The sequence below is a fragment of the Melozone crissalis genome, unplaced genomic scaffold (genome assembly GCF_028551555.1).
Source record: "Melozone crissalis strain CALT ecotype California unplaced genomic scaffold, PUWL_Pcris_2 ptg000016l_1, whole genome shotgun sequence".
Taxonomy (NCBI): Eukaryota; Metazoa; Chordata; class Aves; order Passeriformes; family Passerellidae; genus Melozone; species Melozone crissalis.
This window is the reverse complement of record NW_026535794.1, coordinates 13,312,391-13,384,479: the sequence shown is the minus strand read 5'-3', so window position 1 is coordinate 13,384,479 and position 72,089 is coordinate 13,312,391. Positions and strand designations below refer to the sequence as shown.

General features: G+C 36.4%; 1 non-coding gene across 1 annotated transcript; it reads left to right on the top strand.

Annotated features, from left to right (window-relative positions):
- The first annotated feature begins 58,740 nt into the window (after positions 1-58,740).
- On the top strand, positions 58,741-58,812 carry TRNAG-UCC (transfer RNA glycine (anticodon UCC)). The gene has a single exon. It is a non-coding gene; the product is annotated as a tRNA-Gly (tRNA).
- The last annotated feature ends 13,277 nt before the right edge of the window (positions 58,813-72,089 follow it).

Below are 72,089 nucleotides of genomic sequence, written 5' to 3'. Positions count from 1 at the left end.
TTGCTGACTTAGGCACAGTTTTGTGAAGATGTGGATCTGCTTCCATATCCCTCAAAATTGCACGTGGGAATGTGGAGACTTGTGTGGAACTCAAGCTCTGATTTACACCTTGCTGCAACTGTCTGTGCAACTGCATTTATGCATCCTAAGAATAAGTTCTTTAAACATATTAAGTATAAAAATGTCAAAAAAACTTCTGAGAAATAATTTTTAAACAGTTTTACTCAATATTTTTGTCAACTAAAAATACTTTAATATTGTTTTACATTCCTAATACACATGATAGTAATCAATCTTTTCATTGTGAATTTCTAAGAGAAAATTATGTGTGCATGAATGCTTCTAATCCTATTTTTTTCTCCTTTGTATACTAGAACATTTTGTATATCCAGATCTCTTCAAATGAAAATCTGAAGGGTTTCTGATTTGGGTCTCCAGGGTAAATTTACAGTAAATCTAGCATGAAAGGTATCATCTATCTTTGGCTTTGTTAATGCTACCACAGTTATTGTTATTGTTATTTTGTTTATTCAAATACCAAGTCTGTATTTGTGCAGCAAATTAGTAAGCATAAAGCAGATCAAAATGAGAAAATATTTACTGGGCAAGTACAGTTAATGAAAGTGGTGATATTAAGATGCCTTTTATTTCTATGCAGCATGAAGCCAGGCCACTTTATGAACCCAGGAGTTCTATGTGTGTGAAAGTACATAATGTAAAAAAAAAAAAATCCCAATTCCTGGTCATTAAAAACTTGGTCATCAATAACAATGATGCCAAGTTTCAGGACGAGCCCCTTACCCGGCTGAGGAGTTTTACCTCATTTCTCCTGTTATTTATGGGAAGGACAGAGATGAGGTGTTCTCTGTGTGTGCCCTGTGCAGGTCACCTGTGCAGGGCAGTGGGTGTCTGAGCACCCTGTGCAGAACAAAGGTGCTGCACCTCACCAGTAAAGCTCCATCCTGGCCAGGCTTTACAGGATATGATATCCACAGTGATGAAATTAGGGAAAAAGTGGTTCTGATTGCAGGTTGTACATAACTATAACTGATACCCTACTGATTTAAGGCCATAGCCCTGTTGATAACACACTACATCAAAAATTCAGACAGAGAACTTTCTTTTCTTGGTCACGGGCATTCATGTGTGACTTCACTTTCCAAATTTACTTCCTTTTATTCCTTTCATTCCTGCATTTAACTATTAACTCAGGACACGGAATCATTTAATTGAAATATTTCATATAAATCTCTCTTTAATAGAAGTCCGCTTATAATTATCTTTTAATACAAATCTGGTTTTGATTAGATTTTCTAGACACTACCATAGTGTAAATAAATAATACAAGAAAAAGTTAGGATTTAATTGATTACAGTTCATAAATCCATTTTTTTTGTGACTAAATTTTGCCAGGATCAACATAAGGTAGCAGTGCCAAATCCATCAAAAGTACGGACATTAATTAGAAGCAGATTTTTTTTTTAATTTCTGGAAAGAGAGAACTGTGTGGTTTGTTACACATTTTGTATCGAATGTACAGCACATCTATTTTCATTATGAAATCATCAGATAAGCACAAGGTTGAAAAAACACATTGAATGTATTTAAGTTAACTATTATTGAATAAAAAAAAAAATATCAGAGTGGCTGAATGGCTGATCAAGTCCTGGCCTGTTGGTAATATAAAAATCATTCTAGTACAGAATTTAATATTAGCCAGTGGCTTGGGGTATTGGTAATGTTACCTGCTGGGAATCCTGTTAAATGTTGGTCATCTGAATTTTCACACAGGCTAAACTGCAAACAGAATTATGCATTTATTTTACCCAAAAGTGATCTAAACAGAAATTCTCTTTTAAGGAAGTTAATCTCCTTGGGAAATGGGAAATGACAACGAGGGAAACTGTGTGATGAAGTTTTTTGTGCTTCTCTGCCCTTTAAGAGCTTTTATGGTATTGGCTCCTTGGGAAGGAAAACTGTCGAAGGACAAGCAGGGTTTACCAGAAAGAACAAAAATAGTTATAAAAGTTATTTCATATGCTCACATTAGCACAGACAATGATTATATTTTCCTTAAAACAGGAACAACTTTGTCTGATCTGTCAGACAATGAATCTCATACACAGCAGAAGTAATGGAGAAGTTCACATTTTTACCCAGCCAAGAGCAGATCTTACTAATTTTTTAGGCAACACCTGACCAAGACCTTCATTTTGTTTGAAAAGCAGGAGATAAAGGGCAAGGATAGAGAAAATACCTCTTTGTGGGCTTGCTGTGCCCACAGGAGCTTTCCCAAGATATAAACCTTCAATATCTCAACTTGTGTCACTTCCCAATCAGCCGTGGAAAGAGGCAACTTGAAAGGTTCATCCTATCTGAGGAGATTCCCCTGCTGTAAACTCAGAACTTCATGGAGCTCCAAAATGCTGTTTTGACAGATGTCTTTTAAAATAAGGCACTATCTCACAAAGACTGTTACAAATTAAAGAAACCTCAATTCACAGGAGCTTCAAGAAAGACAACAAGAGTGAGCTGTGCGTATTTTGTTAACCTTTCAGCATATTGGTTACAAGACTTGCTGTAGCCACTCTGTCCAATTGCAAAACAAAGCAGAACCACAGCAGCACTGTCTGCCAAGTGTTGAGAAGTACAGAAATGGAAGAGCCAAACCCACAAAGATCCCTCAGGCAATACAACATCCAGGACAGACAGGTACGCAGACATCTGGAAATTTTAGGAAACACGCCTTTAAATTTTATGAGTTTATGGCCTGATTAAAAATAAAATAAAATAAAAAAGGCAGAATAGTGGAACATTTTCAGGGTAATCAATCTATTTATAGTTTGAACAAATTAAAATATGTTTCAGCCCAACCTGAAAAGTTGCTAAGTAGCTTCACCCTTCAAAACGAGTGAATAAATGAATGAACGAATGAATGAATAAATGAATGAACGAACGAATGAAAGAAAATTAATGTTATTTAGATATGTTGGAAAATTGGCAGTACTAATAAAAATATTACTATTAATAATAATATTAATATATTATAATTAAAACATTATAATATCTTAATGCTATTATATTATAATGATAAAAACAAGATTTCCTTTCATTGAATATATTTATATTCTATTGCAATTGAGTATGGTTTGCAGTTGTTGGAAAAAAATCAATCTAGAAGTAATTTTACCTCTAATCTATTGAAAGTTTGATATCTTCACAGAAGATCCCCATTTGTGAATGTAAGAGGGCAAAATAATGTAAATGTTTATTCCATGCAAAAAAGTTCATCCTGTAGAGATATTCGGTTTTAACTCTCCACTAGACTGTATGCATTGGATTAGACACTTTAAAAGGGTCAAATTGTTTACCAAATTACTTACCCTGAAACACAAGTAATATCAGTAAGGGCAAACATGAACTAAACTAACTATTCTTACTGTGTTGGGCAATGAGGAATGTCAAAAAATCTCAGTGATTACTCAGAACTAGTAAATGTAAGAATGAACTTGAAAACAAACCCCAAGCAAGGGGGTTTTAAGTTAGCTAGTATATTTTCATCAATGATAATTTTTAGTAGAACTTTTGTATGGATAAATAAAGGTGGGTTTATGGTCAGTCCTGAGGTGGGGAGGTCTCATATCCTCTCATGGAGTAACCCAGAATTAGTCAATATAAACAAATCTGCATCAGAGAAGCTACTTCAGTACGCTGTAATAAATATGATTTTTCTGAGTCCATAAAATTTTTCAGAACTGTAGATAAAATCCTCTGAAATTAATCAAAAAATGATTTAAGAAAAGCTGAGTGTGGCCCAACATTTGTCAAAAACTATTCAACTTTTTATGTTAGTGTTCATAAAAAGGGGTAAAACAATGATTTATCTTGTTCTCAGGAAATGTAACATGCAAGATAGTTAAATCTGCTCCTTTTATGACTATATTTATCAATCTGAAATATCTGTTCTTGTGCTGTTGCTAAAATAGAGCCTGTGCAAGAAGTTGCTTTCTTCAGTTGCATGGTCTTTTTCTAGATGCAGACAAAGGTACTCAGCATGGCTAAATGGAAACACAACAGGCCATGATCTCTCCATGAATGAGTTACCTGGATTAACTTCTTTATATCTTACTTGGCAATTGTCAACAAAGAGAGCAGTAAACATTAATTAACTTTCCATGCTTACTTACTCCTGCTGGAAGATTTTACATTTCTTTTAGAGTCCACAAGCCTTGGCACAGATTTCTGGGTTTATTTATATGAGATTATGAAAATTCGTAACATGCATGTCAGAAAAAGTGAAAGTTACTGTATTTTATCTTGTTTTACAGGCTTGCTGTTTCTTCAGATTCACTGTGGGCAATGCTAAAGATGATTTAAGAAACATCTTAATTACAGCCTAAACTCATTTCTTCCTTGAGGTATACTGCAAAAAATTCAGTGCTTAAATGTAAATGCAAAAATTGTGAATTACCTGAAAAGATCTTTCTCTCTAAGCAAAAAAATGCAGTCAGAGAAAATACACTTGATTTACTATGTAAATCCATCAGTTTGGGTATTGAAGGAACACCCTAGTGATTCAGCTAATACCACAGGAAACTTTTTTTTTCCCTGTACTGTTCTTGAGAATACCAGAAATATTACTTGGGGTTGTTTGATTTTAGTTTACTCTGCAATTTGGGTCTGGTACTGCTCTCACTGAACTCTCTGCTAGTTTTGTAGTGATTCCCATCCTCATGTAGGACCCAGTACCTGTGGACAGGAGCCTGGCTGTGGAATCTGGAAATGACATGTTCAGTCAGTTTTTATCAGGCTTTTGTCGGTAACTGGACTCATGACCCCTTACTGCTGGCATGTAGGTGATGTAGAGATGAGGAATGACCAGGAGGCCTTTGGAAAGATTCATTAAAGATTGGGGCTTCAGGACAACTGCAGTGAATCCAGGAAGCCCAGTTTAAGAGGAAGAGATTAATATTATTTCACATGTACTTGGCTAGGTTAGATAAGTGGATATATTTCTTTTTTTTGTCTTCCTTAATGGAGGCATTTCATACAAATTCCATGGAAACTTCCATTTGGTACAGTAGGAAAACTTGCAGAAAAAATCCTATTATTGAGAACTTCTTGAACTCTCTTGTAAACAGTAAAGTGAGAAATGAAGACTCTCCAAGCATATTTCTTTCACTTTGGAAGCCTAGTGGATGATTTACTTTTGAAGAAACTAAGCAAAATTTTGCAACCAAATATTTTGTCATAAGAGAGATTTTATGTCCTCTATTATACATGAAATACAGAATAATCTCTGAATGATCATTACTTTTGTTCCTTGCAGTGTTTATGATCTTGTAAAATTTTAACTGTTTCTTGGAATTGCCAGTAAAGGGAAAAATTTCAGTAATTAAAAATGCATAATAGATGTTGAAAACTGAACCTCCCAAAACCTTAACAAGTTTTCCAAAATACTTGGAAAGGGATTTTGAAAGGGAAAAAGTAAAATAAGCTGAATTTTAAAGACTAGACATAATTAATCAAAAAGGTTGCAACCATTTGCTCTGACTCTACTATTCACGACAAACATCCCAGAATTTACATAAGATCTTCAGGACAGAGCAAAGGAACAGCTGGATAGCACCTGGAACACTAAATTGGTCCTTATCCATTGCTTAAGGATTTAATTTTTTTTTTTTTTTGCCATATTATCTGGAAGTCTACAACTAGCCTTAGTGGATGTTCAAACATTCTGTAATGTAACAGATAATTTCTTGTATTAATATGGCTATGGGGAACTTGAATTATAGATGAATATCCAACCAGCATCTGGTCCAAGTGATACAGAGAACTCTATTTTATTACCCACAGAGTGCTAATACCTACTGAGTTACATTTTCTGCTGTGCAAAATTATACTTAGTTTTAGATTACCTCATAACTTTAATATGTATTCTTAGTTTTGTTCACTTGAAACTGGGGCAAAAAATGTTTGTACTCTGTCTCATTTTCATCACCTAACATTTTCTTTAACTTTCTTTGTTTATTCAATCTTACAGGCCATATGGCTTAGTTACAAAAAAACTCACATTGTTACCTTTTCTTCATGATTTTGCCAACCCTGATTATTCAAAATTAATTTTTTTTTCTCCTAAGTAATGTTATGTGTTCTTGCATATATGTGTAGTGAAAGGCACACATAGTTTCTTTAGGACTAAAAGACATATCAGTATGTTCAGGATAATGAGGCTGATTCAGTAAGACTAGACCTTCAAGCTACATTTTCCTTTCACATTCTCCTTAAAACTACAATGACACATGCATGAATGAACAGCAATGAAGTGGTTAATTCACTAGAAAAAGAAAGAACAGCTGTGGGCACCTTATGAAAAACCATGTTTGACCTGTCCATCATGAAGACATTTGTTCTTTAGTGCTGCAGGTGGCAGAGTTACTAAGAAAATCAACTTAATTCAGCACAATCTTTGGAATGACTTGTTTTCGGGATAGTTTTCTGAACAGAGCACCTCTATGTCAAGTCATGATCGCTGCTGCAATACTTAAAGATCGTGACTGGGAACCAAAAGATCACTGCAAAGAGCATTGTGAAGGACACATAATGCTCAGCATCTTTTAGCATATGCAAATACAATCCACAATGTAAGATTGAGACACAAGTGAAAGCAGCATTTCACCACTACAGACAGAAGTACCAATAAATGCACTGTTGTTACTGGTTCTAAGCTGTTATCCATACTTTCTAATAACTAATTCTACTAAAAAGCTTTTTGCTGACATGCACTTTCTGTAAGTTTAAAAATTGCTTACAGATTTAATTTTCTGTATCTTGTATTTCACAGAAACTCAGGTCATTCTTACTATATTTAAACAGTTAACCTGCAGGTCCTCAAACAGAATTCTTATGAAAATCAGTGATAGTTTACCAGAAAAGAAGATGGTCAGTTAAATACTGTGGGAAATAAAGCTCCCAGTTATCTATAGATTTGGAAAATGCATGCTTGAGGAGCTTATATGTTTCAGGCAGGAAAAGAGCAAATTGTATTTGACCATGAGGCAGGTAGCAGAGAATAATATGCTCCTTAGAAATGGCTCCAAAAGGCAGCAGTGACAACTGGTAGATCTTTTATTATTCTTTTGCTACATATGAATTGCTACATAGGCTGATGAGCATTCTCTTTTTTCAGTCTGCACAACTGAAAAAGATCCACTCACAGAGGCAGCAGGAATATGCAGAATGTAAAATGCATATCCATTAATACCAAGCCAGGACATAGGTTGTGTAGGCTGCTGAATCTCTGTTCTTTTAGACCAATGACTACTGTCACACTTCTGATATCTTCAGAACTCCCAAAAAGGGTCCAGGTGCCACTCAGTGAGTTACCAGTGTAGCGTGGCCTTTGTGGATCTGGTCATGAACAGAGGAAGTTATTGAGTCAGCTGAAAATAATGGCAAACTGTGAAATATTTTATGGTAGTTGTACTTTCTTGCCTCTTACAGATGAGAATTTTGTGAGTTGTATTTTGGATGAATACAATGAACAGATAAAAAACTTCAATTCATTTGAATACTTTTCCTTAACCAGTTTTGGATGGAACAAACACACACACAAAAAACCCCTATTTTAAAAGGAAATTAATTTAGTGCTCTTTACTCCATTAAACAACCATGCCAAGAGAAACATTTTCAGTAGTCCAGGGCTATCCAGCTGGTAGACTTATCCTGAAATAACTAGAGAGACATAAAAAGTCTGTTTTGAGCCAGCTGAATACAGTTCAGTTATTGCTTTGTGTATTATTTTAACACCCAAGGGAAAATCCAGAAGAAAATCTGTTATTCCAATGTGAAAGGTGCCTGGCCTAAAAAGTGTATCATATAAATTGACCTGAGATAAATAACCATTAAACAAATGTCATGATGTAACTTTAAGAGGTCTAATTATTTCCTAGGTACAACACACTTGATATTATCCCTGTCCCCTAAAAATTGTAAGTTTTAAATTTCATTTAAAGAAATGAATTTGCATTTTTTGACTTTCTAAGAAAATATTTTAATTTTGCTGCTTCTTCTGGGGTTTGTCTCTTGGTATTAAATTATGTTTGTGCATCTTTTGGAAGTGAAACTCTGAAAGGAAAACAGAATAAAACAGCATAAAGTGGGACTCTGTGTATTGTAGCTGCTGACATGTATTCAAAGAAAAAAATATGCTTAAAGCTTGGAAATTATTGCAATTTCATTGTGGTCATGTGCATAGCACTGATAATGATGGGGTTAAAAAAGAAAAAAAATAGATGTAGATAATAGGGGAAATGTTCTGCTTTCACACAGGTGATAATGAAATTCTTTAGAACTCTGCAGGTGTAATTTAGTCAATTAGAACACAAATTGAATAATTTCCTAATTGTTAAAGCAAATAACTAATACAATGTCTGTCCCCTGAGCCATCAGTTGAAGAAAGAAACATATAATTATCAGCTCATCAACCTAAGGGCAATTTACCCAAGCCTAGAACAAACAGGTTGTGATTCTCTGTATTTTAATAGTGACCAAGTTAAAAATAACTTCTTTTGTGTGACTAATGGGCAGTCTTTTGTAAATAACTCTCCTGGACAACCTTAGGATTACCTTTCTTTATTCAAAAGGAGACACAAACAAATTGCTTAGAATCTAAGTAAGTGAAGATGTTAAAATAGTGTTAGAAGAGCTTTTCTTTTCAACTACAGAAGATAATCACAGGTAAGCAAAGATCTTTGGAAAACCTGATCTGCTATCTATCAGGTTTAAAGAGAAAAAAGGAGACTTATCAGATATCTTTTTGTTCTCTCAAGATACCTGTTTAATATTTTTTACTTTAATATTTTCTTCATATGCAGGGAGGAAAGAGTCTTTAATACATATACATACATACATATATATATATATACATACACATATACATATATATATTTATATATATTTATTGATTGATTATATATATGTATATAATATATATATACATATAAGTATGTAATATAAGTATATATATATATATATATATATGCACTTGGTCTCCGGGACCTCTGGTATAACCACATATCCATCTATTTAGTCTATTGGTTATGTTTCATAGAGGTCACAGCTCTGTGTACATATAATAATGTATATCTTTCCTGAATATACCTCTGCTATGTTGGTTGTAACTGTGTTGAGATTCTCTTCTCACAGTATTGTTTAAGATAACAGCTGCATAAATATAACACAATATAAAGTAAGATCTGTCATATAATCAAAAAAATAGTTTTTTTTTTTTAATCTTATGTTAAATGCTTATGGTGCAGAGGCCTTTGCCATCCAGAGAAGTAAGCCTCTGTTAGCTGTCATGTATCACATCAAGGACAGAGATCTAATAGATATACCACAAGCTGTGTGGTATCTCTATTAGAAACTTTTAAACTATCTGTTCAACTCTTGTACGACCCTGTTAAAAGCAAGAATACCCATGGTTTCAAGACTTTGTAAATTGCAAACATGATGGTCCAGCATTCTGCCGTGAGTACCAAGGTCATCAAGCTACACTGAAAAAACTCGTTTTCTTCACTCCCTGTGCCAGGGCCATTTCCTTCAGCTGGGTGATGCACAGAAGGATGCTTGCACAGTAGTGCAAAAAAACCATTATGGGTGGAGAACCCCAGAGAGAGGTTCATTATATTTTCTTCATTGATTTGTTATACTGTGTAAGGGGTTAATAATGAGTATGCTTTAGACTTAGAGTCCAAATAATTTCTCAGTTATTTTCATGCAGTCTGACATATATCAGTAACAGTAAATATCAGAGAAATCTTAAAATATAAGAAATAGAAGATAAAAGAGTGAAAGGTCTCTACTTTTTCTCAATTTAGTGAAAAAATGGTACAGGCTGCAACATCCTATAATACAGCTCTTCAATGTACTTCAAATCAAGTCTGAACTAAGCTGAAGTCTGACCATAATTAATCCTTATTTCTTTCTGGAACATTGCACTTATTAGTTTCCAAGCATCTTGCCATTTAACAAAGAGACAAATTGAGGGTGGATTTTCATAGACTCACAGAATCATTGAGCTTGGAAAAGACCTCCAAGATCATCAAGTCCAACATTTGACCGAACACCACCTTGCCAAGTAGACCATAACACCAAATGACACGGCCAGTCATTTCTTGAACACTTACTTCCTGGGCAGCCCATTCCAATGCTTAACCATCCTTTTAGTGAAAAAATTCTTCCTGATGTCCAACCTGAACCTTCTTTGGTGCAGCTTTAGGTCATTTCCTCTTATCCTGCTGCAGTTGCCCGGGAGAAGAGACTGATCCTCACCCTGCTTGCAGCCATCAGATTTCAGGCACCTGTATGTCAGCAAGGCGTCTAAGATATTTATTATCTTAGACTATCTGTTGTATCTATTGTATCTAACAAAGTGTGCAAGCTGCTGTTGCTATCAGTGGAGCTCCAGTCAACACAAGTCACTGGGCTGGTAGAATTATTCAGATCACCCTGAAAAAGAAACCTATGCCGACCTGGACATAAATTCTCCTATCCATTGTACAAAACCCACCCTGACAATTTACTGATACGAATAAAAACTACCTCCTGAATCTTAGGCATGATTGGATCCTGAAGCCCAAGGCCCTTACACAAAAATGGGACCAGCTTCATGTTGCACATGTTGAATGATGATGGTGAGTGTTTAAATCACCTAGTTCTATGCTAAGATTTTGAAATGGCACACTAATGAAATGAATGAAAGCACAGGTTAGCTGAATGGCACACAGCTTCATTTACACTTCAGTTCTCCTAAAGATATTTTAACTACCTACTCACATTAAGTAACTAATTGCAATTCCCAATCTACCTCATTGTCAATTCAATTGAAATGCAAGCTGGTAGTGCATGCTTTACTATTCACTAGAAAACAAGGAAGCATTAATCTTGCTTTATTTGTACCTGTGAGATCTCATGCCAACATTTTCAAGTACAAAAACTTGTGGCATATAAATTAAGCCTAGCAGAAATAAAATGCCCCCATTTGATGGAAATTTGACGTTTCCTATACGTGCTGGTCCCTAGGCAGTTTGCATAATTTCTTTGTCTCAGTGCATTAAATAACTGTATTTTCAACCTGAGTTTTCAGATGAATGTATGCTTAAAATACAGAATGTTGAGGATGTTGATTTCAAATGGCTAAATGTTGAAAAATTATGTTGTCAGATTTAATACCATTCTGCTACCAGGTGTTTTTAAGCTGAACCTGTAAAAATTGCTTAAGCAGAGAAAGAAAAGAAGGGGTGGGGAGGAATTTAGTGTCATTAGTGTTCTTTATGATTTTTGAAATCAAAAATTGTATATTTTTATTTCCTGACCACTATGAAGACCACTATGAAGGAGTTTTAAAAAATAATATGTTCAATTCTTCTTTTAAGCTACACATGAATGCACAGAGCAGGTATTTAAACTGACTTATTAAACTCTCCTGAGCACAAAATGGAAGAACACTAACTCATCTTTATTGCAACTCTATTAATATTCTTCATGGCAGTAATTAATTTGGTCACATTGATTTTCCCATAGTTATTCCGCTCTTTCGTCACCTTTGACAGTAAAGATGTGTTCTTTATCTTAAAAATAATGTTGATATTTTTGCATGTTTGGTTTTTCACACAAGTTTATGACAGTAACTACTAAATCATAGATATTTATTTCACACAGGACAGAGAAATAGGGACCTAAGAAAAACAAAATTCTGGATTTTTAAACCTTTTCTTTTTGCTTTTATAATCTTTGCTCTAGTGTCATAATAAATTAGCAATAGGCAGAATAAAGCTGTGCAGAAAAAAATTTCCCCCACTAATTTATACACTGGAAATGCAAAACAATACAATAACTAACAAGTCTTGCCTAGCACATAGGCTAATTATTTTATTTAGGTTCAGTTTCTTTGGTATATGACTAACATGGGTAATACAGACTACTCTGGTCTTGTAGATTGAATAGTTAAGAAATCCAGAAGTGGAATAGCAATCCATCCACCGTTTCTCTCAAATTTTTTTATTTTTTTAATGCTTTTACTTTTATACATTATTGAAAATTTTGCTGGTGCACAAATATACAAGGAAACAGGAGTCTGTGAATCTTAGGAATCTTCCTCTAAAGTTTAAACTAAAAATTGTTTTTCCCAAATATAGCTTTTTAAAAGTACTTGATTGTTCTATCACGTTTTATTCCCTTGGTTTATTCTTCAAATTTCTTTCATTGTCTGTCCTATGAATCTCTACAGCCTAGATAAAAAACATCATAATTTCTCCATTTTGACAGTGATACTGTGACAATGTACACCTTCTAATCTGTGAGCATGTGAACATTCAGACTCTTAAAAAGAGAACCTTAGAAAGCTCAATGGAACAATGCCAGTAAAGATTTGCAATGTTGCCAGTGTATGTTGCCAAGAAACTGAATTTTGCTATGAAGCTTTGAACATGTTCTACTGGTCATGGAACTTCCTCCAGCAGAACTTGTGCTTATCTGACAGGTGGCTGAACTATTGATTGGCCTCCAGCTGGACGCTGCCACTGATCACAACCCTTTCAGCTCAGCAGTCCAACCAGTTTTCAACCCACCCCACCATCCTCATATCTAGCCCACACTTCATCAGCGTGTCAATGAAAATGTTATGCCAGAGAGGGTTGAAAACTGAAATCCTTATCAAAGGTAAGGCAAACCACATCCACTGCTCTGCACTCATCTACCAGGCTAATAATTTTGTCACCAAAGGCTATGATATTGATCAGGCATGATTTCCAGTTTCTAAATCCATATTAATTGTTTCAAATAACCTTCATGTCCTTAATAAATTTGGAAACGGTTTTCAGAGCTATGTGTTCCATCCCTTTCCCTGGGAGAGAGGTGATGCTAATCAGCCCATAGTTCTCTGGTTCCTTCTCCTTGCCCCTGCTGCAGTTAAGAGTGACCTTTCTTTCTTCCAGTCCTCAGGAATCTCCCCAGACCATCATGATCATTCAAATGTGATTCACAGAACCACAAAATGGGTGACATTTGAAGGGACCACAGTGGGTTGTCTGGTCCAGCCTCACTGCTGAAGCAGGGTCATCCTAGAGAACATGGTACAGCACTAATTCCAGAAGGCCCTTGAATATCTCCAGTGAGGGACATTCCTCACTCTCCCTGAGCAACCTGTTCCAGAGCAATTAATCACACAGTAAAGAAGTTCCTCCTCATATTCACATGGAACTTCCTGGGCATTAGTAGAAACTAATGCCTGTAAATTGAGAGGGATTACTTAATAGCATTTTCCAAACTCCTGATGGACTTGTGTACATCCAGTCAAGTTTTGGTCTTTGTCATTATTCCAAGAATACACCAGTTTCTTCTTTGCTCCTTTCCACACAACCTGCTTGGCTGTTCATAGTCTTTTCAGTTCCATACCTTTTTCCTCACTGCTAAAAATTGTATTTAGTCTTAAATCCTTTCTGTTTAGGCAACACACTGTATTGTGTGCATCTTGTCATGAGCTCCAGAGATGAAATCTATCAATTAGAGCTAATTGTTTCACATCAAAGCTAGCTGTATTTCAGCAGGTATCACAAATGGCTAAGAGCCTCACATAAGCCTTGTTTAATAAAATCTGGTTATTTAATATCAACATATATTTTATTTCATGGTCATTTTCACATACAAAACTAAGTTGTTATTGCTATTATTAACTATGACAGGACACAATGAAAGTTAGAAAATCTGAGTTCTTAGATGCTAAGCGCACCAGCAACATAAATCATCAATACTATACCAAAACTCACAGCCAACTCACTGACTCTTCAGACAAGTAACATCCAAGGGACCATCAAATATTTACCCACAATAGAAGCTTGCAACCAAGACAAAAGCACTTACTCAGATATTCAGACTGCACAGGTAATACAGAGCTCTGGCTAGTATGTGGTTCTAAGTGAACACATTTCCTGGAATTTCTGGGAAAAGAATGTCAGTTCCAGGTAATTTTTAAAACTTCATATGGAAAGAAAGTTTTTCCTTCATAGTGAGCCAAATCATACCCTTTATTTCATGGGAGAGCTTCTACTGTTTATTATTTTAGAATATTCCTTTAAAGTTTTCTGGTGGCTGGGAGGAATCATCCTTGGGACTAAATTTTTTTTTTGTTATCAATCTCTTTTACTGCTGATGAGAAATGTCTTCCATGAGGGGAAGACCTTTGCTCCTCACTGCTCCATCACGTTTGCACAATTATTAAGTCTGATTTGAGAAATTATGCCTTCTTGCACCATGGTTTGTAATTTAGGATGCCTAATCCTGTCACTGCTAAAAAGCATCAAATTCTGCTGAGTGAATCACCAGGATTATTTTTGATTTGAATAAATCTTGACAGTTACTGGTTTGCATGTCTAATCTGATTCATTGGCTCTACTCTGGTTGCACATGCTCAATTAGAAAAAAAGAAAGAAATAAACCACTGAAGCTCACCATTTAATATGAGGAATATTCCTTCAGAGCAGTCATAAGCCTTAATGTGGTATTTTTCTAGAGCTGTGGCAGACCTTGAACTAGTGCCTTTTAAAAGCAAAATAGTAAAAAGTAGAACCCCCAATGCCAGAATTACTTTTATGTGTGTAGTCCCTTGACAAAAGCTGATCACACTGGCAACAGGAAGGTGCTCTTGACATGATCAATTTGATTATGATAGCCTCAACACTCACAGGATATATTTGTAAATGGTGAGGCTTCAGAATCAGGTCATAAAATCAGTCATTGTAAAATCCTGGTAATCACTGAAACCCTTTCTACATTCTTGGTCTTCTCTATCAACAAACATTATATATAGGTAGATATTACTAATTTTTTCCTCTTCTCTGACTTGAGTCCTCTGACTTTCTTGAGGAATATTTTGTAGGAAATCAAGTAGGATGATATTTTCTGTCAGCAAACAGAAGAAAATAATGTAATAATATTAGAGTAAGTAAATAAAATTATCAGTATGCAACAGAATGGATTTTTCCTCATATTGATTAATATAATACCCTGAGAAACAGATTTATTGATTAATGGGACTGTAAATGTGAAAGTGCACTGTTTTAATCAAATGAGGAAGCAAGGGACACAGAAAATTAAAATGCATAAAGAAGGTCATAGATGTATTTATAGTCATTCATCATTTTCTGCTGGCAGAATAAGGTGCAGACTCTATAGTGTTAATGCAAAGATTCTGTAGTGTTAATGTTATTTATTGGTTTCAAATGCTTATATTTATACTTGTCAAAGCTGTGATAAGATGCTCTCTTTAATGCTGATTAGCTACAGGTAATGGACCAAGCTACAATTGACATAGACTCCATGCATTTACAGAGGCTAATAATCTTTATAAGAAACCCATACTTTTATACCCTGGTTTGCTACAGGTGGACCTAATTGGTCCTCCAATCAAAACACCATCACCAATGGCTAATTAAGAAATCGCTCTTTGGTCAACACATCTCCATAACATATTCCGCATGTTCACAATACCAGCTGCAGCAAGCTAAGATAAGAATTTTTTCTCATTCTTTTCTCTGATTTCCTCACAGCCTTTCCCAGAACAATGCCTGGGAAAGTTGTCTGTTTCTCTCTGTGGCCAGAGGGCTGCTGCCACCACACTGCTCTGCCACAGTTTTCCATGCAAACACAGCATAACCAGCCAATGTGATAAGAAGACATAAGATCAATTAACAGGAGTAGAAGGACAGGCATGTAAATTCAGTCTGCTCAGGCTTAGAGTGGAGAATAACAAATCCCTCCTTGGAGTGGTTCATCACTCTCGCTCATATGAATAAATCAATAGTTGCGTTAGGTCAAATTAAGAGTTCACTCCAACAATTATTTCAGTCTCCGATACTGATCAGGAGAAGAGGGATTTAAAGCAGGAATAAATTCATTTAAATGGTGCCCACAGGCACATGAGGCTGACACTGATGCCTGACACATGGGGACTGAGCCTTCCCTGAAGTGGATAGGAAACTCCATCTGTGGATCTTGGTGATTTGGGATTGAAAGGCAAGAATGCCTCTGGGAAAAGTTGGACAGAAATTTGGGACATTGTGGGGAATTCTGGCAACTGTATGAACGTTTTAGGCTCCCTGGTCCTAGCCTACCTCCATAACTGGCCAGAACCTTCAGTTTCCCAGACACCTTCAGGGGACATTTAATGCTGCTGTGGTTGGTCCACTGCTGACTCTACCCTACCTGATGAGTAGGAGACTCTGATTCCTTCCTTTTTTACTTTTTGTTCCTTGATTATTCCCTTTTTCTTCATGCATTGTCCTCATTAACGACTTATTTTTCATGTGTAGTTGATTTTTTTAACCTTTGATGGTTTCTCCCTTTTGGAGGTGGATGGAAGTGGGCATCTATTATTTCAATGTCATTGGTAGAAAAAGATGTGACATTTTCATATGGGCAATGACATATATGGAAATGTTTTCTCTTCCTGACTAGAGCTTGTTTTACTACTGCACAGGTCACAGAACCTTGATTTTTTTCAGCAGAATTGTGTTCAGGGTGTGATTGTAGTGGTAATTGAATGCCAGAAGTTTAAGCAGTTTTGAAACTGTGCAAGATTACAGAAGTATAAAGAGAAATTTTTGTTGTCACTCCAGCAACATTTCCAAATCATCAAAATTTTAAAAATTCATATGTCATAAGTTTTACTATTTTTTCTTACAAAACCCTAAAACAATAGCGAAATATGAATATTAATACTAATTTATTTTTTAATTTAATGAAACTGTTTCCTCCCAAGCAGAATTGTCTAAAGTATTAAAAAAGAACTACTTAAACATCACTATGTAACATGATGGTTCTGCTTTGAAAGTGTTTGATTCCTCTACAGTACCAAGATTAGAGAAGGGTTATTAATATCCTAGCCAGATTAGAAAAGTCAACCTTTAAAGGCACTCAATATAACTCCTTATTTAAGGTCCAAACAATATTTTTAAAATCAGTGCTAAAATATCAAGAGGAAATCTGATACATATTTCTGAACCCCTGTAAGTGGTGATTTTGACTCATGAGGCAAAAATAGTACTTATAAAAAGCAAAGGAAGAATGTGAAGCTTAGAACATCAATCCTAAAATACCATATAGAAAAAAAATATTTTCAAAAGAATTAAAATAAAAACAGATTAATCAAGAAAACTCTAAATTTGGATCAACTCTTTGGAAATAAGCATTATCAGAGCTTTCTTTCTGTTTTAATTTATCAGCAAATGGATTTTAGTCTTGAAGATATAAATTAGAAAAATTTCTATAATCTGGGGTGATTGAAAGCTGGATGATGCCTCTACATGATATGACTACGTCCAGCTTGTCCACATAACCTCTCCATGTAAACGTGGTTGGGTGAAAAGTACCATTAAATTACTTCAGTTTGACCTCACTGATGTATTTATTCCCTCTGATATTAAATAGCTTGTCACATCTATAGAACCTCACAGCTGGACCAACAGATAATAAAGAGCATGTTTCTGAGAGAAGGGAGATGAGATAAAGAAATCTAAAACAAACTTCAGATCAGTGGCTATGTCACCCAAATTTATATTTCTCCAATCAGAGATTCTCAGATTTGCTTAAAATGGAATTAACTCTATGCTGATCTAACTTCCCCCTCTTAATAAAAGTGATAGCCATAATCTACAATTATAGAGCTCCAAGAGTGGAATTAAATTGTAAAAACAGGTCTCAGTCAGCTTTAGGACCGTGTTAGCCATTGATGGCTTGTGACAGAGGTGCAACTGATTATATCTGCCTTTTTCTCATGTTATTTATTTTCACCTACATTTCTCTGTCAACAAAAGCCACACCAATTTTTATGGAGTATGAAGTAGCTGTCTGTAAGGAGAGCCAGAACTTACTGCAGTTAGCTATAGGTAGAGGTATTCCTATAGGTAATTTATAGGATGCAGTATAAGGGAAAAGGTTGGGAAACATACATGATCCAGGCTTCCCAGGGGGCCTATGGAGATGCAAAACCCTGATTCTCGTAAATTTATCCCTATAAAATCATTCTGTATTGTTTATATTTTAATTCAAATGTCCTGAATAGTTTTTATTCAATGCACACATTGTCCTCATCTGTAACACTGGCAGTGATGCTTCCCACTTCAATAAATGCTATAAATGGAAGCTGCTTCCTGAAAAGAAACTGCACCAGGGGATTTTATGCCCTAAATTTTGAACAAAAAAGAAGTGAAACAAATGCTTTTTACCCTGAAAATGTTGCTTCTTACAATAATTTCTCAGCACATGATTACAAATATAATTAATTTTTCAAGGGATCACAGGATAAATCAAAGAACTGATTAAACCATATTGTTTGTTACATGAAAATCCTATTGAGAGAAAATCAGATGTTGAAGACAAAAAGTAATTTTGGGTCACATTGTTTATTTTCAGTTACTTTCTCTTACTAGTTCAAAAGGAGATTTGAGTTGCTTATTCAGCCCTCTTAATAAGCTATCACTCTGATTTTCAATGAGAGCAAACAAACCTTCTTAAAGAAAACTTTCTGAAAGTCAGAAACAAACACAGAACACCCAGAGGCAAGAGGTCTGTAGAATCCTTAAAAGGTAGCTGGAGGCAAGAACTAAATCTCTGGAATGTGATAACCAAAATCTTTAGCCTGACAAATAAATGTTTAGGGGATAGACATGTACTCCACAAAAACAACCAAACCTAAGGCTGAACCCTCCCCCAAAACACCCAAATTGAATTTATTCTACATTGTTGTTAGTGTTAATTCCTTGTAATATGATTGTTCCAGAGACTCCAATTTCTATGAAAACATTGGAGAAAGGATTTTTTTGTGCCAATGAGCTCGATCATCACTGTCTTTTCAATGCAATCTAAATCAGACTTGTAAACGCACCTGAAGTGATGGTGCATTTACAAGTCTGATTCAGTTTGTGATTTTTATGAACTGCATAATATGAAAAAGGCAAATTGCTTGAAGACCATGAATTTGTTACTTCTTCTACAAAAAAATAATAAATTTATTTGTGATCAAAATACTTTAATGGTCATTCTTATAACAGGAATTTAGAGAGCTTGGATGGGTCAAAATCTCATTGAGAAAGTCATAGGAAATAGGAAAATTGGCTTAAACGTCTGGTTTAGCACCTTTTTGTGATGTCTGATGAAATGAACAGTCAGTGCTTCAGCCTTCCTACTAGAAATACTCAGGAAAAGGCTGACAGACATCTGGAGGCAAAGCTGGCAACACAATTGCAGCAACCACCTCTGCCCTATATCTTGGTTTCCCCTTTGCCTTTGTGAATTTCCCCAGGAATCTTCAGATCTGGACAATCTTCCTGTTGCCTTTGTCAGGGCTCAGAGCTGGCTCTGCTCTGTCCCAGGCAGGGATCTGCCTCAGCCTTGCCTGCTCTCCCAGTGGAAAGATTTCACTTTGGATTTGGATTTATCTATCAGGCCATTCTAACACTAGCTGGAGTTTTGTCTGGTCACTTACTGAGCTTTATTGAACTGCTGCAGTAAATTTTGTGAGTAATAATGGCAGCGTTGAATTTTCTATCCTTGTTTTGCCTAAAGTCAGTTTGCAACCTTCTGTCCTTATAAGTTGAAACTTATCAATGTTTTAATGCAGAAAACGAATCTATTAAAAAATATACGTTTGAAGATCAGAAGCTAAAGGTTATTTGGATAACAGATGAGCATATGCAATGTTGAAAGTACCTAAATGTAATGTTTTTCCTCAAAGTTAAGCTGTTATGAAACTAAATACACAAAGGAAACAATTCAAGTCAGTAGTAAGAAATCTTTTTTTATTTGGATATTTGATAGAATATATTATTGCCTGAAGATAGTACTTCAATTTTCATAAACCAAACTAATCAGAACAGTTCAAGAATTATTTACTGAAAATCTTTGCATACCTATTTCAATTTTTCTCGTGTAAGAAATGCTCCTGTACTACAGTTAACATTCTTTGCAAAAAATGGGTCAGTTGTAGATAATTTATCAACTGATAAAATTTGAAGAGATGTTTAAAATTTTTCATTATTTATGATACTTTGCTAAGACTGCAGTCTGTTACATGTCCAGATAAGTATTTATAATACAGTATTATGATCATGAATGGCTAAAAAAAGATAAGACATTAAAATCCTTAGAGAAATATTCTAAGTAATTTGAACTGTAATATTCCTTATTATATTTTCAGTCATTAAGTGAAATAGTTACCATAATCATCAACTAAATCAAATAAAAGGGAGAGAAAATTAAAACCACGGGAGGAAAATTAATTCCACAGTCAACCAGTAAAACCCAGAATTGCACAGGACTGATGGCAGCTGGAGCAAGTGCTCATCCAAGGAGCCATATGGAGTTTCTCTGTTTCTGTGTTTTCTGGTAGCACCAGCAGAGCTACTGAGGAGCAGCTGGTTTGGTTCTGCTGGAGCTCAGCAGGGGCTGATGGTGTCTGTAATCCTGATGTGGGGACCAAGGGACAGAGAGCTGCCCTGGACAGAGAGCTGTGCATACAAAAATGAGAATTTGGTATTTAAATAGGCTCCTCCTGAAGATTTTTCCTGTTTCTTGCCCTGTCCTTTTTTCTCTCTAGCTTGCTAAGTGCATCATCAGGGTATAAAGTGGGTTACTTCTTTTCACCTCTTTGCTGCCTGCACAAAGAACAGCACCTTCCACAGCTGCATTTGTTTTCCACATACTCACCTTTCTCCACTTTGGGGGAAATTTGAACTACAGTACACTGCATATGTTTTTCCCACAATATGTTTCCACAGGGAGAATATTGATTTGTCAAACCTGAAGGCTTTTATACAGATGCATACTTATCTCAGTGAAAGTTTTGTTAGGAACACTTTAAAAAAGCAATTGTGCTTAGATAGAACTTGATATTCAGCTGGATTGATTGAAAGCGAATTTTTATTTATATCTTTGTCTTATGTAGATCTGATGATTCAGGAGTGAGAATTCCTAGTGACTTCATGACTCAGTTCAGTCGAGGGTGTTTTCATTCCAGTGTAGAATTAAATTAAAGCAACAGCTTAAAATCTTGTGTTTAGGTTGAATTTGGGGTGCTCCTATGCTACTTGTTTATTCCAAAACAAAGTTTTACAATCTTAAAAAGTAAGAAGAAAAGCATTGCTGATAAATATGTGAAGACTTCTAACGTATTTTTCTTACCAGGTGAATTTTTTCTCCTCAAACCTAATTGCAGAGCTGTAAAGACTAACTGCTGTGATATTATTAGAATAAAAAAAATACTGCTTTGCTTTGCCTTTCCCCAATATTAAATTATTTTCACAAGGTAAATTCTAACAGAGTGACATTTAGTGTCAACACTGTATAAACAATAGCTGCCCTGCAATTGCTAATCTATTTCCTTCATTACTGCTGATGTCCTGAAATTTGTGGAACACCAGAACTGACAGAAAAACAACTCATTTCCTCCAAACTTTCCTGCTGAATAATTACTTCCTATGTTTATCTGATATAAGCTTCCTGTGGGCAGTTTCCATAGGTTTTTCCTGTGCATGGGTTTTTTTAAGGACTCCAAGAAAAAACAATTTTGCCAAGTACCTCCTCAAACTAAGAAGCCGAACAGCTTAACAGGAAACAGAAAGAGCTTTAAATATCTTTTAAAATATTTTCTTTAAAGATTTTAAGACTATTTTTACTAATAGTATGGTCATAAAAATTTACATTGGATTCAGTTTTTACAGGTGGGTCAACTTTGCCTATTTATGACTGCTGTTGTAAACACAACAGATTTTAGTCTTCCTTGTCTACACAAACCCTTTATTTCAACTAATTAATTCAGAAAGAAACTACTGTCATATTTAGATATGAAAGAGACTTTATAGGAGCTTGAAGAACTCAACATGTTCTGCTCTTCAGTTGTGCAGGATTATAGGAGAGCTGCACTTTTCTTTTGGCACACTCTAGACACCAGTAAAAACCGAAAGTGTAACACGGCTTGGGAATGTAAATCCTCCCATTTTCCCTCTCCCCTGAGGATTCTGATTTACACACAAGACTCCCAATGCAGATTTGGTGTTTCTGCACACACTCCTAGCACCAGTCATTTTTTCTAGATGTCATCTCTCGAGTCATTTTTCAAGAAAACTGAAGGAGGTGACCTCATTAGGCAGTCCTGGGTTTATGTGTCGTGTTGTTAATGTTTCTAGCTGCCGAGTGTGAGGAGGCTTTTCAATAACATTGAGCAGAATTTTCTTGGGTATATATTGGCCTCCGAAGTTTGTTATTGTTGTTTCTTTCTTTTCTTTCTTTTCTTTCTTTTCTTTCTTTTCTTTCTTTTCTTTCTTTCTTTCTTTCTTTCTTTCTTTCTTTCTTTCTTTCTTTCTTTCTTTCTTTCTTTCTTTCTTTCTTTCTTTCTTTCTTTTATTTTCTTTCTTTTCTTTCTTTTCTTTCTTTCTTTTCTTTTCTTTTCTTTTCTTTTCTTTTCTTTTCTTTTCTTTTCTTTTCTTTTCTTTTCTTTTCTTTTCTTTTCTTTTCTTTCTTTCTTTTCAGGAGCTATGGTTTCTTGAAAATGTGAAAAGTATATGACTCACTACTGATACCAGGATCTCTATATGTGAGAAAACTTGGAATTCTCCCAGGAATTCTCTGATAAATTATTACATCTTCCAGTTGGATGAATCTTCATGAATGGTAGAAGGTTAATTCAGCTGCTTATCAGATGGAAGACTTGAATGTTTCCAAATTCCCAGATACTAGTGTCTTCTTAGGTGGGAAAATTCTGATGTTGGTTTATGGAGATAAATGAGAGACTCAACAATTAATTCAGTTATTTATGTTAATCCTTCATCAAAACCAGTTTTCCAAGTACAAGAGGAGTATATGATTTATCTCATAATGGAACAAAAATGTAATTTTGTGGTATCTCTGCTAAGACAAACATTCTTCATGATAGAATTACATCCTTCTTGATGAAATGAATAATTTTCTATTGTCAGAAAGGCATCTATTATTTGGAGCCATAACATATATTTTAAATATATTTGACTATGTGTGTACTTGACTTAAGGTTTTATTTGAAAATAGTCTTTTACTGTAAATTAGTAGAACCTTCCAAATACTTTACTAGAATACCTATGTTGATAAATTTTCAGTGATACATTGTTTTAGTAGAAGAAAAACCATAATTCTTTCAGCAACATATCCTGTAACAGTTCCGTGTGGTTCCTAAATTGTGCTGAATGCATTCAGTAAGGTAAGCTTGTATCTAGCAGGGAAGATTTTCCTTGTGAAGGAAGCTCTATAAAAAAGGGGCAAAGCTGAACCAGTTATGAGAGGTGGCTGTGTTTCCAGCAGGCAGGATTCACCTGATGAATAGTGACGGAGGCTGGAAGTTCCTGTGCTGGGGAGAGAGGGTCACTGAAATGATGAGGAATGACAAGGTGAGCTCCTGAATCCTTCCAGCAGTGGGGGGAGCTTCAGCAGAGTTTTGATAAGATTCCACCATCTGTCCAGGACAGGCTGGACAGTGCTCTCAGGCACACGAATCTTGGGTTGTCCTGCACAGGGCCCTGAATTGGACCTGGTGATCCCAATGGGTCCCTTCAACTCATCCTGTTTTCGATTCTATGATTCAGTGGAATCCTAAATATGCAGTCTTCTTAAATTACACTTCCATTTAGGAGAGTGTGTTTAGGGGGTAATCTCCTCCAAATTATGTTTTAATTTAAGAAGTAAAATCTTAGTACAAATGATTTTAATTAAAACCCAGTTATTGCCAGTTCTTATCTTTCTATTAATTGGGTATAGTGAGATACCGTTGTCTCAAAATTGAAACTCTTGCCTAATTTGAGTATTGTAAAAATAAACAAATGTATTTTAATATTTTAAGCATTAGACTTGAACAATGAATTAATCTCATTAGTTTCTGTAGGATTTTTCTGCTGTTCCTCCTCCTGACATTTCTCCTCATGATTTCATTTTAGCAAACCTTTATCTTTAAACACAAATCCCCAGGAAAAGTACAAGAGTGGCTGGATTTGATATAAATCTAAAAGTACACATATCTGTCATTATGGCTGAAGCCTAAATAAACAATACAAATTGTACAGTGGAACGTAAGATTAATTTCTGAGTTTCAAGGTTCTACTTTGTTAATATTCTTCGTATGAAAAAGAAGAAAAAAAAATAAAACAGGATTAAAAAAAATAGGTCAGCTGAATCTGGGATTTCAAACATTAACATCCATCATTCATGGTTCCATGGTTATTTCATGGGGTCATTACCTTGTAGAACAGCAAAGCTTATGTTGTTTTGACTGTCTTCCTATCATAACATATTTGGAAGTCTTTCAAATTTGACTTTAGGCCTGATTTACATAAGTTTATTGTGTTTATTTCGGTTCAGTTACATCCTGTACTGTGGCATTCCTGCTTGCGGAATATGTTGCCTTTTATCAATACTCACACAAAAAAGCTTAATGTCATCCTTCACTATGGTCTTAAATGTGTCTTTCTTGGATTGGTAGTTTTCTTCTGCCTTTCTCTAGCTTTTAGTTTCTTTTCTCTAGTTAAAGAAAAGACTGGATTTTCTGTAAGTATGATTAAAACTCAGTGTTTTCTTCTTTGGAAGGTGTTTGGTAAAGGAAAATCTCTTCCTTTCGGAAGGCTTCTTCAAAATATGCTTGGAAACAGGTAGAGGAAAACTATTTTCTGTTTTCTGAATGGTCTGATTTAATTGTTTTAATTAAATATATTAAATGAAATTACCAACAGTTTAATTTAAAATCCTACAGAATCATGATTTGTGTCTCCCTCACTTTGACAATTTGGAGGAAAAAAAGTAAATTTACAGCATGGATCAGAACTCAACTTCTTATCAGGAAACATTTAACACATTTAATAATCCTGCTATTACCACCCCATTTATTGGGGCTAAAAGGATGACAAATTTGGCCTATATATGAATGTGATTCCTATCGTGACTTTTATTAAGTTACCTTCATTATCTGGGGTAAAAACATTGAGGGAAAAAGTCTTGAGAAATGGGCCATTCTCTTGTTTTTTTGATGATCTCAGAAGTTTAAAGATGTGAAGTATTGTTTATTTGTATGATTACTGCAGTCTGGTTGAGAACCAAAAGCTAAGACACGTCCTTTGGAACGACATCAAGTATGCAGTGTTTTCTACTCATCTAAAATGTTATTTGTTATGTGGGTATGTTTCAATGCACTTTGTCTCAAGGCCTGTGTGCTGCTTGGTACTGCACTGTGTGCAGTAGATGTAGCATTATGTGGATTGCAAAACAGCCCTGAGCCAATGTTTTAAACTGTGGTAGCACAATAACCATGAGTTGAGCACCAAAGAATGTGCCAGGTAACCACAAGCTATAATTCTGGCAATTACAGCAATGATATTTTGAGAGACTGGATGGCAGCAGTGGTATTTTTATGTTCCTTCTTAAGGTCTCCCTCCAAAGTTAACTACACAGTTTTGCTTAGCTGGGCTGGAATGAATCTTTAATACTGGAAAACCCAGTAGGATGTTTAATTTCTGTGTCTTCCCTCTGTTTAATATGTCAGTGCATGGAAAGGACATGCAACATCAAAAAGATTATATGCAAGAGATCTAGAATTTAACAGCACTTTTCATTTCATTATTTGTATATTTATTCTAAAGATTTTCATGATATCTTATTAACATGGACAGAGAAGGTAGATATTATTGATTTTGCTAATAAAGTGCAAAAGAGCTTGTGTTTTTCTCATAGCTGCACAAATACCAGGTAGGAAAGGAAAAGGAAAACAAATATTATCACTTGAATGACAAGAGAACTTCAAGTATTGCAAACATATTCAGAAAATCACATCAAACTGGCAATTGAGGGAGAAGTGCTGCTGTCACATGTTTAAGGTGGTAAAACACAGTTTAGCTTTTTCATGGTAGTTTAGCCATAAAGACAAATGTTGCCTCATCTAATTTTGGCTTCAAATTATCAGATAGAACAAAAAAGAAACTTCACAGTTATGTAAAAGCCTCATTAAAATGGATGTCACCTGTGCATGCATGTGGTTATTTTATCAGCCATTTTATTCATGCTGCACCTACTGCCACTCCTACCAATTGTATAACCACCATTCTCTCCCCTCCAGTTCCATTTGCTGATAAAACTCATGAAAAAGTGCTGCTGCTTTCCACCAGCTGCAATTACAAACTTGCTTTTGTCTCATTTTTCTCATTCGAGAATTGTAGCCACTAAATTTGAGCATTTCTCCTAAATTAAAATTCCAAGTGAATCTTCATGGATAAACTGTTACGCATGATACTTATTCTTAGCAGGTTTTTAAAATAAAATATGGCATTGGTCTATTAATTGTATATCTTAACCTGATGTTTCATTTTTCATTGAGTATACTATTATTAACCTCCCATATATGTTGGGATTTTCCCCTTGAAGCTTGCTTGAGTAGTGGAAATAATAATAAATTTTGTTATTTTTATTTTGACTACTATTTGATGTTTGATGGTCTAGTAGGGGCATGATGCATCATTTTTCCTGAGAAAAGTTTTTCTTTGTTTTTTTCCTCATTTAGTGTGTAGCATCTTTTTTCCTCTGGTAAAAATTATGTGATTCAGGGGCATGAATATATGTGCATATATAGGAAGATGACAGAGCATAAATGATAGCACTGGTGAGAGAAAGTAAAATGTAGGATTTATACTTTCCATGCAAGTGCAGAGATGCATTTTTCATTGAGGCGAATTAAAAGATAAACGTTTTTAACCTATGTCTTTTATACTGTATATTATTCTGTTTGTTAAATACAGACACATGATTTTCTTTTCATGTAGCCTTCATACCTTGTTTTGTGGAAATCTGGAAGTATCATGTGTTCAACCTGTAAAATGGGATTGAGGATTTGAAAACTGCTCATTTTCTTTCCTGTACTGACAACAGGTTTTGTATTTAATCATAGCACAGTTAGTTCCCTTTTTAAAGTGTTGCCTGAGTTGAAATAGAACCAACACTCCATTGTAGGTGCAATGCAATAATAATTTCCACATGTGCTATTTTCTTCAATGTTATTCCTCAAACTTAAAAATACTTAATTCACAGAGAAGTCTGTCAGTGTTGAATAATCAAAAAATTACCAGCGATTTAAATCTTGATGAGAGGTTTCATATCTTAATAGACTATACAGGCTAGATAGTGTGTCAGACCTCTGAACTCTGATACAAAATACCAGCTAGGCCAGGGTGCTTGCCTTGAATTCTGTCCTAGCCTGAACATCCTGACATAACTGAAAAATCCTGTATAAAATTATACAGGATTCAGAATTTCAGAGAGCAGTAATCTGCCAACAGAATTCCTGAAGCAGCCTTCTGTTTCTAAACAGCTTTTGGCTTTAAGAGACATATATTTAGAAATTGCCTTAAGTGCTGTTTAAACCAAACTTTCCCTCTAATACCTATAAGATTTGTCAGTAATAATAAACTAAATGAAACTCTTTGTCTGCAATGTCTGAAGAGAGTAACCCTTCCCATTAATTTTCTTCAGTGCTTTGAATTTTGGAGGATACCTTTAGGATCTCCCATTGTTAGAGAACATCTTGCCATATCTTCTCTTTAGGTCTACAGGAAAACAAACACTTTAATTTTGGCCAGAATAATGGGGAGTCTCTCCTTGTTTTAATTATAACAAAAAAGATAGGGCCAATCTCATAAATAAATGAAATGTTGATTTATTTATATTCTCAGTTATGTATTTTTAGTAGTAGCAAATTCAAAGTGAAGCATCAATATTTGCATGAAGGTTTGATTTTATTTAAAGAGTCCCTTGTACATTTATGTAATTCTTCCAAAATCCTCCTGATATGAATCAGCATGGTACTGAATTTGATAGAAAAATAAATTTATTTTCCATTGACATTACAATCTGTTATATATCTTTTGGACAATTTTATATTTCATAAAACTTGGCGAATTCTTATTAAGTGTGCAGAGTACATGATTTTTAACTGTAAAGTCTTCCTTGGAATGAAATAGACCAAAGTTAATCCATCTGTCTTTGCTTTGCTCACCCACTGGATCCTATCCCTCACACACAGAATATTATTTTTTAAATAAGCAAACTCACTGACAAGGAAGACCATAATGGTTCTGCAAGAGATAATGTGGTTTACTGTGTCAATAGTCCATGTTTCATATCTACTGAATTACACACTGAAAGAGATTGTTGCTTCAGGGGCCTGAAGACTGAACATGACAAGAATGTCTGCTTGCATTTACTGAAAATTCTTTTATTTTCTTAAGGGGAAAAAAAAAAGGGAAAATGTCAATAATTTGATTTTTATTACAAACTGAACTCAAAATTCCTCAAGATATACATATAACTTTATTTTCGGATACACGTTTGTCTTTGCTAATCTGATGTTTTATTTCTGATTTATTTTGAATTTTGCATAATAACACTGTAACATTCCAGAATGCACTCAAACCACACCACAGTATATCAGCAGTGTTTCATATCTACACGAGAAAACTCCAAGAAACACACAGTGAAGCCAGAATCCAGAGTGGTTAATTAATAAGGCAGCTTAAAATAATTGGTGATATTGTTTAATCTTTAATAGATCTGAAACTTGATCTGTTTAATTGCTTATAAAATTCTAATAGAGTTGCAAAGTAAGGTAATCCTTGCTAAACTATATTGATCTTAATTTGATCCAATCTTCCTCCCCATTTTTCCTCTCCATTCCTTCTTACTTATAATCAGTCTCCAAATGTCTCCTGTTTAATAAATGATCATCCTTAAAAGTTTCTCCTGAAGTCACAGGAGCTTGAGTGGCAGTGGTAGTTACTGGAGTGAACCAGAAATAAACTCAGATCTATGGAAAATGCTGTTGAAATTCCCAGGGGATGCAGGAATCTGCCTTGTTCCCAAGCCTGATTTTCCTTCTTCATCTGATCATTCAGGAGCATGCAGACTGGGATTTTCAGGGGTGGCTGGAAATTTTGGAGTAGTTTATTCTCCATGAAGATGCCTTACCCTCTCTGGGTGAGGGAAGGAGTCAGATGTTCTCCTTCAAATATAAATATTGAAATCTGTTCAGTGAAACTCAGTTTCCAGTAGGAGAATGAGAATGACATCTCTCTTCTTGTGTCAGATTAATGTTTACCTCACCTCTCTGAGTGTCAGAAGTAGATCTCAGTTAGTAGAAAACACTTGGAAAAAAACCCATGAGACAGCATAAGAGGGATTATGGAAGAATGTGAAGTGAAATATGACTGCAAATATTTAATACTTTGTTTAGAGAGTAAGGAAATTACAAGTTTTGAAAATTTCTAAGCAGAAATCCATTAAAAGATCTGTTTCTTCTACTGAAATAATATTTTCCCAGCCCAAAAACTCATTTATTTATGTCTTCAAATTTTAAAGAAAAAAATAAAAATACTTTTTAAAAAAAAAATTAAATCATTTCGAGAGGAAGTAAATCAGCTAAAATCAATTGTTTATCTACCAGTGTTTTGTAAAGAAACAATATTGATGCTCTGTTTCTCATGTGAAGTCCCTTAGAAAAATGAGAAGTTTCAGGTGGAAGTAGGAAGGAAGAGAGAATGTTTTTGGCTTGGCTTCACCACTTAAGCAGTGACCAGTGCTCACTGGGGTTTATAAGTGCTGTAGGACCTATAAATTAGAGGGGGCCACTGAAATCAGAGATGCCCTAGTCAGAACTGGGTTGTATCAGTCTCTCTGTTTGTTTTGTAATACAAATAAATTTCCTGCTATTGAAAAAAAGGCTATTTCCATAAGCTGTGAATATCTGGGATTGGTATTGCTTGTCACAGCAGAGGCCATTACAGTTCATGGCAGCAAATGTTACCAACTGTAAATGAAATTTTTTTTCATCTTTGGGCCATTGGCACATTTTGTTTGTGTTTGAGCCACTTGTAGAATAAGTTATGTGGAAATGGAACTTATTAACACCTGGACAAATGTGACAGGTAGATTTGTAAGGTACAGCAGCCAAATCAGATTCACTTATCTATATCAAGCAACTTTTTTTTTTTTTTTATTTATTTCTGGTGTATGAAACACAACTTTTCTAGTGAGTTGCTGGTAGGACATATCCTGGTGCTATATCTGAAAATCTATGTTGCATTTTAACCCTAATCTAATAAAATTAAAAATTCTCAATTTTTATAACACCAACCTGGGTAGTAATTTGCTAAATTTTTAGTTTAAACAGTATTTATGCCATTTACTCACAAAAACAGGATTTAACATTTTTAATGTCTCTACAAACCAAAATTTTTCGTCCTTTCTTTTTGTAATAACATCACAAAATGAAGATGTGGAGCAGAAAGAAGTAATAGAAGCAAAATTTTTCTAGACTTCTAAAGAACTGCAAACTATTTTCTATATGAATTACTGTAACTGTTATTCACTTTGATTTCAAATCTATTTCAATTTATGCCCTAGAAATAGTCCTGACCAATACATTGACTTAAGTAGCCAATATTGTAGACAGATGTTAGCTCAAATCTGCTTGGATTAGTTTTCTTGCAGAAATTTACAGATATGGACACACTATACAGACATCTAAGTTTTCAGAAACTAATGTGTTACAGATACACTTTAAGCTTTTCAGGCTGAGTGTTTGAAAATGTTTCTGCATTGTGTCACATCAATTTGCCACTTGAGAGCAGAAAGGGGGAAATGAAGTGTTACTGTCACAATCAGCTACTAGAACAGATGATTTCATTTCTATATTAAAAGGTTACATTCACAAATGCTGATGGCTTTGTTTTTTGAACTCAGAGGAAATAAAGGAAAGGTGTTATGAGTTCTGAGCATCTGGTTTCTGTTTCTAGCTTTCCTATGTTTCTGAAAGTCGTTATGTACCAGTTTATAGAGCTAAGGAAGAACAAATGATACGACAGAGTAGCCAAAATGAATCACTATGTTTCTCTTCTAGTTCCCACTGTTTTTGGAACTACTGTAGGGTCCAATTACAATTTTACTTAAATACTTCTGGCTTTTCTTGCTCTCTGTTCAGTAAGGACACTGTTCATATTGCGGTAGGGAGGTAGCAACTGATCTTGCACAAGACTGCAATGACTTTGCAAATCCTCTCCCCTTCCCCCTCACTTCTATCAAAAGCCTACCTTTCAAAGAAGCAAGGGGTTTAACAGCAGAAAAAGGTGGGAAGAAAGCACTTTCCAGTTTTTGTTTTGGCTCTATAAATGCTTCTTCTAATGAATGTATTTCTGGTTTTTGTATCAGAGTTGGCATGTTTACATTCAAGCAGCTACAAAGAAAAATAAAACTTGAAAGCACTTTGGATTTTATACTGAAATGCTGCAAAAATGTGTGTATTTTGTTCATTTTTTCTATGTTATTTGAATGCTGCTTGCCTCTTAAGCAATCTAATTTATTTCTGGGGAACCCACTTTGGCTGCAACAGGGAGGGCACAAGAAGGTGATGAAGTCTGATGAGTAGTACATACACTACATTAATGATTTAGTTTCTTATTAATCTGCATGAGGACACAACCTCTCATCTCTCCTCAGCCTGTTGGCTACTTCAGGTAGCTCAGCAGGCTGGTTTTATATACACCCCTCTCTTAGATATTAATTATCTTCTTTCACTCTGTGGTTATCCTAAATATCAAGGTTATCCTAAATATTAAGATTATTAAGAATAAAGAAAAAAAGTGCTTGCAAATTAAATTGCATGTTTTTTTTTTTAATAAAATCATCTGTTTTAAAATGTGTTTGGATGTGCTTAGTGTTCCACTTGACTAAATCTTGAATTGGGAACATTGCTCATACAAATAAAGTTAAGAAAGTGAATAAACCCTTCCTACAATCTGACCCCTGCTTTCAGAAATTTAATAGCAAAAGTTCAGATGGCTACTGATTAGGCAAATTCAATATATTCCTTCTTTTGGAAAGAACATGTTCCTTTGGAAGGAATATTTTTCTTTTCTTTTTGATTATATTAGCCTTGGGTAGTTTAGGTTAAAATTCTGTTTTCACTTTACCAATCTAATAACCAAGACAGGTCAGTCCAAAGTAATAAAAAAGGGCAATACCCTGAGTAAAGAATCTGCACAGGGTGTGAGGCCTTCTCTAGAAAGATGACCATGAGTGCTGCTCTTCCAACAACCTATCCCCAAGTTCATCTGCAATCTCCTACAGACTACAAGACTTCATTTGACTTATAGCTTACATGGTTTGTGGTTACTTTATTTACTCAGCCATTTTAATTTATATAATTCTCCCACAGGCTAAAAATCTTTTGCATCATATACAACCAGCCATCACATACAACTAAAACACTGTTTTGTGACATTTAGAGAGAGGATTTCAGTGAAAAGTTCAGCTAAACACAGGGTTTGAGTTAAGTTCTAACATCCTCCACAGTAGGCTATGCATTGTAGCAGGACTGAATGTGGAACTGCAGACCAGTTAACACTGATTGACCTCAGGAGTGACTCAGAAAGATGATAGGAGGTCTAGGAAGAAAAAGAATATATCATGACACATCAGGGTAAGAGAGGAATAAGCACAGTCAGTGCCTCAAGTGCATGCACTTGGCAGTAGCTGAACTTCCTCCCCTTTTTCTGTGTGAGTGTGACTGCATGTGCAGCTAGAGAGTTACAGTGGGACATCTTCCCATGTGTGCTGAAAACCTTACCGTGGTTTTGAGGCAGCTGCAGAAATACAGCCCCACATTTCTGGCCCAATCAGGCAGCTTTTCTCTCAGGCAGCCCTTCCTGGGGTGGTATTTAAAGTAGGAGAAAAGGGGCATTCTCCTGACATGACATCTCATCTGGATTTGTCTAACTCCCCATCTTGAATCTGTTCTTGCCTTAATAGCCCTCAGTTTTAATGTTTTATTCCAACATCCCTCTATTTTACCAGGTTCCCAATCTACTCACTTACAGACCCCATGAGACAACTGAGATGTTGGCAAGAGAGGTCCTGGATTAGAGGAATTTATTTTCCTGCATGCCTGTGAAGTGTCAGTCATGCTGTTAGCACTAGATAATCTGAAACTAGCAAATGTGAGGAAATTAAATTTAAAGCTGGCACTTGATCTTTAATTCACTGTTCTGCATGTTGTAATGATATAATTTTACAGCAGTGTGAATTAAGGTTGGAGTAGGATCAGACTTTAATCTGATTTATCTGGTTTTTGTCATTTTAATCTAGTTTAACAGCATGTTTAATTTGGAAGACTTTTCTAGTCACCTTTGGGAATTGCCTTGTAGTACATTGCAGTATTTGATACTAAAAAATATTTCATCAGGATCTCCGTTCTTTGGCCTGATAGTACTGATATTATCACATATGTTGGAATATAGTGTCTCTGCAAGAGCCATAGACTGATTGAACCCTGGGTCTTCAGCACTGTAGGCAAAGGCCTCGCTACATTGAAGAGAAACTTTTTGAAATAATTTTAATGTCATTGATGTCAAAAACAGGCAGTGAAACAGTCACTAGCACTAGAGTAATGTATTATATACTCACATTTTGCAGATATGACTCTGCTCATATTGTTTTCACACTACAGTTTATTCATGAAGTAAGGGCTCAATATATTTTTCTAACTTGATATTTTCCTGGACAGGTTTTCATCTGACCTTAACAGGGCATCTATTCACTACACGTATTCACTTACCACTACATTTTTTTCCCCAGATCTCACTGTCAGTACAACAGTTAAAATCCTTACCCTCTCACCATGCTGTATTTTACTGCAGTTCATTTTTAGATGGACAAGGGGAAATCTATACTAGATCATCCATACTGGATTTCTGTCTAATTAGGTGGTTGCTGCTGCAGTAGCAGAAGGAGAGTGATAAGCAATATTCTAAAGTTTTATCAAGACACATTTTATCATGTGTCTTGATCATAGATCTTGTCAGGGAAAGTATTTTATCACATGAACCCAGTGTTTTACTTGAGCTTGGGCAGGACTGCTGGCCAAAGGGACCCCAGAGCAGAGTTGTAAGAAAAGCTGTGCATCTTGCTAAAGCCCATCATGCTGCTGGTCTTACCTTCTTGGTAGCTAAAAAGCAACATGAAATACCAGCACAGCTGGAGGCTGTAGCCAGGGTCACTTATAACCTTGCTACTGGAAGTAGCATGTGACAAAGGATCTTTACACCTCAGAGGAAGGGAACTAACAACAGGAGTAATTCCTCTTTGGACTGTGCCCTAGAAGTAGAGAGACAACCTTAAAAATGAATGGGGACTCCATTGGCTTCACAGACTGAAATTATTTACTGAATTTTTCCAGGAATACCTTAAAGCTACAGGTTTGCCTTTTTAACTTGAGGGTTGGGTCCCAAACAAAGGAACAGAACAAAATTTTCTATGTGTAAGCTTGGACTTATTCACCAAGGCAAAAATGGCCATCTGGTTTCAAATGAGAGCTAGACATTAAGTTGTACTATCTACCTCTGAACACAACAAATTTCTATTTAAACATAGCTTCAGAGGCCAAATATGAGAATCTTGGTGTACATCTTCCATGATTCAAATGCATTTTGTGCCCTCTGGTGACCATTTGCAGCTCCATTTTGCAAGAGTGGCCGCAACATTTTGGGTATCAGGATTGTACCACTACTGTTTTAGTCACAACTTGGGCTAAACAAATAGTTTATTAAAAAATGATAAAAAATCCAAAACAGAAGGATGCTAACTGTCTACATACTCTTTTGTACACTAGACTCATATGTATGCGAAAGATTTTCATCTGAGCTGTTCTGGGTTTCTCAGTTCTATTTTGATCTTGTAATCAAAGCATGTAGAACTGATCACATGAGGTAAAATTGGGAAAGAATTATTAAGTCAGCTTTCTAATATATCCACTCAACACAAAAGGAATTTTGTCCAAGTACATAAATTTTGCATAATAATAGCATGTCTTATGTTACAAAAAGTAAGACAATTTCCATACCAGAAGATCATTAAATATCTCCCGCTTTTTATGTATAAAAAGTTGGAAAAGTTAATTGGGCTCGTATATGTGAGAATCTATGTCTCATGTTTGGAGGTCTCACTAGAACTAATGTGCAACCACATTCGGAAGTGAATCATTGCCTGTTTCAAACACTAGGCAGAAAGAGAACAGCAAATCAAATCCTTTGTGGCATATTGAAGGGCACATGCATAAAAGATTGACAAAATTAATAACTTCATATAACAATTTGAAAATTTTGAGGTACTATAAAGAGGCACAAAATAGCTAGTTGGATAGTTGGAGTTGTCATCATATTTTTGCAAAACTTGTCATTTAGTAATAGAAACTTACTTATTCATTTCATAGAAAAATAATGAAGAAGTGTATGGCATGTTGTCATACCACACTGAGGCACTGATCCAGTACCAAACTGGACTTTCCCCCTGAGATTGTCTTTTGCTGTCCAAATACTACCCTAAAGTAGGAGAAGGAACACTTGGTCCTTACCCACAACACCATGACGTTTCTACCACTGCAGTGTTGTATTTTTGCTGGCAGTAGCCCTGATGAAAAGTCTGATCTGTCTCCCCATGGGCAATTCAAGGCCCCACGAGGTCAGCTGGATGGCTGCTGCTGATTTTGTTAGGTTTTGGATCATGCCCTAAAGGAAAGTGGTCTGACATTAAGACTAAGAAGAAACCAACAAAGCAGGCAAGATCTGTTCCCCAGTCTGACATGGATTGCCTTCTGGGCAAATTTCTCAATTTGAAAAAGTGTCAGACTATTTAGTTGGGATCATAGCAGTTGCTTACTTTAGTACAATGTTTGGACAATTAATTAATGTTTGCAGAAAGTAAGTGAGTTAAAGATGTTAGAAAGTGCACAAAATTTTAGTATTTTTAGCAGGTCTATTTTTAATAAATCCCCCTTGATCATTATTCATTATCCCTCTGAGATTTCATCCAAGGCTTTTTAGTCAACACTTTCCCCTGCAATCCATATTAATTAGCAATATTGGTCTGTTGGGTCTACGGTATTTACCATTTTCCCCTCTGGTTTCAGAGCACTGTAATTAAAGCATTCCTAAGAGAACTGGTTAATGAATTGACCTGAAATGCCTTATTATAGATCCTTCTCAAAACTTACTTTTAAAATGTACTACAAAGTTTTGTAGAGTTTAACTGAAAATCCACTGGAGCCTGGAGCATGATTCCCACTCCCCAGAAGACAAAAGGCAAAGAAGCACAAGGCATAAAATTCAAATTTTCTTCTACCTGTAGTTGTAAATCAATCTCAGAATGTGCAGCATTACAAAGCATGGCTCATGTGAGAGTTGCTTTTGCTTATGCAAACGATTACTTTCTAATCCTACTAAAAGAGGGAAGAAAATATATTTCTGCTCTCATCTGAAGCTCCAGTAATTTCAATAAAGTTCTCATTACAGAATTAACATTTCATTCTTGTTATTTTTATCACCATTTGTGATCGTACCCTCACCCCTATTTGCTGATTGTATACAAGCAAAACAAACAGGAAATTTTAGAAGCAACTTTCTTTTTCTTGTCATCACCAAGACTCTATTTGCTACTTTTAAGAACTAGAAGTCTTGGTGTTATGGGGGAAAAAACCTATACAAATTCTGACAGAAATCAAATTCTAGACTTCCATACAATTCGTTACACAAGCAGCCTGGTTATGCAGATCTTTGTCCTTCTGACAATTGTCCAATTAAAATGAATAAACACCATTCTTTTCAATACTTTTTTAATATTCTGGATTCTTATACAATAAGGAGAGAAGGTGTTTATGGAATTGCAATGATGGAAAAGAGAAAGGACCATTCATGGATAGATTTGGAGAGGGGTGAAAAGGTTGGTAATATAATAAGTGGAAGTACATTCTCCCTATGCCTTGGGCAAAGAGATAAGATAAAATTTAACCAAACATGGGAACACACAAGTCTGCTGATTTATTTTATGGACTTATGTATTGAAGTTTGAATTAATTATCAATTGCAGTTGACATTAGTATTGGGAATGGTGCTGTTTAACAACTTTGTCACGGTTGGGATTGAGTGCACCCTCAGCAGGTTTGCTGATGACCCCAAGCCATGTGGTGTGGTTGACACTCTGAAGGGAAGGGAGGCTCTCCAGAGAGAACTGGGCAGGCTGGAGAGGTGGGTACATGAAAACTTCATAATGTTCAACAAGGGCAAGTGCAAGGTCCTGAACCTGGATTGGGGCAATCCCAAATGCAAAATACAGACTCAGTGAAGAATGGTTTCAGAGCAGGCCTGGTAGAAAGACTCGGGAATGTTGGTTGATAAGAAGCTCAAGATGACCCAGCAATGCATGCTTGCAGCCAGGAAAGCCAAACATGCCCTGGGCTTCTTCAAGAGTGCAACCAGCAGGTCAAGAGAGGTGATTCCCCCACTCTGCTCTGGCTGCTTGAGATACCACCTGCAGTACTGTGTCCAGCTCTGGGGCTCTCAGCATAAGAAGGATGTGTTGGAGCGAATCCAGAGGAGGCCATGAGTGTGATCAGAGGGGTGAAGCACCCTTTCAACAAGACAGCTGGGGCTGCTCAGCCTGGAGAAGAGAATGCTCTGGGGACACTTTACAGCACCTTTCAGCTAAAGGAGGCTTCATTAGAAGGCTGAAGAGGGACTTTTATAATGGGCATGGGGTAATGGATTTAAACTGAAAGAGGGTAGGCTTAGATTAAATACAAGGAAGAAATTCTTTACTGTGATAGTAGTGAGGCTGCCCATCAAAGTGGATGTCCCATCCCTGAATTGTTCAAGGCCAGGTTGGATGAGTCACTGAGCAACCTGGACTCAGTGTCCTTGTCCATGGCTGGGGAGTTGGAACCAGATGATCTTTCAGGTCCTTTCCAACCAGACTGTTCTTTCATTCAGCTATAACTTTAAATACTACTCCTTTGGACTCATCTCAGGAGAGGATCAATTTTCATTTAATTATGTAGCTATTAAGTTGGACCTCTGTGTGATAAAATTCATATGTAGCTAACTAATACATTGCTTTGGTGCTAATAACAGATTCTATGGAAAACTGGAGTTTTATGAAAAACTGGCAGATACTTGAAGATGACTTCTCTATGCAACAATCTGAAAATACCACATACATTTATGGTAGTCTACTGAAGTGGTATCATTTTTGTATAAATAGAAAAATTCTATAACAGTGCCCAAGAACTGGAGGGTGTCCAAGAGTGTGTCATTTTTCTTGAGCGTTATTATAAAGAAAGTCTGAAGCTTCCACTCACTCTGGCTTAATATTAAAATTTAAGAATAGATTTTGAAATTATCCTAAATCAATGAATTTAAAAAACAGGACACAGATTTCAGAAAGTTGAATGAGAAGGAGGTACCTTATGAACAATCTATCCAATATGACATTCAGAGTGAAAAGAATGGCATATTTTTCCCTCCCTTGAATCCACCCAACAACTTGTTCCACATTCACATAGCTCAATCCTCTAAGTTTGGTATTGAATGTTCTTCACTAATTCTAAGAGAGTTTAAACCTTTCTTGAATCACAGGAATAACTAGGCAGAGTAAACTGACTTTAACTTGGAATTTGGCAGTGCAATTCCAGTGAGGCAGAATTTTGTATTCCTTGATTTCAAGGAAGACCCATATGCTTATAGTTAGATACAAATGAGTTGTGGTGGTGAAAGTCACAGTTTTGTGTGAAGGCCTGAAGACAGCATTACATGATTAATCCTGATCTGCTACAAACATGTTTCATATCTGTGCCTAGAATCTTGTACTGAACTAAATTTTATGTCCCAGAAAGGCATGGAATAGTGGCTATGAACACAAGTGCTAAGACCATAAACCCCACATATTAGACAATTTCTTAATTAAGGTATACTTTCTCTATTAAACTGGCATTCATTTTCTATGACAGATTTTAAAACATATAGAAATTTTCCTTTGCGTTAAAAAAAAAAAAAAAAACACAAAACCCCAACTACCTGGAAATGGAACAGACATAATAGTAGAGGAATATTTGAGATATCAGAGTCCAAGAAAAGACTTCTTATTTGCCCATGCCTTCTCACTGCTTTTCTAATAGCCCAAAGGTTTTGTTCTCAAAGCTCCAAAGATTAGCAATTTGGTTTTAAGACATAGTAAAAGAAAGCCCCAAAGCTAGACGTCAGATTTCAGTTATCCGATTAAATTTATTGTCAATTTTGGCTTACCATAATCTTTTTCATGCTACTGAGCAAAGTCTCAATATGAATATCCACAGTTTTGCACCCAGTAGTGGTAAAATAATCAAGTGTGGTATCCATGAAGTAATCCTCAGAGTCAATGTTTTCCACATCTGTGCATTAAAAGTGTTTGGGTTTACAATGTGGTAATTCATTTTCTTCAAGCTGAATGGTGATAAGCTTTGCAATTTTTTTGACCTGCTGAACAAAAACAGGGCCATAGATTTCAAGTTCATGAGAGAAGCTACAAAAGGAACTGAAATAATTTATTATGAAAGTAGTTAAATGATGCTGTCACTATTTTTTTCTGTCCCCTCCCTTGGGAAACTTTTTTAAAAATAACAATTCAGCTGGAGAAACTCTGAAATTCAAAACGTAGGAAGAATTATTTCAATTGCATGTTGGAATATTCATTCTATGGCATTGTTAAATATTTCTCATTTTATTAATTGGAATGACCCCAAGAAATAGAACCAGTGACTCCTGAATTTTCCAGAGAATGAATCTTTTCATTTGAACTAATGGTAAGTTACCCCCAGAAAATTGAGTTTGTGTTCATAATGAAGTTATGAAATCTACTACTGAATTCATTAAATTGGAACAACTTTTATTTCATTATAGTAACAAACACAGCAAATTAATTTTCTCAACGAGGCATCAGTATGTGTTTTTAATAGAGAACACTATTATGTGTGAACAATTAAAATAATTTACATTTGGAGAAAATTGATTATGAATGATGTTATTATTCCATTAATACAGCAAAACCAATCAAAACTGAATGTTAAAGAGTTGAAATTGTGCATTTAAACTAATAAGCAAATTACATGCAGATGTAGACAGGAGTCTGGAACTTTGGTACGAAACGTTGGCTGTGACTTGCACATATGATTAGTAAATTTGCACTGTCCCTTAAGGTCTAATTAAACACTATACACTGTAACACAGAAAGCTCCATACACATAATTACCCATTGTGGGCTTGCTTATCTATTTAAAATATTACTTTTGTTGTATTAAATTATGTGTGAAATATTATGAGCATCACTTTATCTGTGTAATCTTATCAAATGATCACCCTGCCTATCAAGAAATGCCAACATTTTAATTCTTTATGAAGGAACAAAACTTGAGGATGTAAAATTACATTTTTCAAGAAACCATGGTCTTTTACATGTTATGATTTGTGTGTGTGTGTGTGTGTGTGTGTGTGTGTGTGTGTGTGTGTTTTCCAGAAACATCTTTTGGATAAATGAATAGGTGTATGTCTTTGGATTTTTTTTTTTTTAAATTTGAAATAGGAAGTTAAAATCAGGCAATCCTACAATATTTGATACTCTACAGTCAAGAAAGGGCAGGTCTCTGCCCAGAAATGGGGTTCTTGCTTCCTATCACTTTCAGACTCATAAAGTTGTTGTACTTCAGACTCAGCATGACTGGGGTTAAAAAATTTGCTCTTATCTGCAGAAAGAAAAAAACTCCATAAAATTATGCATTGATCTAGTAAGATTTCTAATATTGTCCTTGAGGACTCACCTTGCCTGAAGGTTTTCAGCATAGGCTTGCAACAAGACATAATGAAAAAAAAAATCAAAGCAATAAAAATTCTGCTTAATAAAAATTGTTTATGCTGGAATTTATGAAAATAACCTTCCCACCCTTGATGGATAACTCCACTGAAAGGCTGCAGCTCTACCACCTGATGCTACCAAGGGAATTTAGGTCTCATCACAGTATCACAGGAAAATGGGGCTGGAAATAAACCTTTGGAGGTCATCTTGTCCACTGCTTTGCCTGAAGGCAGGATCAATGATTCCTGACAGATGTTTGTCTGACCTAGTCTCCACAAAATGGGTACTAGAAGCTTTTTAATCTTTGTATATTCTTAAATCTTGCAATTGCCTGGAAGTCAATAAGGTAACTACTTATGCTCTCCTGCATCACTGGAAGATTTCTCTTGTGTTTCTTCAGTGTGAATCAGACTTTTTACCTTCTTCCAGTGATGACATGTGTGTCTAGAAATTATAATGAATCATCACTTCATTAGTCAAATAAAATTGATATTGTGGAGGTTAAGGATCCTATAAGCTCTGTCTATAGCAGAAATGATACTCAAATGAATGGATTGTTATGAGTGGACCCCAGTAAATAACAACGGAGTACCTGAAGCAAAGTAAGTATATGGAAATCCATGTGTCTTTTTTAATGCCAAACCAATATTTATGGTTTAATGGCTAAGAAAATATTAGTCATTTACTCTGCCAAGAATAACAGTCCATTTTACACATACTCAGCTGAATTATACAATAGAAAATGAAGAGATTTTTCTGCTATCTCTAGAAAAGCTGCTTTTGAAAAGCAGGTCTTATTTTCACAGATGTGGTTCCAGTTTGCAGCACATCTGTACTGGCAGCCAACAAGTGCATATGGAAGTTCAAAAAAAAACTCTTTTACATCCACAGATATGTGTGCAACTGCTAGTTAGGGCTTTCACTTGCTCCTCCTTCTCCTTTCTTTTTCCCCAATTTTTTATTCATTTATCCACTACAAGGTATGCTTTATTTATTCAGAACATTGCCATATCCTTCCTCCAAGCTGCCACGGGATGAAGAAACATGCACGTTGCATGACAGAGCTACCTGGACCCTTCCTGAAGGATGCAGGTGGTGTTTGTCATCTCCTGCTTGCATTCATCTGCAGGTGCACCAAGAAGTGTCACTTGTCACCTTTGTGACACGGAGCAGAGCATGGTTCTGTCTGGATGAGGTGAAGCACGCCTGTTATGAGGAACTGTGGAGTACCTGGAGTGGATTTACAATCCTGTCTCAGCAGCTGCCTGTCCATAAAATGGGTTAGCTTCAGATCCTGCATGACCTTCCCTTCCAACCCAGACATGGATCAGCCCAGTCAGAGATCATGTCCTACAAAGACAGAAAAGGGAGGCTCATTCTCCATGGGATGGATGAGGTGTTTTTTTTCAAACAGAATTTAGAGCAAGGTTGGTCTGTAATCACTTCATGCAGAAAATGTTGTTGGTAACACTATAATTTGTGTATCAAAGATGTCATTTTAGCATACTGAGTAGACTGTTAGTGGGGTTATATTCTGACTAGCTGTGAGATCATGGTAATCACAGAATTCAACAAATTACTTTCCTACTCCTCATTAACATCAGCTTTTGCCTGGATTAGTTTGAACCAGCTGCAATTCATCTAGGCTTTGGTCTCCTTCCTGCTCTGAGAGATAACTGGTAAACAGCACCATCTGCATGGAACAAGAGAGTTGAAACTTCACTTGCAGTTAAAGACTGTGTTTTGTTTTGCTTTTTATTTTTTTTCTTTGCAGACAGCAAAGCAGCGCCAGCTGAAATTAATCTTTATGATGAGTAAACAATTTATTCAGTCCTTGTGAGCACCCAGCTGGATTAGTGGGGCAGGAAAAGATTTACACTAAGTAAGCAATTGCTCTCTACACCACACAGTCAGAGAAAACACGATTGCCTGTGTGTGATGCTATTGGCACTTGCTTGCCTGGTGGTCACATCTGCACCACTTATGGTATTGAGCCAGAATGTCAGCTGGGCCAAATTGGGGTCCTCCCTCTCTGTCAAGCACAATTCAGCTCCCTATTCTGAATAATTTTTTCAGTAGGAAAATGTACAAATGTGTGTAAAGAAAACAAGCATAGAGAAAACATATGTATGATAAGGAAAGTTTTTTATCTTCCTAAATCTGAAAACAAAGCAAAACCAGCACTCCCTCTGTTCATCTCAGATTAACAATACATTTGTCACTGTGAGTTTCTCTCACAACTTAGTTTAATAACATAGTTTCATAATATATCTGTAATAGTGACTGAGGCCATGCATCAATGACCAAGACATCACTGATTGTGTCATAAAGCAACAAGAAATTGTTTTCTCCGTGGCCCAGACTACAGTTGAATAAATTCAATAACAACCTGGATCAGACAGATCAACTCAGAATGATGTTGATGCCAGAGAGCCTTACAATGTAATACAGAAATAAATCACTTTCAGAATCTGTGGAATGAATTTAAGATCTCATTATCCAGCTGCTCCAGTTGAAAAGTGAATTAAAGATAACTAAATGGTAATAATTCCCTTTTCTATTTTGTAATCAAATTTTATTAAATCTAATCTCTAAAATTGTTCAATATCTCCCAATTTGTGTGAATAATAAAAGTTCTTCTGTAAAATTGCAATTTGAATTTTTATGTGTCTTTCCTAATACATTGAATTTCAAGAGTTTGTGTGACTAAAATTCATGCACAAAACTGCTAAGTAGTAAATATCACGGTTATGTATGCCAATAAAATTGCTAAAAATTACTTGCATTTCCTACTCACTAGAAAATATTTATTTATCCTAACTCAACAATTTCTATCATCCCCATCCTTCCTGATTGACACATATAAGTAAATAGAGAAAAGGTCATCTGTTAGTTTCTAAATATTTGTCTAAACTAAACCAAATTACACATAGCAAATTCTTTAGTAGATTTCAAGCCTTTGTCAGAAAATTTTTAATCAGTCCTTAAGTGAAAACCATTGTTAAGAAATTGGGTTATTAGAGCAAGGAGACTTAACAGGAAATGGAATGTCTTTCTAAGATTTTTTTTAAATGAAAGAGCTTCATGAAAGAAAGTCAAAAATAGTTTTCACAGGAAAAATCGTCTGTTTAGGACAACGTAAACTAAAAGCTAGCTTTTACTCTTTAGACATCGTTAGCATCTTCAGGACACTGCTAAAACCACAAAATATTGTGTTTAAGCAAAATAAATAGGGGATTATGATACTTTGTGGGGTCACATTTCAAATCCTGCGTTCAGTTTTGGACCTCTGACCACAAGAAGGACATTGAGGTGCTGAATTGTGTCCAGAGAAGGGAATGGGGCTGGTGAAGGTTCTGCAGCACCAGTTCCATGAGGAGCAGCTGAGGGAACTGGCGGTTCAGCCTGGAGAAAAGGAGGCTCAGAGGGAAACAAATTGCTCTCTGCCTCCTCCTGAAAGAGGTTGTGTCCAGGTGTTGTCTGTATCTTCCTCCAGGTATGAAATGATAAAACAAGATGGAGTGGCCTCAAGTTGGAAAGGGGACATTTAGATTGGATTTTAGGAAAACATTCCTCACTGAAATCCTGGTAAACATTGGAACAGACTTCCCAGAGAAGTGTTTGAGTCACTACCCCTGAAAGCATTTAAAATATTTGCGATTTAGGGACACAATTTAGTGATGGACTTTGCAGTTCTGGGTTAACGGTTAGACTGATGATTTCAAAGGTGTTTTCCAAACTAAACAAGTATATGACTCTATATTTTGTAGACATCTAGATCTTTCTATTCAGCTGACAATTAAAAGCAAATTCTACGTCTCCATATGTAAATGCCATAACAGTGGGCCACTTCAAGTTATCATAGAATCATTAAGATTGGAAAAGATCTCTATCCTTGATGGGTATCAAGGGATGTTCTGGCTTGATAGCAGAATCCAGAAAAAAATTCCTTCTTTTCAGGTTTCTACCCCTTTCAAAGGAATTGTTTAAATGACAGTTGTATCATGTTGTCCAGCTCATGGTTCTAGGAGGAGCTTTGCAGTTGCTCTTTGCAGAGGTACTCTCTTCCTTGGATGAGAGCATGATGAACACATTCTTGTCTTTTTAAACATGCCTTTGCTCCTTTTTACCAAATGTTTTAAAACTGTATCCTCTCTATTTTGTGTCTTATTGCTTTCCTACTGTCTTTGAGCCATTTTGGTTCCTGTCTCACAAATTTTACATACTTCTTCTTTCTAATCTTGTAATCACATCAAATCTTTGTAATCACATCAATTTTCATACAAATCTATGTGTTTGGCAGTCTTTGTTTTTATCTTTGATCTGGAATCTTAGATTTTTAGTTTATGGTTGTGCTAGTTGGTTTGAGTCCCTATCTGATGCAGTTAGGGTTCCTAACTTCTGCTTCAGTGGAAAGGCTGTTCTCTGACATTTTTTTAAAAAAATCTTACCCTGATAGCTTGTTCAAAGATAGCTTCCAGATGTCTCCTTTAAAACCATTTCAGATGATTTAAGCTGCATTCCTTGTATCCTGCCTTTGCTATTTATAGTCTCAGTTGTGCATAGGAATGGCAACTAGCTATAAATTAAATGCAAAATTGTGCATTCAGTCTTGCTAAACCAAACAGATGGGTGAAGGGTTCTGTGGCAGCTGTTAGCCACTCTTCTGGTCTCAGCTTCCTCTCTGAGTTCATGTGAAGCACCTCAGAGCAGAATAAAAGATAAACTAGGAGGAGGTCCAGTAAGAGGCTGTAAACCTTCCTCCCTGCTAGAGCTCTCTGTTGTGGCGCGTGTCTTGTTCACACCGTGGAAGAGCAGTGATGCAGTCACTGAGCTCTGGCAATCCTGCTGGGAACACATCCACATCCAAATGCATGTGTGAGACCAATTACTTTCCTTAAGCCACTGCGAGGTGCTTGGAGCCAATTGGAAATGTTCTTGGCAGTACTGGGGAAAGATTGGATTTGGATAAAGACAAAGATGCTGGCAGGGGTTTGGGCTTGTGGAGACAATGACAGGGTTGTCTCTAATTGAAAAGGAATCAGGATTCCCAATCCCTAACAACCCTCACATCCCTTCCCTGCAGAGAAATGACGGCTCTGGAGAAAGGATGTCCCTCGTCATGCCCACCAAGTGACCAGGCAGATATTCACTGGAGTGCTGTAATAAGATCCCAAAACTGCTTGCAGTCCATAAAAATATCAATGTGATTCTTCAAGAAGAAAATTCCTATTTACTTCAGAGAAATCTGGGGAGCTGCTCACCAAATGCTGCAGAAATAGTTTGTCAAGATTTCAAAGTCTGGATCCAACATACAGGCTAAGTTAAGAGGAGGTTGTTCATAAAGACTTTAATAGTTTCCCTTGCTCAAGCAATGAGGAAAACTACCTGAATTTGGTGGTTACATATTTCTCTATTTTCTTTAGCGTAGGAAAGGCTTGACAGATAAAATAAGGGAATATCTGTATGTTTCCTTTCACTGATTCCTCCCTTACTAGAAAGACTCAGATACCAGTTATCAAAGGACAATTTGAATTCCAGCGCCAGGACTTTAACGACAAAGAGTAAATAGTATAAAGAAAACTCTGTAATAGTATAAAGAAAAGAGTACTCCGCCTGAATCTGACCTGTAATGCACAGCATCAGAACAAGAAGAGCAGCTAGACTCAGAGAGAATTTGTGAGGGTCGGACCCCTTCTTTCTTCATAAAAGATTCATGTAATAAATTTACAAGTGGAAGAAGATATAAGCACAATAGATAGCAGATGAGTTAGGGCAACTAGTTTTGAAATCCTCCCCCAAAATCAGATTATTTTCATTTTCCAGTGTTTGGAAGAACAGCATCCCTATTGTTTTGATGAGTTTTGAAATAATGCAGTTAGAGAACAGTTGTGTTTGTATGATGGGACAATTTAGAAAGTGTGGGAGTGGAAGGAGATGGGAAGCACCATAAAATTACTGCTGCATCCTGCAACCTGTGGTGTGAAATATGGCATAAAACGTGGGAGGGCCTGTTTGGTTTGTAAATCTGTTTTATAGACGCAAATGTTTTCTCAGCAGGGAAAGAGTCTTGTGTGGGCTGAGTTCTGTGATGCCTTCATTGATTCCATCATCATCATCCCAGAGACCTCTTTGTGATCAGTGAGAAGTTCCTCATGGACTTAGCACTGGAAAGTTTGGGTTTAGGGGGCAGACAGACTATAAATTTTTTTTCTTTTGATAAGAGAAACAAAAAGGCATTTCTTAAAACATTTATACACAAAATATTTTGCTTTGTGCCTTTTTTTTTTTAAAGTCTAATTTAACTGCTACCTTAAATTACTGAAACTTAGCACCAAATGCTATGCTGGCCTTTGTTTGTACAATTAGTTGATTAAAGCTTAAATTTCCATGAATTCAGAGAGAATCTCTGACTTCAGTCTGGTAAGGGGTAGTCTATATTACACCATAGCATGAGACTTATCTGTTATGCGATGTTAAAGATCAACTTATGATATTCAGTCTCTCAGCTCTTTTTGGAGAAGAAAAACTCAGACTAGAATTACTACTTTATGGTCAGATTATTTTGCAACATCTTCAGCAAACAAAGTAAGTATCTTGCTATTTAATGTCAGATACAGATATTGTCTATGAAATCAGAAAATATACTTTTTTTTTCTAGTTCTAATGGCCAATACAATCAACAAATAAAAATATAAAATTATTAAATGTTGATAGATTGTTGATTTCTAGATTTATTTTAAACATAATCAACCAGCACAATAAGCCTCATAAATAGCTTTATGCCTCATTCAGACTCTGGCATCTGTTTATAGCCATTAAATAAAACCATAATAAATATTTATAACTGAATAGACAGCATTTCATTGATTAATTAATGATTTCATTGATGTTTATTGATGACTCACTGCAACATTCTTGGTTCAGAGAGATAGGTAATTATACTTTTTAGGTAAAGGTAACCTGACCTTACAGTTATTAAGAATCAAATACAGGTGATCAAATATTCTGTAAATTCAGACTTTAATAAGGATGGCATTTTAGGGGATGTGGAATGTAGGAAGTGAACCTGTTTGGTACCGGTCCAGATCACTAATACTTCTGAAGTCTCCTCTATATTTTGTTTAATTTCTGTCCTGTTAATTTTATATTAAAAGCTTTTTTTTTTTTTGGTATTTCATTATGTAGACTTCCTTAGGACAATTATATCCTTTTCATTCTTCTTTTTTTATGTGGGAATTTTATTTTTCCTTTGACTTATTTCAAAGAGTTTTATTTAGTAATGACAGAATTACAAGTTAACCATTATTCCAGGGTCTAGGGAGCAATGACATAATGTTGACACTGTGGTTGTTCTCACAGAAATAGGCAGGAATGAGTCAATAATTAGCTAAGTAGGCTCTCACTAATGTGATAGATGAGGCACCACGTATCTGCAGATATCTTCTAAAACCTGATATATTATATTCTTTTTTTTCTCCCAACAGGGTGGAATTATATTATGAATAAACCTGCAATCAGGTGAAAGCAAACTCATTTGAAGCCATTTTAATACTTAGGAGTTAACAAGGTTTGACTGTATAATTTAGCAAAGTTTGCAAACTTCCACCTAATTAAAATTAAATGGGCTGATGCAGAAAGTCTGAGAAAAAAAACCCCCATGCTTCATGGCTTATGTTTTCAACTCAAACCTAGACAAAACTTATCAAGTCAGGTATAAATTCTCCTTTGTTTTCGAGCTGTGGCTAAAAAAACAGATTAGAAATAAGGAATTTATCTCATGTAATGCAGAAATAAGTAAAGAGTGAAACTCATCAAAACTGAAACCAACTGTTCTTCTATTTCTGTTCACTGAGATAGAGTGACAGACGACACTGATTGTAGAGGCTCCATCCATCAGATTTAATGACCTCTTATTAAAACTGCTTAAGCATTCAACAATAAGACATATAATCATATTACAGCACTTTTCTCAGGAAAAAAAAATTCACCTGTATGTAAGAGGAAATAAAAGACAGGAAATTAGAACTCAAGGAAAAATATAGATTTTAAAACACTGAAAGTGAAGGCAAAAGATGTATTGGTACCTGTGATTATACCTCTACAAGGTTATTCTATCTATTATAGCTGTAGGTGTTGTGTGAAACACTTTGTACTTTTTCCAAAGAACAAAAGTGCCATTCTATTTGGAGCACAGAACTGGCTACAGAAATTTGTGGCTGTGGGGACAGAGCAGCTGATTTAGCCTGTGACTGTGTCACAACCAAACCTGCTGCAGCACAGAGTCACCCTACCAACAAAAGATTTTTGACACGTTGATACTGAAAAATGCCTTGATTATATTGAATAACAGATGATATCACCATCTGTACTAGTTTCAGAAGTGTCATATGCATCAGCAGGAATATGAAATTCATACCCATATTATAAATCCCTCTGCTGTGCTTTGTTTTCTTTCCCTGTTCAGATTCATGCCTTCATTTCTTGCTCCTACTTCTAACAGAAGTTTCATTGACGTCTTAATAATTAGCCACTTTCTATGATCTTAATTGCATTTCATTTAGAATTTTTATTTATGGATGATACAATCTATTTTCCTTCTTGTTTTTTGTTCTTTATTTGTTTGATTTTTGTTTTGTTTGTTTCTGGTTTTTTAATTTTTTTTCCCTTTTTCTTAATGTGTGGTGTTTTTTGTTGCTTTTGGGTTTCTTTTTTTTTGGCTTCCAAAAGAAACTAATGAATAGAATAATAAATGCTCAAAATATGACGACACTAGGAAAAGTGTGTTCTGTGGCTTAAGCCTATTTTGTTAGCTGCAGTCCCAGTGGGAATGAACATTTCCCCTTCTTTTCTCTTCTCTAGTTTCTTTTGGATTATTGTATTTAATTCAATTTCATTAATTTCCATTTTCTTCTGTCATTCTTACTCTTTCTGATGTTTTCTTGTCCATTTATTCAGCTTTTAGGACCAAAAGCTTGAATATGTCAGAAAAGCATTCAGCACTTCACTCTAATGTTCTTTAAATACCTCTTTCTTCACAATTATCTGTTTTGTAGAAGTTTCACTTTTATCCGTGGATTGCATCCTAGACAATTCTTTCCCTTATATCCTTATTTTTCTTTTGTGGTATATCTCCAAAACATTAATTAAACAATACTTCTTTCATTAGGCCTCCTTTTTGTTCCAGAATAATGAAGGACTTCATCAATGAAAAGGTCAGATGATACAGAAGGTCTCTATTAGATTTTAAAAAATAATGGACTTTCTAGGGGAGAGCACAAGTTTTCCTGCTAAGGCATGATTTTCAGGCTGTGTTGAGCACCTGCAGCTCCCACTAACTTTGGAGGAATGTGTGCATCCCATCATCTCTGAAAAATTAGCCCAGTGGCCTTCCACTGCACTTCTCCAGCCTGCCAGGCACAACAGGAACCCAGTGGAAGTAAAGGGATTTATCTTGAAACAGGTGCACATGTGGATTCAGGAGGGAGGAAAAAGGGAATGTCTGTTAGCAAACCATGCTTGATATTTCATCTAAAGTTATATAACTTCTCATTTCATATGACCAACCTGCTGGCTATGGCTTCTTTGGAAAAATTACAGTAGATGATGCTAAATAGAGACAGAATGAAAAAAGTGAAAGGAGGGAGTTAAAACTACATAACACAGGTTTAATCCAAACAACCCATATAATTTAGTACAGAAAAATAGAGTAGTATAAAGACATTTTATTTTCAGTAGACAGTTTACAAGGGATTTGGTCAATGCTTCTGAGTCTTTGTAAGAAATTATCCTGAATATGAGATATACTAGTCCTTAAGGTGGAAAAATTTGCCAAAGAAAACTTATTTTATCAGGAAAAGTCAGAAGTTATTGCCTTGGCATTCAGGAATAGAACTGCAGACTCTGCACTGAGTGTCAAACAGCAAGAAAAAGAAAGAAAGGTCTACACAGCTCTCAGACAGTCCCCCTTGCCAAAATAGGCAGGCAAGGGTGAAGGTGGGGTGTCTTGAGAGAGAAGTGGCTAAAGCATCTGTTGTATTTTAATAGCTATCAAACTGACATGCAAAGAGTAAAGAATTCAGAATACCTTCATTAGAACTTTCTGATTAAAATCTATTTTCTTACTGGTACAATTGCATAGAAAAGAATTTTTTCTCTGGAGTGTTTGTGAGATTTACTGTCCTTAAAAGCCAAGAGCCTGATAAAAGGCAACAGTGAAAGATGTATTGCACATCTTCAGCTAATAGAGTCACAAGACCCACATATTTCCTTATAAAGGTATCAGAAGTGTGCTGGTTTCAGAAGCACTAAGCTGGGTATGATGGAGCAATTAAAGAAAGGGAAACTGGTATGATGACTTGCCAGACCTTGCTTGAACTTGTCTTGGCCTGTTTTGAGTGTCTTTCTTCCTTGTTAAGCCATAACATCTTTCCAAAGAGCAGATGTCTACTCTCTGATTTGCCTAACTTGTGCTTATCTACCAATAATATTACATGATGTAACACTATTTTCTATACCTATATTTTTAACAATTTTGACATTTGATTTCTGTTAAGTAGAAAATTTGAAATAGGAGAATGTTGACTATTTGATGAGTTTGGTGAATGCTAATATAATTGGTATAACTGGACTATTAATTCTAACTTTTTTTGCATTTTATTTGGATTTTAGAAGGGCTAACAATAAATTCTTTCCTTAATATGTATGTCATCCCATAAAAAGAGTTAGAAATCAGCACATAAAAATTTGGTAACTTCAGTTACCAATGATGGCAATTTAAATCTATTATATTACACCAGATCTGAGGAAACTGATCTCTGTTTTTAACCAAAGCAACTGTGAGTCAACTTGATTTGCAGTGAATATGAAATAGCTTTATGCTCCATAGTACAATTATTTTTTGCAGATAATGATCAATGCTTGAAGGACAAACAAAAAATTCTGCAGCTCAGCTGATGTCTGATAACTTGGTGAATCAGACTAGCTAGAGGATTAGGTATCAAAGTAATCAAATTCTAAACCAAATCATAACAAAAGGAAAGTAAGAAAAGGTATCCCGTGTACCCAAATCTGTTCTATTAAGCATTTACAGTTAATCCAATGGAATGTTGGTATGACTTCTAATGTAATTTAATTTTTATACAATAAAACTCCAATTTAAGAACTATTCAAGAGTCCCTACAGAAAGTTTTGATTAAAATAATGTAATTATCAGTATAGAAAGCTACATTAGCATAAGCAAATCTCAGACCAGCTCTGTCGTACTTCAGATGAGGACTATTGAGCTGAAAAACTTTAATTCCAATTAACTTGCACAGAAAGTGACACTTAGATAATAAAATGCATTAATTATGAGTGATAAAGTTATTTTTGTGCACTTGTGTTTATAAATTCAGTCTTAATCACTCCTACCAATATTAAGACAGAACTGAAGAATTGTCTTTCCTCAATGGCAGCAAAAATTGCAAAAAATAAAAACTTTTCCCTCTAAAATGAGTATGTATTTTGAACTAATTTTTTTTAATAACAAGCTTTCCCAGCTGTCCTGTGCAGGTCTGGGAGTTAGAATTCGATGATCCCTGTGGGTCCCTTCCAGCTCAGGATACTCTGTGGTTCTAAAATGTCTAAGCCTGACAGTCCTGACCAGGGATAGGTCAAATCACACAACCCCCATGCTAAACCTCAGACAAAAGCCATTAAAAGTGGAGCACTGAGAAATGCTCACAATCACAACAGTGATTAAACAGTGCTCCCCATTCCCATAGAAGTGAATTTCTACGTGGAAGTGCAACAATCAAGCAGCTTAATTGCTCATTTTTCTGTAAGCTTCTGGGACAGGGAATGTTAGCTTATTTAATGCATAAATACTCCAGAGTAATTTCCCCCATATTTATTTTCCACTAGTGCATCAATCATACTCATTTGACAGGGCTCTGGAAAGCATAATCTTTTGGACTGGCCATAAACAATGAAATATGCCAACCTTTTCAGAAGGTGAAGGGAAAAATGAAATCCCTACACAACTAAAGGCAAGCACCCTGTCAGACATATTTCCATGTGCATATTTCCCTAAAGATTCAGAACTTAGATTCCCTGTGATTCCCCTTCCCTTCAGCCATTTCAGCTCCCAGAAAGATGGAGATGGAGTAAAACAGAATCTCAGACTCCAGAACAATGTTTAAATGTCCAGCATTATATAGCAAAGATAGATTATATCTAATCTTTTATTTATCTTTGCCATATAATGTTCAGCATTATATAGCAAAGATAAATAAAAAAGCTAAATTTTTTCTGTAGCCAAAATCAATCAGGATAACCTAGGCTAAAACAAAAGAAAAACTTTTCCCTTAAAAGAGATAGTAAGAAATGAAAGGGTAAAATAAAGTGACACCATAAGTCTGGATGTTTTTCTATGGTTCTGAATTTTTCTGCTATTAAAAAAAAAATAAAAAATCCTATTTTCAATCAGGTCTTTGTGCTCAGGCTTCACAGTCAAATCTTCCAGTGATGTCTTCTAAAGTTAGGTGAAGGCTGTGGGTGTGCCTTTCCTTGCTTAAAGAACATGCCAAGAACCAGGAAATATGCCAAGAAAAGGAGGAATGGGAAGGAAGGAGTGTTCTGGAGGATAAAAATAAAAGAAAAAATGGCCTACTGGATCTTTGAGTGTCTTTAATAACATATGACATTATGTATATGACATGTACATCTGTAGAAACAAAGAGGTTCTTTTACTACTCTTGTCTGATACTGTGTCTATAAATCTGATCATCTAGAACAGATATTGGTATGAAAAGGTGTGCAAATATAAGGATGCAAATGACTAAAGCCTCCCTACTTAAAGATTTCAGATGGAGTTAGTAAATCTGGAATAGTAACAGGAAGCTGTATAGCTACCTTCTTGAATAAACCACATTAATTTGAAGAAAAAAACCCCTAACCCCTAACACTTTATTTCTAATAATCCTCTTCATTTGGGGTTGGATTTTTAAAAATGTCTGTTTGTATTTTCATAAAATAGAGAAAATTAAGGGACTTCTGTTCCCGTGAAGTACTATAGAAAGCCAGTAAAGGTCTGGTTGATTGAGTAGCTAATTTCTAAATATTAATTAATTTTGTTACTCCTGGAAACATCTAAATCACTGCTGGATGGCTGGTATCCACTCTGCCCAAAAATATCAATATGTATATATTAATAAACCTCAAAATTTTTCTCCTCAGGTGATATTTCCAAGTAACATAACAGCTAATAGAACCAGTCAGACTGTGAAAGAATGGGAGTTGTCATTTTATAATATATCATTTCTATAAAAATCTGTCTGTATTAAAGCCACTATGTGTAAAACTTTTGAGCTAAACACTTCCTATTTTTAACACTGATAGAAAGAGGCCCATCCAGAAGGTGATTCATCAGTTTATTTTAGACACTTAACCAGGGCTGTGATGGCCTTCGAGATGAACCTGAAAGGAGCCACTCCCTGAGGTGCCCATGCACATTAATACCCAGCATCCCAGCTTCTGAAGCCAAGTGACTACATGGAAAAAAGTCTCAGTTCAAGTTTTCATTAAACTTCCTATCCACTGATAATTCAAAGAAAAGCTAAAGAATAAAACCAGTAATGGCTTAGGAATTATTTGAGATACTTCATTTTTTTTAAATATTTTGGGCAAACTTGCTATATTTTCAGTTGATTTCATCATTAGAATAGCTATAAAGAAGTTGACTGCTGAGTTTTTATTTTAGCTGTACTATGCCAGCCTTGTTGGAGGTTCCATGCATCTGATATTGTGAGATCTCCTTCAAATTAGGAATAATATTTCTCAAGAAATTTTATTTTATTTTTTTCAAGTCAACAGATATCTATTTATTTTAGTATTATGAATTTTGCATACACCAGGGAAAGAATCTTATTGCTTGCCATTAAAGTTCAGTTACTTAGTGGCAGAGAAAAGAATACTTGGCTTATTTTTGAAAGGTCAGCCATATTAATTGATGTTAATAAAAATCCTCAGAGAGGATCATGAGAAATTATCATGTTTCTAATATTTTATATCAAGTCAAAAATCATACTTTTTTTTAAGGAGGGAAAAAGTAATTTATGACTGTTATAAATAAAGGCAGCTAAGTTAACTAGCATTACAAATGTTAAACAATATTTGCAAGACTTGTTGATGAACAGCAACAAGTCAGGAATTTTGAAATGCCATCTTTACAGTCTATTTTAAAGTATTTCTAAATTTGAGTACTTATCTTCTTTGATAAAGACAAACATGTGTTTATGTGTATGTTATCTTTATTTTATCTTGAGGACCGATCATTCATGGAGATTGGCCTTGATAGAAAAAAGCTTATAACTAACTGTGTGAACACGTTGATTGGAGAAAAGTGTTTACTAAAAGTGAAATCAGTAACTAATACAACCAGTTTATGTATAAAAGAATATAATTCATGAGAATGGTAAGATTTTCAAGCAAAAATCGTATGAATGTTGGCTGTTATTTTTCATTAAACTTAGACTTGGCTGATCCTAAGTAAATTAGTTCGAAAACCATTTTTTAAAGCTTTTAATTTTGATTTCTATTGATGCATTAGGTCTAACATATAGAACTTTCAAACAGCTCCAAAGGATCCAACATTTGTAATGTTTGCCACATATTTAGGAAGTTTTCTCTCCCAAAATTTCAATGTCTTTAATTTGAAGATTTAATTATGTTTTTTTTTTCTAGAGAATTTGATAAAACTTATAATAGACAATAGACATATTCTGTTCCTATGGTATTACTGAAGAGTTTTGAAATCTCCTGGAATATGTTGTTCTTACTTCCAACCTTTTTCTCTGATAAGGACTGAGGAATCCTTTGGATCTAGGGTATAACCATGTATTTGTTCCACACTAACTAAATTAAAATCTATACTCTGGAGAGAAGCTTATTGCCAGAAAACTGGACAAATTTAGTGTTGGCAAAACCCAGGTTTTATTTTTTTCATTTTAATATCTTAGAGATTCCTACAGGCTCTGGATCTGCACCACATCAATTATGCAATTAGCCAAGGCTGTAAACCAAAAGCACATGTGGCATGCCCAGGTCCTCAGCAATGACAGAGGTCACCAGCAGTGGGCAAGGTGTGTCCCCTGGCAGAGGAGCCACCTGCAGGGAGCAGCCTTTGAAGCAAGGAGAGGTTAGCATGGTGATGCACTAAGTGGCTGAAGATGATATTGCAGCAAAAACAGTCACAGGTGCAATTTATTTGCTCCTGTAAAGAAGCCCCAACAAGAAAAAACTTTAAGAGCAAAAGAGAGAGTATGTTGTGGTTATGTGTGCAATTGGAACACTTTTAATTATGCCACAGCAAAATGCTTCCTCTCAGCTAAAAGCTGCATGCAGTAGACTCATAGCAAACAGATTTGATGCCTAGTGAATTAAAACCAGATTAGGAAATGCTACCATTGCTCATTCTTCGTGTTCTGGTAAGACATAATAAGAGTTAATTTGATCTGTTTGGTCATCAAGGGCTACTGGAACTTGTGTACATCTGTGTGTGTGAGAGAGAGAGGAGGAGGCAAAACAAATAACCAGGACAAATATCATGCAGAGCCCCTGATTTGGCAGTGTGTGTCTATTGCCTGAACATGCAGGAGTTTAGGAGGCTTTGCATTTGAAACTGGAAAACTGATGTCAGATTTCAGCAGATTTCCAGGTGCTTACAGATGTCCAGAAGTGTTTCTAGAGTTCCTTAAGAAGGATAAGACTACTCTGACTTTGGGAATGTGGCCCTCTGAGTTAATCTGCCAGTTTTGGTTTTTATTTGCTTAAATACTTTAGGAATCTCATGCAGTTTTATGAGCTGGTGTGCAGGTGGCTGCCTTTCAGAGATCAGCTTAGCCTGTCCCACTTCTCTGTCCTGTTCTGTCCATACACTTCAGCTTCCAGCTTTCTCAGAGCTGGCATTCCTCATTCAGCGCTTTTTTTCAATTCAACGGGGGCCCATCTCGCTTTCCACTGTTTTAAAATCACCCTTTTCATTCTGCAATGCCTAAAAATACAGGATGGTGAGTTCACAAAAATGTAGTTAAGACTAGAAGCTGAAGGAAGAGAAATATCATTCTTATAAGAACATCCACACTTCTTCCAGGCTGACTTCTTTACTAAAGTTATTCAAATTTCCTAAAGAGTAAAGTAATTGTTTTCAAATGTTTGTCCACAGAATTTCAGGTTCCATGGAATTTTTTCTGCAAGGGAGTATATAAAGAATAACAATTTTTGATGATTGTTAAACCATAGTTTTCAGTAACATTGGAAACAACTCTCACTAGGCTTAAATTTACTAGAAAATATTTATGGTGCCTACAGATTAGTAGAAAAGCATGAAAATCATCACAATAAGCTATGTGTTTTTCAGAAGTGATTATGATCAGTGAGTCTGGTGTGTCCTATCTTAACTTCTTCTTGAACTATAAGCCTACTGGCACAAGGTCAAGGCCCTGTGTAAAAAGGTTCCACAATAAATGCACAGAAAATTTGTTTCCCAAAAGCAGTGGCTTCATGCACCACATGGCTGAAGTGTGAGTTTGCACAGCAACACTTGTGCACTGCATGTCACACACAGTCAAAATGGACTCTGCACCATTCAGTAGGGCCATCTTTGTTTTGTTAAGTCTTAGTTACAAGTACTAAATATATAATTATTATATATTATGTCCTCATTAGCTGTTTGCAGAGCATTCCAAGTAGGACCTCACCTGGTTTTGCTGACTTTTAAAGTAAAATATGATGAGAAAAGGAGAGATTTGATATCCTTACTACAGCATAGAGGTGCATCACAGATTTTCATTTAAGGCTGCAACAAATGTCATCTATACCAAAACTTGTAAAATGGTCAGGGTATTCACAGGCCTGGGGGACCTACTATGGACCTATTAATTACTCAGATGCCAAGTGACAGAAGGTGACAGGTTTGATGGATGTCTGACCAATATTGCACCCTTCAACTTTTCTGATTACCACTGCAGGAAGCTGAAGACAGAGGATTTGAGAATGAGAGACATGAAGGTCTCTCTGTGTAGGACCTCTCTGCTGGCACAGAATGGATTTACCACAAACTTGCTGAGATTCCTACTTGTTAAGAGCCATATCTGCTTGTATCCAGGACATTCTCAGAAGTGAAATCACAGATGCCTTAGAGCGCCCTGTGTTATTCATAAGATATTCTCACACCATGTGAGTTTTTTGAGATTTTGTTCTTCTAAAATACTTTGTAGGCTCTATCCACTGTAGTATAAAACTTTTCACCACACATTATTCCACAAAAAAGTATTCAAGTTTGAGATTCAGCATTTCAGGGCAGTGTTTCAGATAACCCTCTTCCAAATATCAATCTTTTGCAACTCTATTTAGTTTATTTTCAGCTATATTTTCCATGCAATCTTATGTTTCTTTGGATGATACTGAGAAGACAAAAGCAGTAGTTGATGGAAAGGACAAGATATGTTGTTTTTTAAAACTTTTTCCACCTAATTTTTCAGACATGAGATAAAAATATCCTCTGCAACATTAATGCTGGAAAGACTATTTCCTTTCTTAAAAAATGAAGATGCTTATTTCATCAGATATCAGCCAGCCTTTTTTCCAGTTGTGCAGTACCCCTTCTGAAGGTTTTAGTCCTATTTGGAATTTCTTTTAAACCAATCAGGACGCTGGAAACATTTCACTGGAGAGAACTTTCTTATAAGTGTTTAAAAACAAACAAGCAAACAAGCTTCCAATTTTCCAGTAGCTTTTACAGCCATGGAGAAAATTCGAATGCCTCCCTCAGCAGCTCTTTGCTGCGTTTGAGGACAGGCAGTATAATCCTGAGGGCAAACTGGGAATGAAGGGAAGAAGGAAAGGAAGGAGTAAGGCAAGCAGGGCACTTTCTCCATCGCGGCGTTGGTGGTATAGTGGTGAGCATAGCTGCCTTCCAAGCAGTTGACCCGGGTTCGATTCCCGGCCAACGCAGCTTCATTTTGACGCGGTGAGCAGGTGCTGCCGTCCCTTCGGGATGTCCATCCTCAGGGATGCGAGCCGCCGGAAAGAGGAGAGGGAGCTTGGGGAGGTTTAGCAAGGCCGGGTGGGGAGGGCAGGAGCGGGGGTTTGGTTGGGAATCCCACAGGGCACAAGAGCCAGCAAAGATGCCTCCTTCAGAATGAGAGAAGGGGGTGACTGTGGCTTTATTGTACACAGGACTTGCCCATAGGTAGAGGGAGCTTCCTTTGTGCGGGTGAGAGGGTCGGTCGTTTCTGGAGCAGTGGCGGTGTCCAGGACTGGCCTCAATACTGGAAATTAGTGGGAATTCTGGAGAAGTCTATACAAGGATGGTTGGAGGCCGTGGCAGTTCTGATCTGAAGAAAGAAGAGAGGGCAAAGGAGGGGAATCTTATTAATAGGAGGAAATAACTGAAGGCAGGGTGCGAATGGAACGGAGCCAGGCTGAGCACAGTGGTGCCCGGTGGCAGGACAAAAGAGAATGGGCAGAGGCATGTTGGAAGGTGCCTCCTGAACTTCAAGAAGCACTTTTTCATTTTGGTGGCTGAGCACTAGTGCACGTTGCCCAGAGAGAAGGTTGTGGAGTCTCCTCCCTGGAGCTTTTAAAAAGCTATTTGGATATGGTCGTGGACAACTAAGTGTTCCTGCTTCAGCATCAGGGTCAAGCTGATGGCATCCAGAGGTCCCTTACAACCTCAGCCCTTCTGGCATCAAACCAAGCAGTCCAGCCAAGGTGAGAGCTGAGGGCAGAGGAGCACGCAAGGTGTTTGTGATTTCTCCAGGAGGGGGAACAGCACCAGGAGGGAGCTGAGGCAAGGCAGCCAGGGAAGGTGTGTCACTCCAGCACTGCTAGAGCAGTGCATACAAGCTGTGATTCACCACAGAGACAGCAGCTGGTGCCTTCTGATGATACAGCAGAGTCTAGAGTCAAGCACCTCCCAGGAAGACTCACAGTCTGTGCCCAGTCAGGTCTCTGAGAGGGCCAACCAGTTCTGGTGATGCAATTAATCACTGTCAATCCCATGCCTCAGAATCCTGTTATACTTGAAATCTGACTCTTGACAACTCTTTCAGAGAAAATGTTCCATCCCAAAGCAATTTTGAAATAATTTCTGTTTCCAAAACCTGTTTATATGATGATTGCAGACAGGACCTACTTACATGGTGGGCTGCGGTGAATGGAAGAAAATGCAATTATAATGAATGTTCACCTCTTTTGTTTTAGAGTCCCTTTTTATTTTATTCCTCACAAAGGAGAAAATGCACTCATAGGTTTATAGAAATAAAAAGAAGGAAAGGGCTAAAGAAGCTGAGCTAGCCCAATGAGAAATTCTAGCCATTTGCACTTCACAGCTGACTAAGAATGTGTGATGATTAGAGTTCCTAGGATGAGTGGAGAATAGGAGATACAGGCTGTGAAAATGTAGTTAAAATAGACCAGATAGATTTACAAAAGGTTAATATTTGGAAGAGGATGAAATCCTCTGTCCTTCTAGAAGAGAAGAGGTTCTGGAAGCAGTGGGTGAGTGCAATTCCAGCAGGAGACAAGAGACTGAAATTTAAACCAGAGGGGTTTTACCTGCCCAGATTCTCATTGTAACTTTTTTGTTACTAAACTACTAAAATTAAGCTAATGGGTCAAAATGATTAATTGCCCTACTTGAATCATGTTAGACTTCTACGGGGAAAAAAAAATTACTTGTTTATGTAAGCCTGGATCCAAAGAGGGAAAACCCTCACATGAAAGCCTAGAAAATGCTCAAAAAGAGCTGCTGAACCACCAGGGATGCTCCACTTCAGGGCAAAGCCAGAGGCTGGATGGAGCAAGCAAGGCATCACACCCTGTAGTACATGGGTTACTCAAAGTCTACTAACAGCCGCTCCTATCAACTTCAGGCTTTAGACTGAGCTCTCAGGTGACAGGTGAAAAAGGAGACAACAACAATATGAAACTGCAGGAGGGATTTGGACTCAGTGTCCTACACATCCACAAAATATAAGTCAATACTCTATGTACTTGCTCTTGTTGCAGTTCTCATAGGTGTCACTGTGCTTGCCAGATGTGTTTCTCACAGTTTCTTATATTTGTAGTAAGTGGAAATACAAAACTTGGTATTTTCACATGACTTAAAGGCAGTAACTTTGCTGAAAACCTGTAATCTATGAGATGCGTCTGGATTTTTTAATTTTTATTGCACAGGAGGGCAGTGGCATGTTTTGTTGTTCAGCTCTACTTTGACACCTCAGTTGGAATTGTGCAAAGTCTTGAGATGCCCTTGTAGTGGGCGCAGTGGCAGCATTCTATGCCGGCAATACTCAATTATAGGGTCTCACAGCTGATTGTCAATGAGCTGTGATGCAGCTTTGCAATCAGCTCCCAGGAAAGGTATAGTGCTATTTTAGAAGCAGGATGAAAACCACATTCACACACAACTTCATTCATAGAATTGTGGCTTACAAGCAGTGTATCACAGAATGGCCTGGGTTGGAAGGGACCTTAAAGATCTTCTGGTTCCAACTCCCTGTCGTGGATGGAACCCCCCTTCACCAGATTGTTCCAAGTCCCATCCAACACTTTCAGGGATGCAGCAGCCATAATTTCTCTGGGCAACCTGTTCCAGTGCCTCACCACCCTCACACTAAAGAATTTTTTCAATATCTAAACTACACCCACTCTCAGTTTGAAACCACTCCCCGTTGTCATGTACTGTACGCCCTTGTAAATATCCCTCCCTGTCTTTCATGTAGTTATTTGTCTTTGATTCATTCCTTTTTTTTTTTTTGATTACAGGGAAAGAATTTACCTATTGCTATTATGGATGGCTTAAAAACAGAAGGAAGAACTTACTCATTGCAGGAGCACATTATCTAAATATCAATAATAAATTCTCTACAAAATTTGCAGCACTCTTCTTGAAAAAAAAAAAGAAGAAACAAAAGTCCTTGAGCTTTCCATCCACAGTAATCTGAAATTTGATATTTTAAATATCAAGCATTAAACTTAAACATCAAACTATCAAATATTAAAACTTTTTTAAAAGAACATCACAATTTTTTAAACAGTTAATAAGCTGACTGATATAATTCTGCTGCATTCTTCAGCTTCCTGCTCTAGTTCTGTGTATTCACATTTTGACATTTGTCTTACAATTAATTTTTATAATTTTAGAGTATAAAGCAGATACATAAATTTAGTGTTTGCTGCACACTGAATGAAGTAAGTGTAAAAATATTGAGGATCCTGCACTTTTACATTCTTGGTGCTCAAAGGAAAGGAAGGAAGGAAGGAAGGAAGGAAGGAAGGAAGGAAGGAAGGAAGGAGAGAGAGAGAAAGGAGAGACACATATTTACACTCTCATGCCTTTCTGAGTGCATGATTTGACTAACATAGCCATAGCAGTCTTTCTGAAAAATGGATAATAACACAGCATATTTTTTTCCATTTCTTTTCTTCATATCCTCAAAATAGACTCAGGTAGTTTTTATGCTCTAGCAAATTTTTGGACTATCCAGAAGGAAAACTATACTTCCAAGAATCTTATGAAAATTCCATTAACACACATCTTGGCCTGAGACTTCTTTGAACATCAAAGTAAGCTACAAGTTAATTCACTGGCATCCAGCTGCATTTGGTGCTATGCTCATCATAGTGAGGAGGCCTTTTTCAGTTTCCATCTTTCACTGCTTATGTCAAACAGTTTACAGAGAGGAAATATAAATTCAGACAGAGTGCTAGGAATGCCATCAATGAGTTTGGGAGTTTACATTGTGTTTGTGTGAGGTCACTGCATGTTGTCTTCAATGATCAATGGCCTGGTGAATGCTTTTAAAGCCAGGGGCTACCCTCAGTGTCTTCAGTTACTCCATGTTAGGTTATGTTTTATTAGAAGGGCTCAGGCAATTCTTCTCTTGCATTTTTTTATAATGGATTTGTGACTGTTCAGTGGTTTTTTGTGGCATTTCTCTGTATTCATAACAAGAAGTCAGGTGACCAGTAAGATAAATGATATTTAACCTAGAGGTGACAGATGTAGCAGAGGTGAAAAGGTTATATCTATTAATAAACAAAGTTTGAAAGCCTTTTAGCACCATCTTTCACATCACTCTTATCTGACCTTTTGCACAAGATGACTTTCACAGGGTTATTACATTGAGTAGGGGAAAAAAACAACTATTTTTGTGTTTTTTCTTTTTTTTTTTTAATTAAAAAAAATTAATCATTAAGAATTTCAAGTTGTCTTCCTGAATGAATGAATGAAGGAAGTTCTGGTGATACTGCAGATGAAAACTGGATGAAAAACTTGGATTTTTCACTTGGATGAAAAATTATGGTAGGTTTATTTTGGTCCCAGTGGGTGCTGACATTTTAACCCAATTATCTCTGATTTATTCAATCCTTGACAGTCCCAAAAAGTGATGCATTTTGCCTGAAGGCTCTGTAGGTGAGGCAAGTTGACATATGCTTTTTCTTTCTGTTAAAGGGGGTAATCTCCTCTGCAGTCCAGTGAGTGAAGCAGGGGGAAATAGAAAAGGAAAATGTTCATGAGAAGGATTTTTTTTCCAAATTCCTTGTGTTTATTGGATAAAATAACCCTTGGAGTTTACTTCATATAAATGCAGCCTCTAAAGATTAATGTCTACATGATCAATAGTAATCCACAGGTTGTTAAAAATAAAATTTATAGCATGGTAAAGCTAAAAATAGTTTGGGATATTCTTGAATAATTGTTTATTTTAACTCCTATGCTAATAAAAATACTCAGAGTGTACATAGATAGACTCTGTATGGATTAGGATCAGGTGGAAATACATTTTATAATTCCACACTTAGACATCCTCCAATACACGTCATAGACCTCTAAGATCATCAAGTCCAAGCTTTGTTCCAATACCACCATGTCAACACAACCATGTCAAGAAGTGCCATGTCTACTTGGCTTTTGACTGGTTTGACTTGTTCTGGGTTCCAGAGATAGTGACCCTCCCACTTCCTAGGAAGCCTGTTGCAATACTTAGCCACCCTTTTAATAATTTTTTTCCAAATATCCTCCTTAAATCTCCCCTGACACAACTTGAGGCCATCTTCCCTTGTCCTACCACTGCATTCCTACCTCACCTTTCTGCAACCTCCTCTTAAGAAGTTGTAGAGAATGACAATATCTCTCATCAGCCTCCTTTTCCCCAGGCTGCACAACTTCAGCTCCCCTGAATTTGGATTTATGGTTGAGACCCTTCACCAGCTTCATTGCTGTTCTCTGGGCACACCCCAGCACCCAGGAGAGCCCAAAAGTGGACACAGAGCTTAGGGTGGGACCTCACCAGTGCCATGTTCAGGGGCACCATCACTGCCCTGGTCCTGCTGGTACAAGACAAGGTGACACTGAACTTTTTGGCCACCTGGGCACACTGTGGCTCATGTTTAGCTGCCTGTCAACCAGCACACCCAGGAACTTCTCTGCTGGGCAGTTTTCAAGCCACTCTTCCCCCTGCATGGGGTTGTTGTTACCCAGGTGTAGGACCCATCACTTCACCTTGTTTAACTCTATACAATTGCCTTGGCCCACTGATCCAGCCTGTCCAGGTTGGCCTGGGTCTAAGGGTCTGAAGTTTAGTTCTGTTGTATAGCACAGACAGATCCTGATCGTAAATGAAGTGTGATTAATATCAGGGAATTACCAGTAAAATCTGATCCTGCATTTCTGGTTGTCTGTGAAGGTGAAAGGCAAGGAACCCAAGTGAAAGAAAAAAGAGTGGGGTATGGTCAGAATGTCTTGTTTCAGGGAATAATTTCAGGGATTAATTCTGGGAGGAAGGACAGGGTCCCACCACCTTAGCTAAGAGTGCACACAGGAGTTTGCTTTTTTGTATCTTGAGGAGAAAACTTTGTGTTCCCAGCTAGCATTTGCAATGTTTTAGGATGCATTTGAAGCTGAAACTGAGGAAACTCACCTATACCTGACTGAAGAAATTTACTCCCAGGGAGCATAGAATTTCCTTCCAGGGCTTGAAGCATTGGCTGCCTCAGTAACTAATCTGGTGTCCAGCCTATGGATTTCTGGGAGGATGTGTCATCTTGTCTAATGTCAAGATGTGCAGAATAAAAAATGCAGAACCAAGAAGGTTATTTCTTCTACAACTGGCCATGCTGACTCCTGTCCTTTTATCTATATATAATTCATTTTTTACTGGAAATCATTTGAAGGTTTTTTGAAAAGTGAAATAAACTTAGACTTCTGCTGTTTCCTTGTCTAATTTTAGTTTAGGAGTGAAAAACAAGTGAAAAACTCTGATTTTTGTCATTTATTCCCAATTTCCTTAGACAGATATAGAAGACATAATACAGAAATGGTAATGGGATAATAAGGCCATCTAGAAGAAAGAAACACTAATTAATGTTTTATTATAAATAAGTTACCTTAAGGATTGTCATTTTCATAGGTATGCAAAGATAAATAGTGGTTTAGAATGACATAATGTGTCACTAATTGCCTGATAGAAATTATCAGAAGTACAAAGAAAGCAGAAATCCTGACTAAGTTTCCACTTTATACTTTTGTATCCACATTAGTGTACTTCTTTTTCATCTGAGACTGTCAAACTACTTCAGAGCTACTAAAGTTAAATGACATAGTCTGCTTTCCAACAGCACAAGGGCAAAACTGACGGTTGATGCACCCCATTAATTTAGAAGCCTAGGGCCTGATCCAAGCCTCCTTCAAGTCAGACACACAGATACTGACTATTGGAAATTGGCTGACACCAGTAGCTGCAAGCAAAACCAAAACAGGAAATTCTGCTCTCTCTGTTCTGCATGCTCAGCAAACCCTGATATGGATCCCCCATTTAAGAGACACTTTAACATAATATTCATTTAGCCATTATTTTTCATTCCATCCCAGAAAGTAATGTTTTTTTCTCTCTTGATAAATAAACACACTGATATGTTTAGATGGTTTTCCAGAGAACTAAATACCTCTTCCATTATTTTATCTACATTTCTATCAGATGCTTCACAACAGTTCAAGTATAATAACCAGCCTAGTGCTCTTTCCAGGCCTGTACTGAGTCTTCAAACTGCTAACAAAATGAAACATGAAATCAGGATTTATGTGACCTGGATGATATATGATCATTTTTTTAGATTGAAACAGCCCAGCCTAAACCCACAGTGTGCTTAATTGTTTCATATTCCCAGTCACACCACTGCTTTGTGGCATTTATTTCTCTGACACTTCAGACTGTCCCAAAGCAAACATTGCATTAATCCTTAGATTCTTTGCTCATTCTCTTATCTGTTCATTGGAACTGAGACCTTTCTGTGCTCACACAACAAGACTAGGATCATAAATAATGCCATTGTCAAACCATTCTCATTTCTCTTTGAGAATTCTTGATAATTCTAAAAAACCTTGAACACAATGACCCTTAGTAGCTGACTTTGGAAGGCAGCACTGGAAAGCTGCCATAAAAGGCAGCATGTTCTGTCATCAGCAATTTCTTATTTCCAGAATCTGAGCTTTAGGTGTACAACACAATTTTAAAAGAAGTTTCTGTAATTTCCTTATATTAATAAATAATTTCATATTATTACAGTTTCACTTGAGAAAAAACTGTTGATGACTAAAGCTTGTATGCTGCAGGTATTAATGAGCACTGAGGTCTCTTCTCTTTGGAAATTCAATAGGAAATGAAAAGGCAGGTTTTTTAAAAGAAATTATATTTATTAGCAAGGAAAAAACCCATGCTGGATTAGGTGCTTCTACAACTCCTATTACCATAAAGTTAGAGCAACTTGAAGTTTTTAGTGTCTTTTGTGAAGTAGTGAAGAACTGTCCTTCCCAATTTTGCAAATGGGTGGAAAAAGGCAATGGAGCTGCATTTTGTGTCTCTAAGACATAAAAGAAGCCAACCAACTGCCTCAGGAAAATCTGTGGCACAGCAGCTACTTAATCCAGATTTTCTAATGGTCTGACCAGTGGGCTGTTCTTCCCATCCTGCAATTGGAAAAGTTATTTTAAAACTGCAAATATACCTTTTGGTGCCTCAGAATAGTTTCCTCTCAGCAACTTCTACCAGCAGCTTGTATTCTGGTGCCTCTCACCATTATCTTAATTTCTCCCTGTGGCTTTGTAGACAACTCCCTCCACTTCTTTCATTCTACCCATTCCTTGGAATCTGGCCCCACGCTCCCCAGCCTGCTTTTCAGTGCTGGGAAGAGGAAAGGACACATCATTAGTGCTCAATCGTTTTCTCAGCAGGTAATCCTAGCCAGATAAATTAGTCCATATTTAAAGCCCTAGGTCAGAGGGTTTTACTTTGTGGACAGTGGGAGGGTCTGAGTTTGTGTGCAGTGAAGACAAGTCCTTAGAGAATGCCTCAGCACAGGCAGTGCTTTTTGCTGGCAATTAGAGCCAATTTGGTGTAAAATTATAGGTCTCGTGTCTTTGAACGAGTATGCTGAAACAGTTATCTCCAACAATTTTGTGGTACAGACATACAATCACAACAAAGCCCTGTGAATCCATGAGAGATTTCCATGGGGAATCAGGGTTAGAAACATCCAGCCCCTGGCACTCTAATTAGCCATAGTTTGTTTTGCTGACTGCAGTCTTTAAAGCCTCCAGTTATCCCTCATACATGGTAGAACTGGTAGACCATTAGGGTCACAGTGCTCCTGTGATGTGTGACCCAGTCTGGATTCTGGTGGTTTCATGCCAGAGAGGATTGTCCTGCCTGCCTGGGCCTGGTCATTTGGGTGTCACCACAGTGTCCCACTGTGCTGCTGGCGAGGGGCCGAGGTGACACGATGAAAAGGGGAGATCTTCCTTCTCTGTCCTCCTTTCCATCCCCCATGGTGTGAGGCCTTGATTCCATTTCTGTCCTTCTGAAGCCCTTACTCATGGCATATAATATTAAAAATCACCAGGGAGACTCTGTGGCACAGCTTGACCAAAGAAGGGTTAAAAGAAGTTAGTAGCATGGCATTAGGCAAGCCTGAAAAATCTGTCCAAAAAATCTGGATAAACATCTAGGTCGATTAGGCCTCGCTAAGCTTTGTCCTGCCAAAGCTGACTGGCTGCAGTTTTTGGCTGGGTAATTTAAAATCATATCACGTATGGATACACTATACTGCTTTCACAGGAGGGTAACCTTAGCCATAGTTTAACTCAAGTGTTATGTGTTGTGAATCTCTCCAGATAACTCAGTCTGACCACCAGTATGGAACAACTTTTCATTCAGAGACTTTTGTTTTACATTCCATATTAAGTTTACTTAATATAGATTACCAGATACTCCAGAGAGAATCAGCTGCCATCACTGTTTAGTTTTTTCTCTGCAGAAATCAAATTAAATAACATATCTAAATCCTTAAAGCAGAGCGGCAGTGTCTGTTCTGGCTCCATTTTCACTTGTGCAGCACTTCTTCTTAGGAGAAGAAACCTCTTCATGCTTTCTCAGGAATTCACTAAAGATTAGTTTAGATTCACTAACAAGGGAGCCTGGTGGAAACTCCATAATGTTCCAATTTTCCAGTTCTTTGCCACAGATGTATTTTCTACCTATGGCAATTACATGCATCAGGATGGATCATAAAATGGTATTCACTAAATTTAATTTACAGTCTCTTGTATGGTTCCAAGTTCACTTTTGATTTTGATGGAAAAAGACATAGCCTTAAAACCATCAAACTCTTAAATAAAAGCCAACTACTCTTTTTTTTTAAAAGCAAATTTATCTTCTCACTCTGAAATATGAATTGAATCTTTGTGGAGTCAGCAATGCCAGGATTTCAGTGGTGCACTGAACTAAAAAGGGCCATAAAAAATGTGTCATCATTTTTGCACCTCATGAAAATGAGTTTAGCCAGGTCTCATCCTAAACTTGTGCATAATAACCAGAGACATTTCACCAGAGATATCCAGATACAGTAGCTTCAGAAGAGGATTAATGTACCTTTAAACTATATCAGTTTTTACTGGCTCACATATTTAAAGGAACCCAAGATTTCTTGGCTGATATGAAATGAAAAGTCTCTCAGAACACAATTATACTATACTGGATCCATAAACTGCATGTCCACTCTTCCCTAGGCCTCCTGAAAACTGCTTCCTGCAGTGTCTTTTTAAGATGAACAGATATGTAATATTAATCAATTATATTCTGGGAACTTATTTACCTTAATTCTTACATGAGGCTTCTGGATCTTTTTTTTTTTTTTTAATTAATCCATGGATTTAAGGGTGGACCTCTGTCAAATTTTTCAATGTAGAGCATCCTGAGTAGTGGTTAAAAAATCATTGTCCATATGTAAGATCAATGTTTGGAATGCATGAACACACTTTAATTGGTTTTCAAGTGATCAGCATGGAAGACTGATTGGCTTTTACACATACCCTGGCAAAAAAGAGAGTTTGGAGATTTCTGCAGCAGCTGGAAAGAGTAGCAGCATGTGCCCAGCCATTTCTGGAGCCAAAAAGCAAATTTTCTGTGCAGCAGAGTCTAAAAATCTTTGGTTGAAATACCCTTAAGTAACCTCTGCCAAATGAGTGAGTAAACTCAATCAAGCTAGGTAATGGCAGATTTTGCACCCTAGAATGCACTGTAATATTCCTCAATTTTGACAAATAAGTGGATTAACATTTTGCTCAGCAAATGGTAGAAATAAGTGAATTCAGTGGAACCATAAAGGCTCTGGTACATGTGATACTTGTCTTCTGCCTTTAGGGATAAAGTCACCTATGGTCAATAAAACATTCTCAATCATTCTCAATTAGCCAATACAAAGGCAGCCTATGGCATCAGACACAAATTTATGTCTTAGATAGTCCGAAAAGCCACAGGGTGTGATATGAAGGGGACCAAAAATGACTTAAGATGTTGGCTGTTTCTGCTGTGAAGCAGATTCATTAGGTGCCCGCCTTTGATGTAAAACTGGTCTGTGCTTTTTCCAAACTGTTTGGAAAGAGAAAAGAAACAAAGTAGCTATTTCACTTTCTAAAATATATGGATATCTAATTATTGTTTTTTCAATGGTGAACTAAATTTTGATTTTGGAAGGAAAGGATATGTTTGAAAACATGATGTACTATTTGTGTTAGGTCTTCAGTGGGTTTGTATATGTGCTGATCCACAGAGTTCAGCTGAGTGGCATAGACTTTGTGAGAACCAGCACTTCAATTCTAAACCAGCAGCAAAAACCTGCCTGCTCTCTAAATTTATAAATTATTGACACAGAATCAGTGAGACTGCAACAGCTAATTGGCCCCTCTGGTCAATTCTCAATGGTCCAGAGAAGTTCATTGGTTTCACATAAAGGTTTTTAGCTGAGCTGTAGGCTGAAATATTCCCAGAGTTTGAACAAGTTCATGCTCTTTGTTTGCTTTTTAAATAGCATATATCAACGCCAAGTCTTGGGAAGGAACAATGAGGTCGAGATATGTCCTTGGTAAGGAAAAATGTGAGATTTGGAACTGACCTCTAACATGGATTTAGTCTTGAAATACTGTATCTTAAAAAGCAGAAGCAGAATTTCAACATTTGTGGTTGTAGATCTAGGAATTTATCTATGAAGTTAAGAGAATACATAGAATTATCCAGCTGTGTGTTTTTGTGTCAGTTGTTTTATTATTTCTGTGTAAAGTCCCAATATCACACTATTATGGTTCTTAAATAAGGTAGGATGATCTCTCTTTTAAAACCAGGAATAAAGTTTTTTTGCCATCAAAATTTTAAGTTTTATCTGGGGAACATTTCAGAAAAGATCAATTCAAATTGGCCAAATATTTCCTCACATGAAGCAACTTAAAAATAAAATTATGAACCGAGTCTTTCTCTTATATAATGGAGGTGTGAAATTTTGATTTCTGTTACCAGGGAAACCTATAGGTTATATATAGGTGTGCTGCTTCCATAAAATGAGCAAGTCATCTCAGTTCTGTAGTGTGCATGTGGGAAGAACTGAGCACTTCTAAATGGGATCCACAAAGGTGATGCACGAAGGGGGTCCTGGTTCTGAGTACAGAGGAAAGAGGGAAAACTTGCACCCTGCATCCGGGGAGGGACAGAGTCTCATTACTGGGCCACCTTCACCTTGTTGAGAGTCAAGTAGAGGGGCTGCCTCTAAGAGTCACCTTTAGCAGCTTCAGCTAAGCTCATCACTTTTAAAGCTGAAGATTGTTAGACACTATCTTCCACTAAAGACACAGACTGCTGCGGAAAGACTGCTTACAGGCAAGAAGTATGATTTCTGTAATAACTTTTAATAACTTTCCTAGAACTGACTCTATAGCTCTTCAAATTGAAAACATACAGTCATTACAAAAAAAGATCTACTTCAAAGAAGGATAAAGAAATATATATTAATGTACTTGGAAAAGTTTGGTCAGTTTAGAAAGTCTAACTTTCTTATTAGAAGTTATGAACAGTTATAAATATTTCAGAAGCCAAATACTAGACATTCTCAGAAGACCCTGGTGAGGCAATTCCATATTTACTGTTTATAATCTTTCTCTGACACCAGTAGGAATATGCACAGCTGTAAGCAGATACACTACTGCATGGACTGTCATGGTAGACTTAAAATGAATGAGGAGCCCAATGGCTGCTTTGCAGAGAGGAGAAGCAAAATAGTGAAAATTTGGATTAATATATGGCTTGATTATTATATAATAATGATATTATTAAGCAAAAAAGCCTATTTTATCCACTTTAACAGGATTTTGGTAGTTTATATGTTATTCTCAAGGCTGCAGTTTTGATAATTTGAGTATTCCCAGTCCTTTCTGTCACTGTGCAATATGTTGTCCAGGCTTGGAGTTCCGGGTAGTCTCTTTGCAAGGATATGCTCCTCCAGTAGCTTGGCAGAAACAGAGGCACCTCTCTGCTCCTGACAAGTTGTTCTTCCATCTCACCCATAATGTACCAGCACTTCCACAGGAATGTCAGGTCTGAAGGCCAGACCAATAAGCAGGGAACTTTCTAGGAGAAACTGCATCTGGTAATTTCATTGATGTCATGACATGCAATGAGCCAAAACAGTGAGAGTTCTTACATGCTAACATTATGGAAACTGGGTTTTATTTTTATTTTGGACTTGGCAGATAAGATATGAAGCCAATATCGCAAACATTTTTATTAAATAAAGAACCAGCTCTTTTAAGGAATGAGCTATTAGCTCCTAGTATCCTGACCACGTGCCAAATTGGGTTAAATGCATTCTGCCAACCTAAATCCCTTCGGCAGTTTCAGGTG